Genomic DNA, 72,089 nt, shown 5'->3' on the forward strand with positions numbered 1-72,089 from the left:
TCAACAACTACCTAAATATGCACTCTCTCCCGAGTAATACATATTAAATAGGAACAATTAATTGAGGGCCCTTCAATCAACAACAATACGCATATAGTTGAACAAATAGAGAGAATACTACGGCCGATCTATATTAATGTAACAAGAAAATCATCCTCTAATAAGTTCCATCAAAAACCTAGATTAGGAGTTTAGGTACTCATACTCATAGTAACAATATGCAAAGTATTCTGCATAATTGAACTACAAAGTAAGGATAAAGGGATGTAGAAATCGATGATTCTAACTCCCAACAGTTGTTCCACGAGCTATCCTTGCCTCTGGTTGTAAATGTCCTTCAAAGTAGCATTTTTAGGTCTATTTATATGTTTAGGACAAGACCTAAGCATGTAGGTCAAATCCTAGTCAAGCCAGGGAATGAACTAAGTCTTCAAAACTCTGGACTAGATCTCGCTCCAGGCCTGGCGTCGCTAGGCATAACGCTTGGTGGACCTGGCCCCAGGCCTGGCGTCACCAGGTCTAACGCTTGGTTATGCTGGGCCTTTGCCTTGCCTCGCTAGCCTCTCGCCAGCTTCAAGCCTGGCGTCGCCAGGTTCTCTCATTCCCTGCTCCCGCGCACGCTTTCGGCTTGTAGGTCTCCTTTTTCTTCTACTCTTATCTCCAATTCACCTACACATAAAATGGACCCTATTACGCGCCAATAAAGTGTAATTTATCATTAAAGTGTATAAAATGCAAGACGAATAATGTGCTAAACTATGAATTATAGCCACACATCAATCATTAATCTCAAAATTGAGATATGAATTTTATCAACTAATTATTATTTCGGCAATGTATATTATCATTGTCTAATGTACTAGGCTTGCTAACCATAAAAGAACTCTTATCTTTTAATAAATCAAAATCCTCGATTTTATTGTCCAATTTATCAGGCTTATTGACTCACAAAAGAATCTCGCCTTTTAATAAATTAAAACAATAAATGACATACACAACTAATAATAATTATATCAAGATTAAGAGTATAAGTGCATTGAATGGACTAGAGATATTATTTTATTAAGTCAGTATAAAATACTTATCTCTACTTGATCCGTTCAATACATACATAATGTACTAGTGAGTACGCGGATCTTACCCCTACCCCGAGGGAGTGAGTAGGATATTTCCGAAAGACCTTTGGCTCAAGAAGATGAAAAGAAACAAATACATCAGTACGATCAACAAAAAATATAAAAATAATAACAACGACATAAGAACCCAAAAATAGATAAAAAACAATAACAATAACAAGTAAATAAGGCCATATTATGAAAACAGAAGAATAGTGTGAACAAAACATTAACCACTAGCAATCTAAGATGAAACCCTATCAGGCTAGCCTTACACTCGGTACGAAATAGAAATTGCTCAACTACGTCCTAACCTACACCCCTAATGCTCGACCTCCACTCCTTCCTATCAAAGGCCATATCCTCGGAAATCTGAAGCCACGCCATGTCCTGCCTGATCACCTCTCCCTAATACTTCTTAGGCCGCCCTCTACCTCTTCTCGTACCCACCAAAGCCAACTGTTAACACCTCCTTATCGGGGCATCTGGGCTTCTCCTTCGCACGTGCCCGAACCATTTGAGCCTCGCTTCCCACATCTTGTCATTCATAGGAGCCACATCCACCTTCTCCCGAATAACTTCATTCCTAATCTTATCCATCTTAGTGTAACCACACATCGACCTCAACATCCTCGTTTATGCCACTTTCATTTTCTGGATATGTGAGTTCTTAACTGGACAACACTCTGCCCCATACAACATGGCTGGTCTAACTACCGCTCTGTAAAACTTCTTTGGGCAATAATGACACTTTTCTGCCACACATGACTCCAGAAGCTAACCTTCATTTCATCCACCCCGTCCCTATACGGTGTGCGGCATCCTCGTCGATCTCCCCATCCCCCTAGATAACCGAACCTAGGTACTTGAAACTGCCTCTTTTGGGAATGACCTGTGATTCAAGCCTCACATCCATGCCCGCTTCCCTCGACTCGGTGCTGAACTTGCATTCCAGGTATTCAGTTCTAGTCCTGCTTAGCTTGAAGCCCTTAGACTCAAGGGTCTGTTCCAAACCTCCAGCCTCTCGTTAATGCCACCTCGTGTCTCATCAATCAAAACTATGTCGTCAGTGTCACACCTCCTTTTTGCGTGCCCCGCCCCGAAGGGTAAAAATGCGCGAGGGGAGTTTTTCCAATTTAAGTGACAATATTCGAAATGAGATTATTTATTTGATTTAGAGTCGCCACTTGAGAAAGGTTTGGCTTTTGGTGTCCCAAGTCACCGGTTTATCTTGAATCCCAAATCGAGGAAATTTTCGACTTTTCCAAATGAAGTCTGCGAACCAGAAATTCTAAGTAAGGAATTCTGTTGACCCGAGGGAAGGTATTAGGCACCCTCGAATCCCGTGGTTCTAGCCCGGTCGCTTAAATTGTTAAAATGGCTAAATATCTTATTTAAATACATGTTGTGACTTATGTGCTTTTATTAAATTTAAACCGCTTTTATTATTATCATTTATTTTTATAGAATTGCAACGTCGTGAAAATGCATCTCGAACCATGTCACAATCAATGCACCCGTAGTTGTTAACACATTTCGACTCCGTTGAGATTTGAATTTTGGGTCACATAAATGCACACCCGAATTTAAGAATGTAATTTAATTGAGTCGCGCCTAAAGAGTTTAACGCGTTATTATCTTTGGGGAAGGCAGCGAAATTCACTAAACAGTCCATCCCAAATTTTAAGTATTTATTATGGTTAATTATTGAGGGCCCCGCAATTTGCATTTTTATTTTTACGAGGCTCGTCTCATTATTTTAGAAAGGATATCCTAAAGTGACTACATTTCTATTATGTTTGTCTCTAAAAAATAGAAGAAAGAAAATGTATGCTAATTGAATTTCAGGTTTAGCTAATTATCTGATTGATTATTGCGAGGTGGAAAATTTTGTGCTTTATTGAACATACTTTCAATTTGACAAAAGAAATTGCGTACAAGACAAATATCATGCTGAACTCACCCTAGGCGTCTGTCTTATTTTATGCAAAATGACCTTTTGAACAGATTAACAGCATTGACTACTATAAAACTAATACCAATGAGATTCAGACGTGATCCTATAAACTGCCTAACGCGACCCAATTTGATAGAGTTAGTTTAAACAATTCAAAATTATGATGAGTCTTTCTGTTGAATTAAAAGCATCCTGCCTTACATGTTAGGGAAACAAAAATAGAAACTGAGATTTGACTGCCGATATACTAAACACACACGCACTCATCATCATACAGACATCTTAACAACTATAACCATGTAGTGTTAAATAGACTAAACTTCTATCAAGTACATATTGCACAAAGGTATATTTTAATGAGCTATAAACTGATCTAACAAATATATCATCTCCCGACACATCTGATTTAACAATAATACTGTCTAGTAATCCACCTCGGTTAGGATGTATACTAATTCATACAAAGTAATTGTAGATAAAATGAACTTAAACAAATACAAGCTAACAAACATTCAACTTATTGCTATGTTTTTTAATACAAGTATTGTAAAGCAAACAACATTCATTTCTGTATTTCTACTTCAAACTTCAAGCTTTCAGCAAACATGGTTTCAGAAGTGTGTACCTGGAAATGCTTACAATTGAAGAAGAAGAGAAGTCAGTAGAGTGATAATGGCAACAGAAGCAGCAGCAGTAACAACAGATAACAACAGGACAAATCCCAGTGCAAGATGCAACTATAGCCGATGGAACAAACAGTAACAAAATAACAGCAGCAAACAGTGCAGTAGAAACAATACTCCAAGACAGACCAAGTCCAGGAGAACAACTAATGCAAACCAACCAATAAACTTAGTTGAGACTTGGAAGAAATCAGAATTGATTGAACAGGTTGAACAAATGAAACCCAAACAACCATAGGAAGAAATAGTTTCTGGTTTTTCTGTATGTTTTTTTTCTCTTGTGTATGTGTCTGTATATGCCTATTCTGTGGTATTTCTCTCTGTATCTATGCTTTCTTAAACCCCTCAAAATCCAGTCTAATTTTTCAGTGCTTAAATCTGTCTGAGTTTCCCCCTTTTTATAGCCTAACATCAGCCCCTTTTAGTTTGTTAAACATATCAGAAACCCCTTCCTTTCTTGCTGTTTTTCCACTCAACATTTTAAACTATGAAAACCTCCCATGAGATTCCTGACAGCCCTTTTAATCAACTTATTAAACTAAAAGCAGACATGGGCAGCAGGAATATAACCTGACAGCATATGCTGTCAAGTTATTTTAAACTCTAAAAGGGCCTTTATGCACATGTTGTGCACAAGTGCACATGCCACCAATTCAGACTGCAACTACAAACCAAATCCTTAGATTTCTTATTCAAATTAACAACTATAAGTAGCTATACTCAATCCTCAATTTTGATTCAAACAATGTTCAGCAAGAATAGATCAAATTGTTATCATTCAAACAGCTGAAATTATTCGATGACACGTATCGAATCGACTATACTAATTATAACATATACAATTAACAGCCAAGGATTGGAATCAAACAGTATTGAGCAGGGGTTCAGATTGTACTGTCAAAACAAAGACGACCTTGGGAACTAATTAAATGGCCAATTTCAAATTCAATCGACTATGCAGTTTACATAATACACACATTATCAGTGAATGAAGAAAGACTTGGCCATATACAGAGGCCCGGACAAGGTGGGCAACACAGTTGATAAAAATTCAAAAACACCAATTAAACAAGACGTTTGGCCATACGAACAGACCTTTAACAAACACATGAACTGAATAAAGAAAAAGAAAAACAAACTTACCTTAAAGCCTTGAAAAATCAGAAAACCTTAGCTCGTATTTGAAAAGACCCTTCTTGGGGTTGAACGGACTTTAATCGAAGTGTTCTCAACTGAGAACACTTCGATTAAGGTCCATTAGACCCTAATCACTTTGCTCAAACGGACACAAACCAGGCCCGGGGTTTCTAGGGTTCCTAGATGGCAGATTTGGGATTTGGGTTTCCATGGTTAGATTCGGACCAAACCAAGCATGGTTTGGTCACGAGGGAGGTCCGGGGACTGTCTGGTGTGAAGCTGGGGTAAATCGGTGTAAGTCGAGGTCCGACTCGAATCTTCAAATGAAGATTCGAGAAGGTGGGAGGGGATTCGAGCTAAGTGGTTGGTGGATTTGGGTTCAGGATGGTGAGGTGCATCTATGGTGTTAAGATGGGGGTCACCGGCGTCCATGCCGCCGGGATTAATGGTGAGGGGAAAGGGGGCGGCTAGGGTTCCTGAGGTTTTGGGTCTGTGGAAGGGATGACTAAGGCAGTGGGGTTTGGATAGGGGGCAGGGTGTGATATGAGGCCTTTTATACGGGGTGGATGGTTGTGTCTTGGCCGTTGGATTGCCACTGATCAACGGCTGTGATCTTTCCATTAAAAGAAACGGTGTCGTTTTCTTTCATACTGGGGTGGATCAGACCGGGTTTCATTGGGTCGGGTCTGATAACGGGTAAAGGAGATGGGACGAGGGCTGTTAGATCAGCCTGGTTTGAACGGCTGAGATTAGACTGCCTTATACGGCGTCGTTTGGGTAAAGGATTGGCCTGATCTAGGCCGTTCCTTTGAACCAATCAACGGCTCGAAGAGATGATGCCTATACAGCGTCGTTTGGGGCGTCTTGCAGAAGGCCTGGTTGGACTGGGTTATTTGCATTGGTTTGGGCCTGATTTTATTTAAAATCTTGGCCCAAATCTAATGTTTTCCTTCTTATAATTAAATAAAAATTCTTAATAATAAATAAAAAAAAATCATACCAATATTAATAAATACTCAAAACAACAATTATTACTCACATTGACATTTAATTAAAAATAAAATCATTAAATGACAACAAAAATAGAATAAAAGACACATATATTTTACAATTTTGCTTTTAAAATCAATTACGGTTCAAATACACACGACACACATTTTTTTTTGTATTTTGTTTGATAAAAAATAAAAATAGACAAAATCACAAATAACTAACAAAATGCCACGTAAAAATCCAAAAATTGTACAGCATGACCATTTGTTATTATTTTTATTTCTTTTGGAGTGATTGTCGCGTAAAACAAAAATCACGTGCTCACAGTTTAAAACCCTAATGCTGACTAAGGGAAATGTTCAGTTTAGGATTTAAAACCCTAATGTTGACTGAGGGAAAAGAGTTCAGTTTAGGGTTTAAAACCCTAATGCTGGCTAAAGGAAAAGTTCAGTTTAGGGTTTATAACCCTAATGCTGACTAAAGGAAAAAAGTTCAGTTTAGGGTTTAAAACTCTTATGCTGACTAAAGGAAAGAGTTCAGTTTAGGGTTTAAAACTATAATGCTGACTAAAGGAAAAGTTCAGTTTAGGGTTCAAAACCCTAATGCTGACTAAAGGAAAAAAGTTCAGTTTAGGGTTTAAAACCCTAATGCTGACTAAAGAAAAGATTTCAGTTTAGGGTTAAAAACCCTAATGCTGACTAAAGGAAAGAGTTCAGTTTAGGGTTTAAAAACCTAATGCTGACTAAAGGAAAAAGTTGAGTTTAGGGTTTAAAGCTCTAATGCTGACTAAGGGAAAAGTTTAGTTTAGGGTTTAAAACCCTAATGCTGACTAAAGGGAAAAGTTCAGTTTAGGGTTTAAAACCCTAATGCTGACTGAAGGAAAAGAGTTCAGTTTAGGGTTTAAAACCCTAATGCTGACTAAAGGAAAAGAGTTCAGTTTAGGGTTTAAAACCCTAATGCTGACTAAAGGAAAAAGTTCAGTTTAGGGTTTAAAACCCTAATGTTGACTAAGGGAAAAGTTCAGTTTAGGGTTTAAAACCCTAATGCTGACTGAAGGAAAGTTCAGTTTAGGGTTTAAAACCCTAATGCTGACTAAAGGAAAAGTTCAGTTTAGGGTTTAAAACCCTAATGCTGACTAAGCGAAAAGTTCAGTTTAGGGTTTAAAACCTTAATGCTGACTGAAGGAAAAGAGTTCAGTTTAGGGTTTAAAACCCTATTGCTGACTAAAGGAAAAGTTCAGTTTAGGGTTTAAAACCCTAATGCTGACTAAAGGAAAAGTTCAGTTTAGGTTTAAAACCCTAATGCTGACTAAGCGAAAAGTTCAGTTTAGGGTTTAAAACCTTAATGCTGACTGAAGGAAAAGAGTTCAGTTTAGGGTTTAAAACCCTATTGCTGACTAAAGGAAAAGTTCAGTTTAGGGTTTAAAACCCTAATGCTGACTAAGGGAAAAAGTTCAGTTTAGGGTTTAAAACCCTAATGCTGACTAAAGGAAAAGTTCAGTTTAGGGTTTAAAACCCTAATGCTGACTGAAGGAAAAGAGTTCAGTTTAGGGTTTAAAACCCTAATGCTGACTAAAGGAAAAGTTCAGTTTAAGGTTTAAAACCCTAATGCTGACTAAAGGAAAAGAGTTCAGTTTAGGGTTTAAAACCCTAATGCTGACTAAAGGAAAAGTTTAGTTTAGGGTTTAAAACCGTAATGCTGACTAAAGGAAAAAGTTCAATTTAGGGTTTAAAACCCTAATGCTGACTAAAGGAAAAGTTCAGTTTAAGGTTTAAAACCCTAATGCTGACTAAAGGGAAATAGTTTAGTTTAGGGTTTAAAACCCTAATCCTGATTGAAAGAAAAGAGTTCGAGGATACTAACTGACACCCCTTTTTTTTGAGTTTTCTTGTTTTAGTAAAATGTAAAAGAGAATTTCTTGGAAACTTAACTTTCGAGTGGATTCCTTATTACCGAACTGTTTCTTGTACTCATGTACTTTCTTCTTTGGGTGACACCTGCTTCTTGCACGGTTGTCTTGGATTATACCTGTTTCAAATTTCTCAAACAAAGAACAATTGTTAGCTCAGAAATGGCGGTTGGTTCGGTGACCTTGATTGTTCCAGTTGCTTTGTTGCGTCCTTATTTCTGTTACGAAGTCCTGCCATTGATTGGATTCAAACGGGGATTTCAATGGGGATTTTAATTAGGAGACTCTGTGGGGATTTGTACAAGGGGAACCTCTGTGGGGATTTGTACAAAGGGGACTTGCTGGGTATTTGTTGCAAAACGGGCTTTCCAGGATTTGTTGGGGTAAGCTCGCTGGGAAATCTTTACAAAGGGACTTGCTGGGGACTTGTTGGGGAAATCTTTTTTTTTTATTTAAACAAAGGGAGACCCTGTGGGGATCTGCACAAGAGGGAAAAACCTGTGGGGATTTCGCTGGGGCAGACTCTTTGGGGAATATTTACAAAGTGGATTCTTTGTGTGGATTTGTACAAAAGGAAAGCCCTATGGGGATTTGTACAAGGCGGACTTGCCGTTGATTTGTTGGGGTAGGCCATGCTGGGGAAAAATTTCTCTTCTCTTTTTTTCTTTTTGTGACTTTACTCCAAATGCAGTTAACATTATGATCCATCAGGTTTGGACAAACGTACCAATGAAACGAGGTATTTTCCTTCATGAGATGGAATTTCGTGAAACCAAACCTGCCACCTATCCTTTCCAGTATATCTGGGACTTGGGGTTAAAAATGAAAGGGATTGAAAGGAAAAATAAAGTAAAGACACGGAGAAAGCAAATTTCAGAAAAGAAGTGTCCGTTTCGGGACACGAAAGACTTATCTGAGGGAAACAATGCTGACTTTAAATGGATATGACATGCTTTTTGGGCTCGACGCCTGACCTTCAATGAACTTGCATTTCCCCTGAACCAAAATGGATCTGCGTTTTCAAAACGGTGGGACATGCCAAAATCTCTTGAGGTGGAGTCATCCTTTCGGCCAACAGCGCCCTTTGCGGGTTTTCGCTAGTCGACCTCTCTCATTTCTCTTCCTGTCGTCGCTTGATAGCACTCTTTGCGAGTTTTTTACTAAACAAGCTCTCTCATTTTGGTTTTTCTACTCCCGTTGCCTCGCGGTGCCCGTAGGTTTTAACCGTCGAGACTCTCTCATTTTATTTCTCTCAATTTAGAGTGTGCCGGTCTCCATTCGTGACGCTTCTTGGCTTCCCGCTACCTTTGGTAATTGATTTGAAGGGTTGTGCTTGGTAAAGAGAGGTAGATGATACTACGACTTTTAAATCGTTTGACGTGCCCCGGTTTCAATTTCAGGGTAAATGGGATTTTATTGTTGGTGTGACTGAACCTCAGGGAGAGGCTACCTACGTATCCTTTCGGAATCAAGTCAGACGTAGTTCAGGCCTCGATCAATGTTTTGTTTTGTTTGTTTTTGTTTGTTTTTTTCCCTTTTTTTTCTTTTTTTTCTGTAACCGGCTCAAAGGCTTGTAGAGAGAGTTGATAGTGGGAATAAAACCTTTAGTATTTCAAATGTGTCAGGACTGCTGGGGCGTTACTCAAACATAGTATCTCTTGACTGCGTATGCATTTACTACTGTTTCGGGGTCATTTCCTTCGATGTCACCTAGATACAATGCTCCTCTTGGCAATATCTTCCTGATGATGTAGGGGCCTTTCCAGTTTGGAGCGAATTTCCCTTTTGCTACTTGGTGATGTGGCAAAATGCGCCTCAGTACCAGTTGACCTACTTCGAAATTCCTGGGTCGGACTTTCTTGTTGTAAGCGCGGGCCATTCTTCGTTGGTACAACTGTCTGTGACAAACCGCGGCCATTCGTTTCTCATCAATCAAAGTCAACTGCTCCAATCGAGTCTTAACCCATTCGCTGTCCTCGATTTCTGCTTCAACAATGGTTCTAAGCAAAGGGATTTCTACTTCTGCTGGTATCACAGCCTCGGTCCCGTAAACCAAAAGATAAGGAGTTGCTCCTACTAACGTGCGTACCGTAGTGCGATACCCCAACAATGCAAATGGTAACTGCTCATGCCACTGTCAGGAACTCTAGATCGTTTTCCTCAAAATCTTCTTGATGTTTTTGTTTGCCGCTTCTACAGCACCATTGGCCTTTGGCCGATAAGGAGTAGAATTCCTATGCGTTATTTTGAATTGCTCGCATACATCTCCCATCAAGTGACTATTCAGGTTTGCTGCGTTATCTGTGATGATAGTTGCAGGAATACCGAAACGTCAAATAAGATTTGAATGTACGAAATCCACTACAGCTTTTTTGGTGACCGACTTGAGAGTGACAGCCTCTACCCATTTTGTGAAGTAGTCGATGGCAACCAGTATAAATCTATGTCCATTTGAGGCCTTCGGCTCAATTGATCCAATGACGTCCATGCCCCAGGCAACAAATGGCCAAGGTGCAGACATGGGATGCAATTCCGTGGGAGGTGCATGAATCAAATCACCGTGCACCTGACACTGATGACACTTCCGAACGAAGCTAAAGCAGTCCTTTTCCATGGTTATCCAGTAATAACCTGCTCGAAGGATTTTCTTTGCTAAAACATATCCGTTCATGTGAGGTCCGCACACTACTGCGTGTACTTCGTGCATGATCCTTCTTGCCTCCTCGGCGTCGACACATCTTAGTAGGTTGAGGTCCGGGGTCCTCTTGTACAACAATTCACCGCTCAGAAAGAAACTACTTGCATGCCGCCTAATGGTTCTCTTTTGATCTCCAGTAGCATGCTCGGGGTATTCTTGTGTCTTCAAGAACCTCCTGATATCATGGTACCAAGGCTGCGTATCTGATCCTGCCTCGATTACGTTGCAGTAACCGTGTCTTTCCTTGATTTGGATTTCCAAAGGATCGACGTGGGCGTTGCCTGGGTAGGGTAGCATTGAAGCCAGAGTAGCAAGTGCATCCGCTAGTTCATTGTGACACCTCGGGATATACCTGAACTCTATTGATTTAAAACGCTTGCCGAGGTCCTCCACATGCTATCGGTAAGGGATAAGCTTGACATCCCGAGTTTCCCATTCACCTTGGGCTTGCCGGATAATCAGGTTAGAATCTCCCATAATCAGTAAGTCTTCGACATCCTGATCGATCGCCATATGTATGCCCATGATGCAGGCTTCATACTCAGCTGTATTGTTTGTGCAAAAGAAACGCAGTCTAGCTGTGGCTGGATAATGCTGACCGAAGGGCGAGATCAAAATTGCCCCAATCCCTACACCTTTGGCGTTTACGGCTCCATCAAAGAACATCTTCCAAACATGAGCATTCTCCGAGACCACTTCTACAGTGTCTATTTCTTCATCCGAAAAGTAGGTACTCAATGGCTGGTATTCTTCATCGACTGGATTTTCGGCCAAATGATCTGCTAGTGCCTGGGCTTTCATTGCCGTGTGTGTGACATAGATTATGTCGAATTCAGTAAGCAAGATTTGCCACTTGGCCAGTCTTCCAGTAGGCATCGGTTTTTGAAATATATACTTCAAAGGATCCAGCCTTCCTATGAGGAAAGTAGTGTGAGCTTGGAGATAATGTCTCAGTTTCTGATCCACCCACGTTAAAGCGCAACACGTTCTTTCCAACAGAGTATACTTGGCCTCGTAGCCGGTGAACTTCTTGCTCAAGTAGTAGATTGCTTGTTCTTTCTTTTCGGTTATGTCATGTTGTCCGAGGACGCAACCAAAAGAATTTTCCAAGACCGTTAGGTACAAGAACAGTGGTCTCTCTGGCTCTGGTGGGACCAAAACCGGGGGATTTGAAAGATATTCTTTAATTTTGTCAAAAGCTTCTTGACATTCGGCCGTCCATTTGATCGGCGCGTCTTTCCTCAAAAGCTTGAATATGGGCTCACACGTGCTTGTCAGCTGGGCAATGAATCGGCTGATATAGTTTAACCTGCCCAACAAACTCATCACGTCTTTCTTCGTTCTTGGGGGAGGTAAATCTCTGATAGATTTTATCTTTGTTGGATCTAACTCGATACCTCTCCTACTTACTATGAAGCCCAAAAGCTTGCCCGATGGGACTCCGAAAGCACATTTGGCTGGGTTCAGCTTCAATTCGTACTTCCTCAGTCTCTCGAAGAACTTCCTCAAGTCCTGGATATGATTATCCTGCGTCCTGGACTTGACTATCACGTCGTCCACGTACACCTCTATTTCTCGATGCATCATGTTATGAAAAATGGCAGTCATGGCCCTCATGTAAGTAGCCCCAGCATTCTTCAGACCAAATGGCATTACCCGATAACAGTAGGTGCCCCAAGGCGTGGTGAAGGCAGTTTTCTCAGCGTCTTCTTCATCCATCAATACCTGATGATACCCAGCATAACAATCTACGAAAGACTGGATCTCATGTTTGGCGCAATTATCAACAAGGATGTGGATGTTAGGCAATGGAAAATTATCTTTGGGACTCGCTCTATTTAGGTCTCAATAATCCACGCACACCCGAGTTTTCCCATCTTTTTTCGGCACTGGAACCACATTTGCCAACCATGTTGTATACTGGACCACCCGAATCACTCCCGTTTTTAGCTACTTGGTGATCTCCTCTTTAATCTTGTCACTGACCTCAGTTTTGAACTTTCGTTGCTTTTGTTTAACTGGAGGACAATCAGGGTGAATTGGCAATTTATGAACCACTAGATCAACACCTAGTCCCGGCATGTCATCGTATGACCAAGCAAACACATCTTTAAATTCAAAAAGAAGTTGAATTATCGCGTCTCGCGTTTTCTTGTCCGTGTGAATGCTTATTTTGGTCTCCCGGATTTCTTCAGGAGTTCCTAAATTAATCGGCTCGGTGTCATTTAGATTTGGCTTAGGTTTATTTTCGAAATGTTCCAACTCTCGGTTTATTTCCCTAAAAGCCTCTTCTTCATCATATTCTGGTTCTGGGTTCATTATTTTACAATTAAATAGCTCGTTGTGATCTGGGCGTGACGTCCGCAAGCATGTCATATTTAAAGCCGCATTATTATAACTGAAAGAAAAAGATAAAGGAAAAAAATAACAAAATCAGAACAAAGGAAAAATGGAAAAACAACAATGATTTTTTTTTCATTTTTCTTCTTGAAATTTGGAAGACAACAATGTTTACAGACTCAGGAATTCGAAACAACAATTAAAAGAAGAAAACATCCAAGTTATATCATGGAGATAACTTGGGATGCAGGAAAGGTGGCAGGACAGGTCTACCCGGACATCCGCCTAGTTGGGAATGGCGTGGCCTCCCAGTTTCGGAGTTTGGCGTTTTGCCCCATATATAGTATTTCGGCGGTGCTGGTGCCTTCTCCTGGTTGAACCATGTGAGCCTCGTAGAGCATTTCTCTCATTGCCCCACATATCTCCTCGATTTCCTCAGCCGTGAAGACCTCATTGTCTTCTTCTTCGATATATCTCGGTTTGACGAAGGTTTCATATAAATCCAGCAGGGGCCGAGGCAGTTTCCACCCCCCATTCTTCCTCTTCTTTGCCCATTCTTCATCTTTCGGGGTGGGTTGGAAACCTATCCCAAAAAGTTTTTTGGCGGAAGGCAGGGTGATGGGTTCCGTTATTCCCTGTAATGTCCGTCCGAGCCCTTTCCCTGGCCTGAATCCGTGACGGATCATCTCTTTAGCCACCATAACCGAGGCGTTAGACAAGAAAGGTTGGGGGCAAGGTTTTCCCTCTTCATGCTGCTCTGCTAACACAATCTCGAAAGCTTGATAGACCGTGTGTTCGCTCCCTTCTCTTGGTTCAAGATATGGGATGGATGGGTCCCGATAAATAGCATGCTCGTCTTCTCCATGGACCACAATCTCTCGGTCTTCATACTCAGACTTCACCATCTGGTGAAGAGTGGAAGGCACAGCTCCCGCCGCATGAATCCAAGGCCTGCCGAGGAGGAAATTGTAGGACGTATCCATGTCAAGCACTTGGAAAGTTACCTCAAACTCCACTGGCCCTATGGTCAATATCAAATCTACTTCCCTAAGGGTGTCTCTCTTGATGCCGTCAAAAGCCCTCACGCAGACATTATTGGGGCGGATTCTTCCGGTCCCAATTTCCATTCTCTGTAGTGTGGAGAGTCGACAAATGTCAACACCTGAACCCCCATCCAACATTACCCGCTTGACGTAGTAGCCTTCGCATTTAACTGTTAGATGCAGGGCTTTGTTGTGTGCCGCTCCCTCTAGGGGTAGATCGTTCTTGCTGAAAGAGACTTGGTTGATGGCAAAGAACCTCTCCGTCATCCGTTCCAATTGTTCAACTGAGGTTTCTACTGGTACGTATGCTTCATTCAAAGTCTTGAGTAAGATCTTTTGATGCCCGGTTGACCTCATAAGCAGAGATAGCATGGACACTTGTTCAGGGCGCTTGCGCAGTTGATCTACTACTTCGTAGTCCGGCATTTTCATTTGTTGGAAGAAAAATTCCGCTTTTTCAACGTTTACAGGCTTCTTTGGTAGGAAGCGTCTCTGTGTGGCGTTGTTCAGCTCTTGGGTATTTGAATACTTTCCAATGAAAGTATTTTCCGGAAGTTCTCCCGTGAGTTCTTTACCTTTGTACGTTACCAACGTCCTCTGATAGTTCTGCGGTACTGTGGACAGGTTTGTCATCGGTTTTTGTGGCACGCGTCCGATAACTACTGGCTCATTCAGCCGAGGTGGTTGAATCGTCCCCCAGACCACACAGGCCCCCTTTGGCACGTACATAGGTTTTGCCCGTTTGACCTCGAAGCTCTGCGACTTCTCTACTCGACCTCGTGGGATGTAAAGAACTCCATTCTTCACAGGCACCACCTTCTTCTCCACCTTCTCTCCGGGCTCGCACTTTATAGCATTGGCCTTTTCCCCTTTTTCTGGTTTCTGGGCTGTTTCAGGCTTTTTCCCTGCGTCAACAATGGCGATTATAGCTTTCAAAGCAGGGTCAAATTCTTTGTCTTCGCAAATCATTCCGATCAGCGGCCCATTATTGTGAGCAGGTAATGGATTGTTAGTCACATTTGGGACATCCTCGTCCCTTAGCACTATTTTCCCTTGCTCTATTAAATTCTTGACCACTCTTCTCAATGACCAACAGTCATTTGTATCGTGCCCCTCGGCCCCTGAATGATAGGCGCATCTGACACCGGCTATGTAAGAAGGTGACGCCGGGTTGTGCCTTGTCTGAGGGACTGGCTGCAGGAAATCCAACTGGACTTGCTTCGGGAACAAAGTAGAGTATGGCTCACCGATAGGCGTGAAAGTCCGCCTTCTAGGTGGTTCCTGAGGACGGAAGTTATTTTGCGGAGGCTATGGTTTATAGTGGTTGCGGTATGGAGGCTGATTTCTGGGAGGTGGAGCTTGGCCTCGGTTGGCTTGGTGCGGCGGATGGACATAAGGCTGGGTGTTCATGACCATGTAGGGTTGAGGAGGATATGCCGCGTTTAAGTGGGGGTAGTAGTGTTGCTTTCCGGAAAATGGGGCCTGGGACTACGATATTCCCTTGCTTCTGAGGCTGCCATGGCTGTTTCTTCCTTTTTCTTCCCTCTTGCCATTCCTCCGGACCCGCTTTGGACGGCTTGGGAGGTCGCCCTTATGGCTACTTGACTCAAAATCCTACCTGTTTTCAGACCATTCTCCACCATCTCTCCAATCTTAATCGCTTCAGCAAATGGCTTTCCCATGGCTGACATCATGTTTTGGAAATAGTCAAACTCTTGAGCCTGGAGAAAAGTAGTGACCATTTCCACTTCATCCATGAGAGGCTTCACCCTCGACGCCTACTCGCTCCACTTAATAGCATACTCTCTGAAGCTTTCTGAAGGTTTCTTTTTCAAGTTCGACAGAGAATTTCGGTCTGGTGCGATGTCGATGTTATACTGGAATTGTCTCACAAAATCTCTAGCGAGATCATCCTAGACATGCCATCGGGACATGTCCTGATCCATGTACCATTCCGAGGCTATTCCTGCCAGACTTTCCCCGAAATATAACATTAGCAATTCCTCTTTTCCGCCGGCTCCCCTTAATTGGTTGCAATATTTCTTGAGGTGAGCAATGGGGTCACCGTGCCCGTCGTACTTCTCAAACTTTGGGGTCTTGAAACCCACTGGTAGGTGCACGTGAGGGAACATGCATAGGTCGGCGTAAGATACACTTTTCTGTCCGCTCAAACCTTGCATGTTCTTCAAACTCTGTTCAAGGCTTCTCATTCTTTTAGCCATCTCATTTTGTTCAGCAATTCTGGGATTCTGATCCTGCCCAGGTGCAAGCTCGCACTGAGGCTGTGGAGGATTAGTGCTGGTGGCGAACCTAGTTGATTCCATCGAGAAAGATGGGGCTTGGAATGTAAACGAGGATGAGTCAAAAGTCGGCTTGTATGCAGCAGGTTGTGCCGTGATCGGGCAAGGTGGTGCAGTAAAGATATTTGTGTTTACATCCATCGTTGACACTCGAGGATGAGACTCAGAGGGCGATCCAGCAGAGAAGGCTGAAATGGCTGGGTATCCGAATGGGGTAGCAGGATAACTTATGGGGACATTAGAAATCCCGCTTGTCCTGGAGAATAACTCAGGGAATCCAGGGACGATGCTTGGTGGCTCTTTTCCATTATTCCAGTTATCAAGCATTTCCAGCATGCGAAGCCGCAAGATTCTATTTTCCTCCGCAATTGCGAATTCGGGCGTGAGGACGGCCGAGATAGAACTTTCCTCGAAAACAGGGATTGTTGGCAACGAAATCTCTGAAGACATTTCTACACTTCCTTTTGACCTTGTGAAGTAAGTGTGAACACTGCCTCCTGTCTTAACAATAGGTAATTGAACACTCCCTTTCGATCTTGTGAAATATGAGTGCGAGGCCAGACTTTCACCAAACCAACCACCTTTCCAAAAACCTGGAAGGAACTCAACGACAAACGAACGGTTAATTCGAATCAAATAACGGATAGGCAATCTCACGTTGGGGCATGATGCACCTATACAGTTAAATGGATTCCTACATGTTTGCGACGAAAGCATGTGTCATTCCGGCATTCTTTAAGGCTTTCCTTTTATTATTTTCCCTTTTTTTTCAATTTTTCTCTTTGGTTAAACCGCGACCGGATCCGATGAGGATTGCCTACGTATCACGATGCCACGTGAATCAGATCATTACGTAGTTCAAAAACACAAATGAGCGTAAAAGAAGCACACCTTTTATTGTTGAAACGGTCTATTACAAACTACATTTTGCAAAAGAAAGAGCAAACTTTGAAAATAAACCTAGACTCAAATAGACTAAAACCACCCTGATGGGAAAAACAGGCAGAAGATGCTAAGATACAGACTCGATTTATGAGTACATTATGGTTTTGAAAATTGGTGCCCGCGGGGCATCGTTCGGCCTCGCCGCGGTCCTAGGTATGAGATCCCTCTCAAGTTGCTCCAGCTCATGCATGGTCTGCTTGACATAACCCATTACCGCCGAGAGGACGGTAACGCTGGTCATGTTCTCACATCGTAGACATCGTCTGGTGATGGCATGGGCAATGGCCTTGATCCTATCTTTGGTTTGCTTCTTCTCTATGAGTAGGCGTTTTATCTGATCGCTACATATCTTGAATACCTGAGAATCTTGTATATGCTGATTCTTCAGTCGCCGTACTTCTAACTTCATCTGGGCTAACAAGTCGTACCAGTATCTGCTCTCAATTTGGAAATCCTCGGCCTGATTAACTGCTTTGATCTCAAGTAAAGTCATCTCTCTCTTTATTTTGGCAACAGTTTTCTCGTGGTTGCCTTTCAATTGATTCAAGTATCGGCGATGCTTATCTGCTCGTGTATCCCACTGTGCTCTAAGCTCCGCCATGATGTTTTCGGAGTTCTCTAAGCCATCTCGCCATTCCCTGACTTCACTTTTTAGCCTTTTATCAACTGCTCGTCCGATCGACTCCTTGGCTGTTTATCAGCATCCGTCCTCATCTGTTTGATCTGGACCCTGAGCATCTCGTTTTCCTGAGTCAACCTGTTCTGTTCTCCCATATCGGTAGCAACTTGCACGTTGTGCTCATATTTCAGGCTTTCCATTTGTTGCTTCAACCTGCTGATTTCGGTACAATAGCCTCTTTCTTTTTCCAACCAATCCCACTGCTTTTGCGATGACTCGACGAAATTCAGGATGTGGGGTCTTTTAGCCGGCCTTTCATGTTCGAGTTCTTTTCTGTACCATGCCAGGTAGCCTGGTGCTGTCTCACTTTTGGTCTGATCTCGCACGCAAGTATCTGCTTTCAAATATTGACATTCATTCCAGATCTGGCGGATTTTTGCTTCCGGAAATTGTCCGTCAGGACTTATCTCAATCGTTTGATCACTAAGATCCTCCTCATACGGTATCATCTGGTATCTTCCGAACTGTCTCAAGACTCGGCAGGGTGTGTAAGGTTGAATGCTCTTAAGTCCCATCAGCAGGAAATGAGTTTTAGTTGCTGGCATATATATGACTTCATCAACAGGCAGCCATCCCAGTGTCCACTGTATTTGGCTGGCAGTAAGAGCTTGAAAGAATGAGGTCCATGCCATAACTCCTTTAGGCAGACTGATCTCTTTGGTTCTCATGTAAAATTCTTCTATGCAAGTTTTCTCTGAAGAACCATGGCTCAAGAGCTCGGAACGATGGCAGAGATGTTCAGTCATCCACATTTGTAGCAGCAAGTTACAACCTTCGAAGAAATTCCCCCCGGCTTTGCAAGCTGTGAGAGCTCGAAAAACATCAGATACCACCATAGGCGCGATAGTGCTATTGTTTTGAGTGAGCAAAGTACTGACTACCCCGGATATTTTCAGATCAATATTCCCATCTTTCCTTGGAAATATTAAAAGGCCCAAAAATGTTATCATGAAAGCCACCCGTCTGTGTTTATCCCACTTCTGAAGACTATCTTTGCTGCATAGTTTGTTAATCGGATTGCTGAATCCTCCTACATGACATACCTGTCGTATAGGAAGCATGGATTACAAAAACCGGCGGCCAAATCTGGATTGCGGACTGTCCTGGGTATTTTTAACGAGTCCAGGAATCGATGTACCGTGACAACTCTTGGAGCGACCAAGTATTTTTGCCTTAATGGAAGTTCAGCGTTCCCGATGTACCCAGCCATTTCTTCCAGAGTCGGGGTGAGTTCAAAATCGGAGAAATGGAAAACATTGTGTGCCGGGTCCTAGTAGGTAACCAAAGCTCTTATGATATCTCCCCGAGGCTGGATTTCCAACAAACCCATGAGACCTTTCAGACATTTCTTGACTTCATCTTGTCCTTCAGCACCTAGATCATTCCACCATAGCCGCAACTTGACAGGGATTTTAGTCATTATCGAAAAGTGTTCATTTTGCATCGTGCTCATCCTGCACATTTATTAGGGTGATTTTAACAAAAATAACTTGACTCAAAAATATTTTACAAGAAGGATCAAGTTTTCGAACACGACCTTTCAACACTTCGGGGATGAAGTTTTAAGGCTGTGTGGGTCAATTGGACAAAACACGACCCAAAAGGTGGCTGTTTATGCAAAGTCAGCCTTCCGGCGTCCCTTTTGGGAACATTCGGCTATTTATGATAAAACAGCACCACCTGACTTATTTTGACTCATTTTTTGTTTTGTTGGTTTTGGCTATCTTAGCAAAAAAATGGGTTGAACCCGATGTGGGTTGCCTACGTATCTCACATCCGGTGAGAATCAAACCAGCGTAGTTCGGTACATCGTGAATAGAGCAAATCAATTAAACCCCTTTTTTTTGGAATACAATTTTTTTTTTTAAAAAAAAAAAAAAGAAAGCAAGAATATGTTTTTTTTATATATTATTATTTTTTTTTGTTTTTCTTTCAAAAAGAGATAAATAAAATATTCTTAAGGACTGCTAAATAGCATTTTTTGGATTTTTAATAAATCAAACTAAAAGACAAATTTTATTTTTTCTTAGAAAATACCGGTGAGGTTTTGACATTACTTGGACATTGGTTTTATTTTTTCAAAATAAGTATTTATCTCCCTATACTGCTATTTTTCCTTTTTTTTAAGTTTTCCTTTTTTTTTAGGAACCGGTCAACACGCAGATCCGAAGCAAATAAATGCGCCAAAAAAAATGGGATGCAGCAAGATGGTTTTTTCATTTCAGGTTGCATGTCTTAGACGGACCCAACCCCTGTGTTGAGTCCCCTATGTCAAATGCAACATGATGCAAATAAACGTTCCTACTAGGGATCCGACATGAAGTTTCGTTATACTAGGTTTATAACTTGGGTATATGTTCTAGACTGTGTACCCGAGCGGACAACTCGAGTCGAGGAGGGGGCTACGTACCAGGGACCCGCGAGATCGTCCGGCTTTGTAACTTGTCCGGCCTCTTTCTTATTTCAGGTATTGACACTAACAGAATAGGGAGTCTCGACCAGCGAGCTTCTCCCCGGAGGTAAGAAGAGAAGGGTTTCGACACAGTCTATATACAGTTCAGATAATATCAAAGCGGTAAAAGACAACATTCAACATGTTACATCAAAACATGTAATAAATATCAGATAATAAAGCCAAATATAACAATTATTCTAAGCTCGAATTCTTGAACCCTGAACCAGTGGTTCTGGGTGAGCTTTTCCCCAGCAGAGTCGCCAGAGCTGTCACACCTCCTTTTTGCGCGCCCCGCCCCGAAGGGTAAAAATGCGCGAGGGGAGTTTTTCCAATTTAAGTGACAATATTCGAAATGAGATTATTTATTTGATTCAGAGTCGCCACTTGGGAAAGGTTTGGTTTTTGGTGTCCCAAGTCACCGGTTTATCTTGAATCCCAAATCGAGGAAATTTTCGACTTTTCCAAATGAAGTCTGCGAACCAGAAATTCTAAGTAAGGAATTTTGTTGACCCGAGGGAAGGTATTAGGCACTCTCGAATCCCGTGGTTCTAGCACGGTCGCTTAAATTGTTAAAATGGCTAAATATCTTATTTAAATGCATGTTGTGACTTATGTGCTTTTATTAAATTTAAACCGCTTTTATTATTATCATTTATTTTTATAGAATTGCAACGTCGTGAAAATGCATCTCGAACCACGTCACAATCAATGCACCCGTAGTTGTTAACACATTTCGACTCCGTTGAGATTTGAATTTTGGGTCACATAAATGCGCACCCGAATTTAAGAATGTAATTTAATTGAGTCGCGCCTAAAGAGTTTAACATGTTATTATCTTTGGAGAAGGCAGCGAAATTCACTAAACAGTCCATCCCAAATTCTAAGTATTTATTATGGTTAATTATTGAGGGCCCCGCAATTTGCATTTTTATTTTTACGAGGGTCGTCTCATTATTTTAGAAAGGATATCCTAAAGTGACTACATTTCTATTATGTTTGTCTCTAAAAAATAGAAGAAAGAAAATGTATGCTAATTGAATTTCAGGCTTAGCTAATTATCTGATTGATTATTGCGAGGTGGAAAATTTTGTGCTTTATTGAACATGCTTTCAATTTGAAAAAAGAAATTGCGTACAAGACAAATATCATGCTGAACTCACTCTAGGCGTCTGTCTTATTTTATGCAAAATGACCTTTTGAACAGATTAACAGCATTGACTACTATAAAACTAATACCAATAAGATTCAGACGTGATCCTATAAACTGCCTAACGCGACCAAATTTGATAGAGTTAGTTTAAACAATTCAGAATTATGATGAGTCTTTCTGTTGAATTAACAACATCCTGCCTTACATGTTAGGGAAACAAAAATAGAAACTGAGATTTGACTGCCGATATACTAAACACACACGCACTCATCATCATACAGACATCTTAACAACTATAACCATGTAGTGTTAAATAGACTAAACTTCTATCAAGTACATATTGCACAAAGGTATATTTTAATGAGCTATAAACTGATCTAACAAATATATCATCTCCCGACACATCTGATTTAACAATAATACTGTCTAGTAATCCACCTCGGTTAGGATGTATATTAATTCATACAAAGTAATTGTAGATAAAATGAACTTAAACAAATACAAGCTAACAAACATTCAACTTATTGCTATGTTTTTTAATACAAGTATTGTAAAGCAAACAACATTCATTTCTGTATTTCTACTTCAAACTTCAAGCTTTCAGCAAACATGGTTTCAGAAGTGTGTACCTGGAAATGCTTACAATTGAAGAAGAAGAGAAGTCAGTAGAGTGATAATGGCAACAGAAGCAGCAGCAGTAACAGCAGATAACAACAGGATAAATCCCAGTGCAAGATGCAACTATAGCCGATGGAACAAACAGTAACAAAATAACAGCAGCAAACAATGCAGTAGAAACAATACTCCAAGACAGACCAAGTCCAGGAGAACAACTAATGCAAACCAACCAATAAACTTAGTTGAGACTTGGAAGAAATCAGAATTGATTGAACAGGTTGAACAAATGAAACCCAAACAAAAGTAGGAAGAAACAGTTTCTGGTTTTTCTGTATGTTTTTTTTTCTCTTGTGTATGTGTCTGTATATGCCTATTATGTGGTATTTCTCTCTGCATCTATGCTTTCTTAAACCCCTCAAAATCCAGTCTAATTTTTCAGTGCTTAAATCTGTCTGAGTTTCCCCCTTTTTATAGCCTAACATCAGCCCCTTTTAGTTTGTTAAACATATCAGAAACCCCTTCCTTTCTTGCTGTTTTTCCACTCAACATTTTAAAATATGAAAACCTCCCATGAGATTCCTGACAGCCCTTTTAATCAACTTATTAAACTAAAAGCAGACATGGGCAGCAGGAATATAACCTGACAGCATATGCTGTCAAGTTATTTTAAACTCTAAAAGGGCCTTTATGCACATGTTGTGCACAAATGTACATGCCACCAATTCAGACTGCAACTACAAACCAAATCCTTAGATTTCTGATTCAAATTAACAACTATAAGTAGCTATACTCGATCCTCAATTTTGATTCAAACAATGTTCAGCAAGAACAGATCAAATTGTTATCATTCAAACAGCTGAAACTATTCGACGACATGTATCGAATCGACTATACTAATTATAACATATACAATTAATAGCCAAGGATTGGAATCAAACAGTATTGAGCAGGGGTTCAGATTGTACTGTCAAAACAAAGACGACCTTGGGAACTAATTAAATGACCAATTTCAAATTCAATCGACTATGCAGTTTACACAATACACACATTATCAGTGAATGAAGAAAGACTTGACCATATACAGAGGCCCGGGCAAGGTGGGCAACATAGTTGATAAAAATTCAAAAACACCAATTAAACAAGACGTTTGGCCATACGAACAGACCTTTAACAAACACATGAACTGAATAAAGAAAAAGAAAAACAAACTTACCTTAAAGCCTTGAAAAATCAGAAAATCTTAGCTCGTATTTGAAAAGACCCTTCTTGGGGTTGAACGGACTTTAATCGAAGTGTTCTCAACTGAGAACACTTCGATTAAGGTCCATTAGACCCTAATCACTTGGCTCAAACGGACACAGACCAAGCTCGGGGTTTCTAGGGTTCCTAGATGGCAGATTTGGGATTTGGGTTTTCACGGTTAGATTCGGACAAACCAAGCATGGTTTGGTCACGAGGGAGGTCCGGGGACTGTCTGGTGTGAAGCTGGGGTAAATCGGTGTAAGTCGAGGTCCGACTCGAATCTTCAAATGAAGATTCGAGAAGGTGGGAGGGGATTCGAGCTAAATGGTTGGTGGATTTGGGTTCAGGATGGTGAGGTGCATCTATGGTGTTAAGATGAGGGTCACCGGCGTCCATGCCGCCGGGATTAATGGTGAGGGGAAAGGGGGCGGCTAGGGTTCCTGAGGTTTTGGGTCTGTGGAAGGGATGACTAAGGCAGGGGGGGTTTGGATAGGGGGCAGGGTGTGATATGAGGCCTTTTATACGGGGTGGATGGTTGTGTCTTGGCCGTTGGATTGCCACTGATCAACGGCTGTGATCTTTCCATTAAAAGAAACGGTGTCGTTTGCTTTCATACTGGGGTGGATCAGACCGGGTTTCATTGGGTCGGGTCTGATAACGGGTAAAGGAGATGGGACGAGGGCTGTTAGATCAGCCTGGTTTGAACGGCTGAGATTAGACGGACTTATACGGCATCGTTTGGGTAAAGGATTGGCCTGATCTGGGCCGTTCCTTTGAACCAATCAACGGCTCGAAGAGATGATGCCTATACGGCGTCGTTTGGGGCGTCTTGCAGAAGGCCTGGTAGGACTGGGTTATTTGCATTCGTTTGGGCCTAATTTTATTTAAAATCTTGGCCCAAATCTAATGTTTTCCTTCTTATAATTAAATAAAAATTCTTAATAATAAAAAAAAAATAAAATCATACCAATATTAATAAATACTCAAAACAACAATTATCACTCACATTGACATTTAATTAAAAATAAAATCATTAAATGACAACAAAAAATAGAATAAAAGACACATATATTTTACGATTTTGCTTTTAAAATCAATTACGGTTCAAATACACACGACACACATTTTTTTTTGTATTTTGTTTGATAAAAAATAAAAATAGACGAAATCACAAATAATTAACAAAATGCCACGTAAAAATCCAAAAATTGTACAGCAAGACCATTTGTTATTATTTTTATTTCTTTTGGAGTGATTGTCGCGTAAAACAAAAATCACGTGCTCACAGTCAGCGAATAACATACATCATGGCACCTCCCCTTGAATATGGTACGTTAGTGCGTCCATCACCAGTGCAAATAAGAACGGGCTGAGTGCAGATCCTTGATGCACCCCTTAACAACCAAAAAATGCTCAGAGTCGCCTCCCAATATCCTGACCTGAGTCTTAGCTCCGTCATACATGTCCTTAATCACCCTAATATAAGCGACCGACACACCTTTAGCTCCAGGCATCTCCAAAGAATCTCCCTAGGCACCTTGTCATACGCTTTCTCTAGGTCAATAAACAATCTATGCAGATCCTTCTTCCTATACCTGTACTGTTTCACCAACCTTCTAATAAGGTGGATAGTTTCAGTAGTCGACCGACCCGGTATGAACCCAAACTATTTATCGGATATAGACACCGTCCTCCTCACTCCTTACTTCCACCACCCTCTCCCAAACTTTCATGGTATGACTTCACAACTTGATACCCCTATAGTTGTTACAACTATAAAATACTTATCTCTACTTGATCTGTTTAATACATACAAAATGTACTAGCACAATAAGTCAAAATTAAATCATTTTCATAATCAAGATCAATTATATTTAATCTTGTGCTATAACTATTTCAATGGTTTATCCAATTCCATCGTTAGATTGTGAGTATAAACATTATGACTTATAAGAACCGATGATTTAATCTTTTATGTATAAGCTAAACTCTGTACACTAAATCATCTACTACATAAGCAAAGAACACATAGACGAATGCATGATCTATTTAAAATAAAACTTTATTGAATTGAATAAATAAATAAATAATTGTTTCATAAAAAATACTATAACAAAATGTATACCTTATAGTATATCCTTGCACGAGTACTAGAATTTTGACTAAAGTTAATTGATTTAGCCGAACCGGTACATAGAGGGTGTTTGGCTAAGCTTATAAGCTAGTCAAACTGGCTTATAAGCACTTTTTGGCTTATCTACGCGTTTGGTAAAATTAAAAGTGCTTATAAGTTAAGTGCTTATAAGTCAAAAATAAACCAAAAGCCATAAGTTGGTCTCCCCCAACTTATCAAATTTTAGCTTATAAGCACTTTAAGTTTGACCAAAATATTTACTATTCTATCCCTAAAATACTTCTTTTTAAAACAAAACTAGTAGTCGTACCCGCGCGATGCGCGGTCAATATTAAAAAAATATTAATTAAATTAAATTATGATCAGGCTTGTTTGATCCTATTAGATCGTATTGCTTTAATAAAATTCAATTGTCATCTTGTTTGTCAATACGATATACCCAACAATGAAATCTCTATTAAATCAAACGTACTTATATAGTCAGTGAATAACTTTTTTGTTCTAATTTTCTTTATTATATTAAACAATATTTAGTATTTGCTTTCTTTTTGTAATATATGAGAAGATATATAATTTATTACTATTGATTTTTTTTATTTTAAATTTTATTCTGTTGTTTTTAATAATATTATCTAAATTTTAGTGAATAAAATCTATGTTAAACTAACGGGACTTATACATGCAGCGCATCGAATAACGTTTTTGTTATGTGTTTTTCTTTATTATATCTTTTAATATTTAATACTATTACTTTGTTAATAGAAAGTTTCATTAGCATATTACGTTATTTAATATTTTTCTCTGAAGTTTTTTTTATTACTTTATTTTTATTTATTTATTTTAAATAATTTTAAAACTCCAACTTAAAACTACTCCCCAATTTGAATTGGTAATTTATTATTTTTTTAATTTTGTTTTTTATATTAAAATTATATTAAAACTCCAACTTGAACTACTCTCCAATTTGAATGGGTAGTTTTTTTCTCTTTTTTTTCGTTTTTTATAGCTTTTTTATTTTAAAATAATTTAAAAACTCCAACTTGAAACTACTCCCACCCAATTTGAATGGGTAGTTACTTTTTTATATATTTATATTTTCATTTTCTAATTATAGTTAATTATAAGATATCTATTTTTATTTTAAAATTATTTTAAAACTCCAACTTGAAACTACTCCCCGATTTGAATGGGTAGTTTTTCTTCTCTTTTTTTTTTGTTTTTTATAGCTTTTTTATTTTAAAATAATTTAAAAACTCCAACTTGAAACTACTCCCACCCAATTTGAACGAGTAGTTACTTTTTTATATATTTATATTTTCATTTTCTAATTATAGTTAATTATAAGATATCTATTTTTATTTTAAAATTATTTTAAATCTCCAACTTGAAACTACTCCCCGATTTGAATGGGTAGTTTTTCTTTTTTTTTTTTTGTTTTTTTATAGATTCTTTTTTGCTTTTTTATTTTAAAATAATTTAAAAACTCCAACTTGAAACTACTCCCACCCAATTTGAATGGGTAGTTTTTTTTTATATTTATATTTTCGTTTTTTATATAGTTAATTATAAGATATCTATATTTATTAATTCAAATAAAGTAATCAATTAATATATATATATATATATATATATATATATATATATATATATATATATATATATATATATATATATATATATTCATATATATGGTAGTTTTATATTTTTTTATTATTTTTGTTTTTTATATATATTTAAATTCAAAAAGAATAACCAATAATTAATTATTAACTAAATAATAAATTTAGTAACTAATTATGTCATGTGGCTTTTTTTTAGGCTGCCACTTGGCTTAACGAAAGGGCTTTTTCCTCTCCTTTTAGTAATAGATAGATATTTAAATTCTAAAAGAATAACCAATAATTAATTATTAACTAAATAATAAATTTAGTAACTAATTATGTCATGTGGTTTTTTTAAAGCCGCCACTTGGATTAACGAAAGGGCTTTTTCCTCTCCTTTTAGTAATATATAGATATAGATATTTAAATTCAAAAAGAATAACCAATAATTAATTATTAACTAAATAATAAATTTAGTAACTAATTATGTCATGTGGTTTTTTTTAGGCTGCCACTTGGCTTAACGAAAGGGATTTTTCCTCTCCTTTTAGTAATATATAGATTCTGTTGTTCTTAATAATATTATCTAAATTTTAGTGAATAAAATCTTTGTTAAACTAACGGGACTTATACACGCAGCGCATCGAATAACTTTTTTGTTATGTATTTTTCTTTATTATATTTTCAAATATTTAATGCTACTACATTGTTAATAGAAAGTTTCATTAGCATATTACGTTATTTAATATTTTTCTCTGAAGTTTTTTTTTATTTCTTTATTTTGTTTTTTATTTTCAAATAATTTTAAAACTCCAACTTAAAACTACTCCCCAATTTGAATTGATAATTTATTATTTTTTTAATTTCGTTTTTTATTTTAAATCTCACATTTGAAACTACTCCCGATTTGGATGAGTAGTTTTTCTTCTCTTTTTTTCGTTTTTTATAGCATTTTTGTTGGCTTTTTAAAAAAAATAATTTAAAAGCTCCAACTTGAAAATACTCCCACCCAATTTGAATGGGTAGTTATTTTTTTATATATTTATATTTTCGTTTTTATATTATAGTTAATTATAAGATATCTATATTTATTAATTTAAATAAAGTAACCAATATATATATACATATATATGGTAGTTTTTTTTAGTTATTTTCATTTTTAGATATATTTAAATTAAAAAGAATAACCAATAACTAATTTAATAACTAATTATGCCATGTGTCATTCTATTGTTTTGCCATTTGGCTTCACGAGTGCTTTTGTCTTCTGCTTTTAATTATAGATAGATTCTTTGTATACCTAGTTCTTCAGCTACTTATTATTAATTTCAGCACTGTTACTCAAACACGTAACTGCTTATTTTTTAAATCAGCTTCGGCACTTAAAAGTGCTTTTCGACACTTAATGCTTATCGGCTATTCTAAATCAGCTAAGCCAAACAGGCTCATAATCTTATAGCGTGCCACATTATGAACATTACCCTGATACGGACGAGAAGGGATGCATAGGAATAACATTATTTCAAATAAGATAATCACACCCGATTTAGATTTGACTTTCGACTGTGTTAACATTTGATTTATATTTCCTTTAGGTTAATGTTGTGAGATTATAAATAAATTATTGAAAACGTTTATTGTTTAGGCGGTGTTTTTATTTGTTTCTTACTTTTAATATTCTGAAGCTTCGGTTATTGTTAATGTAACAAAAAAGAAACAAGCGGAACCATTGTGTTTAAGGTTAGGTTACATACTGCATCAAAGTCTATATGTCCTTTGCTTCTGAAAAAAATCTAAAATAAAACATTATTACCCTCTGAAGTGTCAATAAAATTTTCTTTCATTTATAAATTTTAAAATACTTTTACTTTAAACTTAACCGATAATAAATTTTAATGTAGTTTATAATTATCTTTAAAAAGATCAAGATATCAATCATTGAATTCAAGAAAATTATTACAAGCATCGGCCTTTCTGCTCTAAACTTTATCATTTGACGAAGCAAAATGGAGTAATAAATTTTTCTTAAGAATAGCGTGAAGACACACGTGATAGCGTGAAGACGGTTGGCAATTTTTTTTGTTTTTGTTTGTGAAGTATCAAATGAAAAATGAAGTCCAATGCAACCAACGGAAGTGCCAAAGGCCGCTTTTCTCGTTTTCTTCCTCTTCTTCGGAGGAAAAAGAAAATACATCATCAACCCCCCCCCCCCCCTACCAAATAGTGCTGCTTCATTTCTTCCCAAAAATTTCCGCCCTCTAACACATCATTTATTTAACAAAATTTATCACAAAAATAGAAAAAGATTCAAGAAACTTAATACACCTTCCTATTTGGGAGAGAGAAAGAAGATCTGAAATTACCTAAATCTTATGGAACAACTTGTCAACTTTATTATTAGACCCCCAAGGTATGATCTTGATAAACCCCTTTTCCAATTTTGGTCTTTTTTTTTTGCTAATTTTAATTGCTATAGTATGCAGATATGTTTGCTTTTGAGTTTATTTTTGTAAAGTTTGAATCTTTATCCCAAATTCTGATGTGGGTTAGTTCTAATTTGATGTGGGGGTTTTCTATTTAGTGTAGTATCTTACTTTGCTAATTGAAATTGCAAGAAGTATGCAAAATATGTTTGCTTTTGTGCTTATGTTTGTATAGTTTTTATCTTTTTCCCAAATTATGACGTGGGTTAGTTTTAATTTGATGTGGGGTTATCTGGAGAATTTGCGGATGTGGGGGTCTACTTTTTATGCTTCTCTTTATTGTGCACTTGTCTGGTTTAGGTTTCTTGATCTTAGGAGTTATTGTTTTGTACTTCATGTGCAGAAAAGTTAGGTGTAAATCATAATCACTCAAGTACTGAATTTCTTTTAAATTTTGAAATTGACAGGTCATTTGTATGTGTTTATTTAGGGCCTGATATACTTTTGAGACTTGAATTATAGGGTTTTTAATTCAAACAAATGAAAATTCTGCAAGTGATTTTGCAAAATTTGTGAAATGTATCGCCTTTCCTCTTTATTTGATATTGAACAGTGCATCTTTTGATTGGATCCACCATTGAGACTAATGACTGTGTGTTTAAGGCGTGTTTCTATAATTTGGAATTTGGAAGTGTCTCTGAGTATTGCTTTTTCTGATTGAAGAAACTAAAAAAGCTACTTTATCGTGCTACTTTTGGAATGCAAACATGTTGCATAGGTGATGAGGACTTCATATTTAGTACATATCCATGGCATATAGTGGGAATCCTCTGTTCAGTTTATGAAATTTCTGTTGAAATTTTTTGTACCTTATTTTCTTTCTAATTTCTGTATTTAATTCTGAACCTAAGAATATAAAGGAGGAGATATTTCTTAGACTTGGGTTCTGATTCATCCATTGTGGTACACGAAAGAACTAACTCTGGAAAGGGTATTTCCAGAAATTACCTGGAGGAATTTTTACTCTTTTACACTGGGATTTGGAAAGGGGCTTGAAGCAGCGAAATGTCTGTTTCTAAGCAAGATACTTGAGGTTACTACCATCCGTTACTGCCAAGATAATTGAGTTCCTTATAACATGCCTTGACAACTGACCTATACCCATTTTCTTCTTCTAATTATTGTGCTATATAATAGATGCTAATCTTAAAATAACGACTCTACTTCCTGTGGATTTCAGGGCTGAGTATGATCCTAAAAATGATCTACTAGATGAAGAATTCATGCTTAAAGGGAAATGGTACCAAAGGAGGGATCTGGAGGTGAGTGCGTTGGTAATTAATATCTTGCTATTTTCAGTTATTTTTCTCTGAAATTTAGGTCAAGTCAATGTTTTATTTACTTATTAAATAAACTATTTCCAATTAATTTATTTACTAGTTCATATATTTTCTGTTTATGTTTCCCAGAGCTGGTATTAGTTATCAAAGAAATATTTTATTTACTCATTGAATAGACTATGTATTTCTTTACCCGTGTTTACATGTATTCTTCATTTGGCTCTGTGTTGTTAATAACCAAGTAATGAGTTGGAGAACTAATATAAGACAGTTGACGTTGGAAAACTAGAAAGTGACAATGAAGTACATTTACTACTATGAAATAGGTTGAAAGTTGATCATGTAGAGACAGATCTAATATTATATGGGAGCAAAACAAAGAATCCTAGTTATCTGATCAATTTTCAGACTTATGTATTCAAATTTAAAGTGATGTTCATAAAACAATGAATATAAGCAAAACTTAATAGCTGGAACTTTTTACTTTGTTAATTTTGATGGAAAGAAAAAATCTGAATACTATTTTGTAACATCAATGTCCACGGGAACTGTGTTAGATCCCTTTGCTCTTCATAATTAGGTTGTAGAACCTGACAGATAAAGAGGCATGTTATTCTCTAGAATGATGTGTTGAGAAGCAACACGACAATTGCTATAAGTAATGTCCATAGAGGAACATGCTTTATGGAGTAAAGTCATAGCAGAGAAATACTGTGAGGAGCTGGGGAATGGAGAAGCGATCGCATCATGATGCCACATGGAACTGCCTTACGTGAAGAGTTGGGAGACTTCTGTTAAAACATGTAAATTGAAGTGGGCGGGGCAAGAATTAACTTTCGGAAGCAAAGATTATCTGATAACTCCCTTTATGTGAGGCTTTCCCGATAATCATCAACATATCATGCCAACAAGGAGAAAGCACACCACGAGATCCTTATTAAAATATTACAAAAATCATTTCAGGAAAAATTTCAATCCTTCACTTATGGCTATAGGAAATTAATAGAGGTTGATCTTCTCTTTTTGTTTGTGGTCTTTTTATTTGCTTGTTATAAAGGGGAGCCTTGGCGCAACCGCGCATAGTGGGAGCTTAGTGCATTAGGCTGCCCTTTTATTTGTTTGTTTATATGGACTCCGAATAATTGTGTGGTTACCTAATATAAAAGCTATAGCTTTTACTATTTTTGTTATTGGACCAAGCTTGTGAAATGGATTGCGGTGAGACTTGAACTTACAACCTCTGTATGCGCTCTGATACCATGATGGATTGTGTGACTACCTCATCTGAGTGTTTAAGTTGTTATAGACAGTATACTAGACAAGAGGTTGTGAGTTCGAATCACCCCAAGAGCAAGGTGTTATTGAACAGTTCACCTATTGTCTGTATTTCGAACTATTTAGTCATTTTTTCTTTAATGGCCTTACTGATTTGCAGGTTAAAAATAGTAGGGATGATGTTCTTAAATGTACCCATTATATGCCTCTTATTCGTCCAGAAGGAAAGCCACTGCCTTGTGTGATTTACTGTCATGGAAACAGGTTAGTGAAGGTTAAGTAGTACTCTTCCTGTTTTTACGCTAGAAAATTACTGTACTTTTCCTTTGATGCAGCGATTATATGGAGAAGAACTTTTTTATTTATTTATATTTTGACTTCATTTAATAGTTTTCTTTGCTAAGAAGTTGTTTTGGATGATCCTTTGGCAGCGGATGTAGAGCAGATGCCAGTGAAGCTGCTATTATATTATTGCCACTAAACATAACTGTTTTCACCCTTGACTTTTCTGGATCTGGACTTTCTGGAGGCGAGCACGTTACATTGGGTTGGAATGAAGTGAGTAGCTGATTATTCTATTTGAGATTCAAATGAAAGCTTAGACCTGTTGATAAGTTGTTGGATAAATTCTGCTGTGCCTATTCTATCTTAAAATACTTTAGAGAAGGTGATTAGTTGTCAAGTCTAAAGCATTATTTGAGATTTGCTGTGCAGGGTCTTGTAAAAAATAGAGACAAAATTGTTTCCTCATCTGCGACTGATAAGCCTGAAATATAATGCCTTAGTTTTTGGTACCACCGCTGACATTGTTTATCTATTTCTTCTCCTTGTTTATAAGTCAGTGCTGTTTACAGTTTTCTTTATGCAATGTTTACAAATATGGACAGCATAAATAGATAATGCAAGTGATAAGAATTTATATCTCAGAATATGAGGCTTAGTACCTCGTTAGAAAATATGAGGCTTGATTAGCTGGTTAAAAACATGTTCTGATTTATTTTCTACTTTTGTCTTCCTTTTTCTTTTTGTGCTTGTGGCGTGTTAGTGAATTGAAGTTTGTTGACCTTCTCTTTCTAAATTATTCATCTTTTAGCCATATTATAATGAATGTTAATGTATTTGTTCTAATTATATTTGGATGGACTTTTGGCGCCTGTCTTGCCAGAGGCGGATCTAGGATTTCTAGTACATGAGTGCACTACTAAAAAAAAGGAGGAAAAAATGTATCAAGTGGGAATTGATCCCTATTCCTCTTGGTAAATAACTCAACTTTCAACCAAGTGCACCATTCAACTTTCTTGGAGCATAGGTGCCAACAATTAATATTATACCAATTTTTAAAAATATGTATATACAATTTTTAATTTTGCGGAAAGATCAAGGGTTGCGTGCCCATAATTTTGCCTATAAATCCGCTCGTGTCTAGCTGAAGCCATGTTGTTATGGTGGATGCTATTTCAAATAATGCTGCATCTTGTATTTTGTGCTGGAACGTGTTTATTGGCTGCTTACCTGATGGATGGTGGTAAGAAAGCGAGGATTATGTCATTGAAATCTTGTCTTCTTGTAACCTTCACCTACTTTTTACAGACAGTCGTATTCTTTTTTGCCTCTACTCTCTATAACATGCAAAAGAAGCTTAAGTTATTTTTCTTTTAAATATGGCATATCAATGAAATTACAAGTACCTAAATGCTCTTACACACAAGCTGGGTGGGGGTGGGATGGGTATGAAGGAGATTTTTTTTTTTTTTTTTTTTTTGGGGGGGATATGTTAATCTGAGCCATGATCTATGTGTTAGAATCTTCTGCTTTTGCTGGGATGTCTTGTTGAGTTACAACTTGTTACCAACAACTGCCCGCTGCTTTTGCCTTCTATTGTTAATGAATTTTGACATTTTTTGGTCTGTTTCTCAGAAGGATGATCTCAGAGCTGTGGTTGAATATCTGAGGACAGATGGCAATGTTTCTTTGATTGGCTTGTGGGGTCGTTCAATGGGTGCAGTTACTAGGTACTCTAATTTCTTTGCTTTTTTTGTTGATCCTGCTGCATCTATATACACTGTTTTGCATACAGATTCTTGGCATAAGGAGGGTTATCTAGCAAGTGGAATAACCTGCTGGTGATCTGTATTGTTGAAGAACCAGGGAAATAAAAGGATTGGAGCCGCTTTCCTCAGTTTTAATTCTGTGAAACTTGCCTTCATTGTTTTTCTTATATAAGAAACACTGGTGGAGTTTTTTTTATGTTGGAGTAAAAGTACTGGCTGTTGCCTATCAGATGGCCCAAAAAGAAAGTGCAACAAATTTTATAGATGTTGAAGGCATGCTGAATCCACAAAAAGATAGAACATTGTTTAGTTGTAGTTCTTTGACATCCATAGCAGGCTAATTTGGTATATTATCATTTTGATGTAAGCCTATAGCAATCTTAACTTGGATCTAGCTTAAAAGATTTTCACTGTGTACTAGTAAGAATATTTAAATTCAAAATATCTTGTGCTATGATGTTGTGAGGCTTTAGGGAGCCAAGACTGTGTGTACAGCTCTTAGGCATACACAAGCTTCGCCATAGGCACAACACAATGAGGCAAGTTGATGGATGGGACAAGAGAAATGCCAAATTTTCCAAAACATATTAACTCCTGTGTTTTAGGATCACAGCATTTTTTTTTGTGATAAGAGTAGAAGATCATTTATCTTAATACCATTTAGCACGTTCTACACATACTTAAATTTAGTGTTTTAGGATCATAAATTTGTATGGCTAAACCATTCACTTCGTTCATGTCCCCTTAAGCACAAGAAAGGTTTGTTTGGCCAAAAAGTAGTAGTCATCAAGCGTAACAGATGAATAGTCAAGTTTCACATCAAGTTTCACTTAGCAGATCAAAATTGGTCTTGATCTGCTAAGTTTCACATTAGATGAGAAATATTATTTTTTATTAGGTATATCAAGAGAAGATGAGATATTTTATGCGCAAGATTAAGCCTTCAGTCTCAAAGAGTTTCTTATTTGTTACGAGAAAGGTTTTCCTTTTCTGGCTAGTTAATTATTTGTTACGAGAAAGGGTTTCCTTTTGTAGCGAGCTAACATATCGATTAACTTCCGGTAATCAGCATGACTTGAGAGATTGCATGCTTATGCAATCTCTCTACCTTTTTATTTTTATTTTTGCTGTATATGGTCAGGTATATACCTAAAACATTGTGCGTCGTCACTGGTAGCCGTATTAAAGTGACTGACTTATACATCGACTTTGCAGCCTCATGTACGGTGCTAAGGATCCATCCATTGCTGGAATGGTTTTAGACAGCCCCTTCTCTGATTTGGTTGATTTGATGATGGAACTTGTAGACACTTACAAAATCCGGCTGCCCAAGTTCACTGTAAAGTTTTAGAGTTCAAAGTTTTTTATCTGGTGCATTTTGAAATATACTTTCCGTGTTCTTTTCTTGGGTTATTCTCATATTTTCTCTTGCAACTGAAGGAGTGGCCTTCTTTTGTTCTGTCTTCTTCCTAAGTCATTGCTCTGTGTAAGCTTCTTCCTTTCCTGTTATTTTAGGTAAAGTTTGCAATCCAATATATGCGCAGAGCGGTCTTAAAAAAGGCAAAGTTTGACATAACCGAGTTGAACACAATTAAGGTAATTCCTGTGGGAAGGTGTTTTACGTATGACTCTTGATAATATGACCTTTTTTATGTTTGACAACAATCAGCAATTGAGAAATAGAACAGTATGTAAGTGAAGATATTGTAGGAAGTTTTCCTATTAGTATCAAGCTTTTTGGGTGGAACGTTTTTGGAAGTGCTAGTTCCATTTATTTTTTTAAACAATTTTATTGACCATCTTTGATCTTTTCGTTTGCTAAATTTTATGTAGGTGGCAAAGTCATGCTTCGTCCCTGTTTTACTGGGTCATGCCGTTGATGATGATTTTATACAGCCCCATCACTCTGATCGTGTATTTGAGGCGTACATGGTAACTGTCTAATTTACCCCCTCCCCCTTTCCGGAAAAAAGGAGAAAAAGGAAAGAATTGGATAGTCTTTTTTTCTTTTGTTCTTAAGTTTACAGACTTTATGGGTGTAAAGGCATGTCAAATGTTTCTTTTTCTTAGGTGTAAAGGCATGTCAAATGTTTCTTTTTCTTCTTCAAGTGGATCTCTGCTAAGTTGCTCCGACACGGCAGTTTAGGTGCCTCACCTGTGTCGACATGACACTAGTATGGGTGTGGGTATGGGATTCGTATCGGATCTGGTCAAACAATTTTGGGTACTTTGACCACGACGGAAGAAAAAATTCGAGACGAGATACAATTTGATTACCAAAATCAGAGCCAAAACTAGGGTAAATTTGAAGACAATTGCATACCTTATCTAGGAAATCAATCCTTTATTTATCTACAACTTGAGAATAAAAAAGAAATCCACACTTTACATGCTATACGTAAGTGTTCCACAAAATTTCTTATAATTTAGAGATATTTTGATATTTTTATTTTTTTGAATTATTTTTAGCCGGATCCCTGCACCCATATCCGTGCTAAGATCTATATCCCGAATCTTAGAATTTACATTTCTAAGGATCCGACCTCTAGACCTGCACCCGTGTTGACACCCGCACCCGTGTCCAAGCACCTTAGGATCTCTGGGTTTAGAACGCGAGTTCTCTAGTGCTATGCTCCTTTATGTGCTATGTAGCAGTTAACTTTGTGTTTTTATAACACTTTTCATTCTTGTAACTGGTATTTATTGCTGTTTGTCCAGAAATGACATATGCCAATATACCCCATTTTGTTTCTTATTGTTTAGTGAACTTAATGTTGGCAGGGGGACAAGAATATTATAAAATTTGAGGGTGATCACAACTCTCCACGCCCACAGTTTTATTTTGATTCTATAAGTATCTTCTTCAACAATGTTTTGCAACCACCAGAGGATGAAGCAGGGGGTGCATTCTTTGACATGCCACAAGATTATTTTGGCAAGGTATAGTTCTATGAATCCATGTCATTACTGGTTCAAGTGCGTGGAAACTGCTGAGTTAGGCTAATAACTCATTGGATTCGAACTCTAACTATTTCCAGGGCAGTTGGAGTACAGTCCATGAAGTTGACTTTATGGATGATGTCCATGATGGTATTAGTCTTTTCTTCTTTTTTATTTCCAGCAGCTGTTTCATTTCCTCCAAATTTTTATCTTAGAGAAGGGGAGAACGGGTTTTATCTTGATTCTTCATGCTATACAAATATCGACTGTTATTTATGTTTAATTTGCTATCAGTTGCAGCTGCACCAACTAGTAGAACTGAAGATGTAATAAAGCAGGTTCGCTCCAAAAGACCCATGAGTCGGACAGAGGTAACAGAAAAACCTTCAAGTTGTTGCTTTGATAATTGGTAAAATAGATGGCATGAGCTCAATTCTATTGCAGAAAAGTTTGGGGGTTTTAAGAGGAGAAGTGATGGAAAAGAAATTTATACACGGACATGTATGCTTGGATAACTTGTCAGAGTTGAAAAGAGCAGGTGGAAATGTGTAGTTACTGACTGTTGAGGATATAATATTAATAGTGAGATTTTTTTAGTAACTTAACATTTTAGAAAATATGGTCTCACAATTCAACATGGTATAAGGTCTTGGATTCAAGTATCACCTCCACCAAGTATTTAAAAGAATCTTGACGTGCTTGATCGATGCGAAATAATCAGGCCAACACGTGAGGGGACGTATTGAAGATATAAATATATAAAAGTGTGCTCTCTCTAGCAGCTTAAACTTTTAGATGAGATTTTCACACAATTCAACAATTACGACATACATGCTTGTAACCAAATGCATGGAAGTTGAAATCTGCAATTTCCCTTTTCTTTCTTTGAAATTATAGAATTGGCTGATTCAAAATATATTCTGATGTGACCTATATTTTACATAGCATAGTCAAAAGAACTTTTGCATTCATAGGATGGTTTTTCTCTATACACCCATTTCTATGGAACTTCTTTACCCGAGTTGGTTTATAGAACTGTGCTTTCCTTTCTGTGCCATACGGCAATGCACGACCTGACCCAACTATTTGCTTAACTTGTGTCCACTCCATTGTGCATTAATTTATTTATTATTTTCTGTTTGCATAAGGAGACACTTGCTTTTCTTTGCCACTACTTCCTCATGCTCTATTGCAGACAATCTCATGTTCCCCTTCTGCTCTCGCCTCTGGATCTGCAATCGTTACACAGCTACTCCTTCTCCAGATCTTTTGCTTTTCTTTGCCAATATTTCCGTTTCTATGCCATTCTTTTGGTGAAAAAAGAAAGCTTTCCTATTATTCCCCTTTCCGTCACTAGTTATATTCAATTCAGATTGCCTATTCGCACCGCAATCTTGACCTCTGATCAAGCTATGTACATGGGTAGATAGGCAGTTAGGGGAGCTTTTGGTTGGGGGTGGAGAGGGTCGGTTGGCCTGCCATTTCATTCGATCTCCTGCCACTTGGTGCCTCTGTTAGTTCTAGTGCTAACGAGTATTGGTCTCGTCACATAGAAGTTGGTGCAAAGGAAGAACAAGGATTTCATCCAAGGTGCCTCCTTTGGGTTGAAATTCAAGCTTCTCCTTTAACAATTCAGAGGTGATTTTTTCCCCAAGTTAAGATATGGCAGCTAGACATGCCCAAGTCATTACCATAGTGGCAAGGAGATTGTGGCAATTGCAGGGCTAGTGACTGGACAGGAATCATCCCACCCCCTCTGTTGAGAAAATTCCATTCAAGGTTGAATGATATTTCATTTGGTCTTGGAAGAAGAAGTTTAGGGGGAGATCCGTGCTGCTGAGGGTTTTTGTGATGGAAAAGGAGTGATCAAAGGCAAGAAGCTACTTTAAAGGGGACAGTTAGGGGTGAGTGGGTGACAGAAAGGGAAGGGAAGGGGCAAGTGTCTACAGGGGTAATCCCAGGATGGTGGATGGGGAAAGGAGGATGAGATCAAAACAGAGAAATGCTGGGATAAAATAATTTTTTTTGGCTCTTTATACATTTTCAACCATGAACTGCGCTAACCCTAGTTAATGCATCTGGTTGGATTCGAGTGGTTTAGGCTTCTATGTGTGTCTACGTGGCGAGAAGCATAGATATGAGAGTATAGATCTGTCATGAGAAACTTTTATAGTAAATCTCTATTGCATATCTACTGTCTGCTAAGTTAATCAAATCATCTCTGTTGCATGCCTACAAAAAACCGTGCTTACGCATGAAAAAGTCTATCCTATGTTTTCTGTCTCATTCTTGTTTATTTCAATTTGTTCAGGTCCCGTCTGACATATCTGCGCAGGATAGCCAGACTGAAGACCAGGTAATTCCACAAATTTCGGAATTATTTATGGAGGTTTTAACAAGGAAAACTTTCATAAAATGCTCTTATTCCTTGAATGCTCTTCCATAAAATCAATCACCTGAAATATCCACTTTAACTGGAAGGAATTAGTCTGCTTCAAGAATTTATGGATATGCTTTCATGTTTCTTTGGCGATTTGGCCTTCCAATAGAGTTTATGACAAAAGATGCCTGTATTAATTTTTCGATTTTGAAATGTTAGCATGGCTGGGCAAAAGTAATTTCTGCTGCTTCAACTAATTCATAGTTTCATACATATTTTTCTCCAGGAAGAAGGTACTGGAACCGACTCTGCCCCATCATCTTCAAAAATGATCAGCTTTGATCTTTCCAATGGTGACCCGTTGGGTCCCAATGTTCCTGCATCAATAGATGATGATGACTATGTGGAATACTCACTTGATAGTTTGGCAGATTTTCCTAGTAATGTGGAGGAAGAAGAAAGGGTAAGTACGTTGAGGTTTACAGGATTTAGTCGCTTAATTGTAGGCTTCAGTATTCTTTCTATTCTTTCACTGTTTTGACCTTTTGTCTGTTGACAAAATATCAGATGTTAATGAAAGCAGTACTCGAGTCTTTAAAAGACTTGGAGGTAAAACCTCCTCCAGCCGAGCAAGCATCCTCAAAAGTTGTCGAAGAACTTCCTCAACCTTTGCAGGACAGTAAAGAGGAGTCAGCTTCTACAAAACAATGTACTCCCTCAAAAGAAATTAGTGCTAGTCCCATTGTTTCTAATGGACATGATTCAGACGCCAAAGTCCAAGTTCAAGATACTGTTAAAGTATCAGTAACACCAGCTAACAGTACTTTATCGGCGAAAGAAGTGAAAAGCAACGGGACTTCTTCTCATCGTGACATGTCTGTCAGCAGTCAAAGTTCGTCCAGCGTTGACATGGTTGATGGTACTAAAGCCACTGTGACCGTTGTGAAGAACCCAACAAGTAATATCATGGATGGTTTATTGCGTCGTTGGGATCTCAACTTTTTCAAGAACAGATAATGGTTAGACGATTGACTTTTTACAAAGACGTGTAGCCGAAAAAGTTATAGCGGTTAAAGAAATTTGCTGTTCGCTGGATGTACATTTTTGGGGGGAGTAAATATTTGTACTTTCTGTCAGGGGTGGTAAGTTGTGGCAGGTGGTTGTGGGAAATGGAGGGGGTGGGTTCGGTTGTCGCTGATTTACATAGGTCTTCCTTGATTGGTACAAGTGATTCAGCTTGTATATGTATTCCCAATGTGAAGAGATTAGGCTCATAGGCCCATTGTTTGTTGTAAATTATGGATTACCAAAATGTGTTATGTAGATGTACAGGTGATGACAATTTTTTCATGACAATCTTGCAATTGTTAGCACTCTCAAATTTCTCTATTTTATTCAGTTTTATAGTGTTTGTGTATTGTATACAAATAGAACACATCTCATTCTTTCAACATGGAAACATGCTTTTACTTTTTAAAACGCTGAAATTCTGTCAGTGTCAATGCTATTTATTTGAAGTACTCTTTTATAGCTTGCCGGATTTACTCTTTACTTTTCCTAGAGGATATACATAGATTATACACTGATCGTACACGGTTATACACATCGCACATGATATATATTATACATCCGACAACTAATGTTAGTTTAAACGGTTGGGTGAGCGGCTATTTGTCGTTTGCCTTTTGCTTGGTCATATATTTCCTTTCACCCAAGTAGCCTGGTTTGGGTTTTAGTGCTGGTTTTTAATTTATAATTTGGCTTGTGTGATACAAATATCATTTTGGATTAGAGTCTGCAAACTGTAGTGGCAATACTAGTTTGCTTTCTGCTTGATCTCAGAACCTTGTTTAGTCTGTGCCTTGTTTAGCAAATTTTGGCTGGATCTTTGCCAGCTTTATATTTTGCTCTGTCAAATAAAAGCAGTATTAAAATAGACAGCAGTGGAACTTGTTGCGAATTACAATATATTACTGTAACTTATGATATGTTTCTGTAATAGCCCTCTACATAATAATATTAAATTAGAGAAAAAGAATGCTCTACTATATACTTCAATATTTACACCATTATTGCCTTTGAATGGCTAAAGTATGAACCTGAAACAATTTTTTGGTGCAATAACTGTTGAGGTTTCTATCATTCTTTTTCCCCAGCCAACAACTTCATTGCAGTATCAACCAGCGCATGAATAGTCACAGTGTGTCGATTCATTCCAACTGTTCCTGAGAAAACATTAAAGCTCTCTAGCTCTGATGTGGTTTCTATAATGTACTCCAGTTCCCTTTCCAATCCCAGATTTCTGAACGCTTGAACGTTTGTTCTTTTATCTCTCATCATCCAGATCGACAATTCTATGACAAACCTCCTAATTCTTGGAACCTTAATTGATGGATGTTGATGTTTCCTAAGAATCTCAACAAGTTTTGCAGCCAATTCAGCTTCTTGAATTTTCGCTCTCTGGAACATGATGCTTGACTCTTCTGGTGTTATAAACTTGAATATATGTGCACCTACTCCCATCATTACTTCCTGTAACTTGTTTTCCTCTGTCATTATTGCTTTGAGTACCTGAAAAGACAGAATTCAATTTAACCTGCAGTATACTAGGAACTAAAAAGAATAAGTTTTCGTATAGTACTTACAGTTGGTCCTGCAACAGCAAGTTCTCTCAATTCTTCAAAGTAACCTGATCCACTGTAGACACATAAGTTTCTCAAGATTCTTGCTGCATTTACTCGAAGCAATGGAACTTCCAATGCTTCGACGAGCTTTCCAGTGACCTTGAGTTTCAATATCGTATGGCAGTTGTTCTTGCTTTCAAGTGCCAACATAGCTAGTGCTTCTCCTGCTGCTGTTCTTACTTGACCGCGGTTGTTAGGTGTGGAGTCCTTGAAAAAAATGTTGCACAACTCCTTAAGGATTCCTCCAGTTCCTCCAATTCTCTCTGTTGCATCATCTTCCAATGCAAGACTTTTCAAGATCTCTATTCCCAAGTGTTGTAGAGTAGGGTATTTCTCCCCATATCTTAGTAAGTCCCTGATGTTGCTAATAGTGAAAACTATCTCTGAAATTTCTTTCCTTAGCTCTTTACCTGTGGCGCCTGCTGTGCTTGCCAGCATCTTCACGACCTGGAGAGATCGTTTAAGTGTCAATATCTGCGTTGGCGTTGCTGATTCATCTCTTAGTAATCTCTCTCCTGCTTGTGTGAACTCTATAATTTTGGGCAGAAGACCTCTAGTATTGCCTATCTTTCCACAGTTATCGTGGTCACGAGCAAGTTTCTTTAAAATGAGCAGCCCCAAATGATTGAATGTCCAAAATCCATAATTTTCATTGTCAAAGATAATCCTCTTTTCACAGATTTCATCATTTGCTCCAGTAGGACCCCTGCTGATTTGAAGAAGTGAAGATATGGACTCCATAGCACCAGGTATACCCGCGACACGAAGAGAATTTTGCTTTTTACCAGTAAGCTTTGATATAATCTCTGCTGCTGATAGCCTTAACTCTTCTTCTTGTATGTCTTTCCAATTCAGCATCTCAACCAACCTCTCCATTACTACTATGTTTGTTCCAATCTTCTGAAGTGTGTCATCACAAAACCGTGGACTCGCAGCAAATTTTCGCAAGATTTTAGCACCAATGAGTTGCTCATCAGGTGAGTTAGAGGCTAAGAGTTCAATAGCAAATGAAACCATATCCATCTTTAGACCATCAAATATGCTCCCATTAACACTTTTCGAATAAGCATCATAAAAAAACCGTCTGACTGAAGTCATACCTGATGGTCCCAATTCACACTCTTTGTTCACCTTCTCCAACAGACTACAAAAGCTGATCTTCCATTCCCAATAGGCTTTTTCCAATAGAAAAAGCAATGCCTCCGTGAAGGCGAGGGAATAGAATATAAGTAGAGCACTTTTCCTATTCCTCTTATCGGTATCTCCTTTGGCCACTTCACCAAAGTTCCTCAATACAAGCTTCATCAATGATAGCACCAAACATGCTGTTGCAGATAGTATTTGGAGCCAATACAGCATTTTGCTAACATTTCTTGCTACGAACATCCATCTCGCGTATGGAAGCAGAGGAACCTCAGAACTAGTCCACGTTCGAGTTGGCTGCTTCTGCTTATTCCACTTTGAATTCCTTGCAATTTCTCTATTGTTAACATGCCTACTTCCCTTTGCAACATCAGAAATAGGCTTGAAAATTGTTTTTAGAGCATTGACAATGGTTCTAGTGCTGGATTTGATCGCGCGAAAGCTACTGATTCCAACATCAGCAATAGACCATGTTGCTTGGTGTTGCCACTCAAGCTCATGACTCCTACTAAAGATTCTTGTTCCTTCTATTAAAAGTATAGTAGTTATGACCCAAAAATCTGAAGTGTTCAAAGTGATAGCAAAGCCACCAAGAAGAACAACTGTTGCCCATATGAAACCAAGTGTTCCTAATCCAGTTGCTGCTTTTTCAAGCACTGCTAGCCTCAGAGCAAAAAGGGTAATCTTTTTCTCCGGTGCACGAATCGTTGGCCTTTTCGGAGAAACAGAATTAGCTGTGCTGCTGTTCTTTGTTTCCATTGGACTTTGAGGTTCAAAGATTGTTGGACCTCCACTTTCTACCACACTTAGTCTTCCATTAAGTTCATTTATCTCTAGATGAACACTTCCTTCGCTCTCTATCGATGATCTACGATCCATTTTTCTCTTTTTTTGGACCAAGAAAGATAGCTATACAATGGAAGATTGATTAGGGAAAAAACTCAAGAAAGTAGCACTTAGGCTTTTATGACATGAAGGAGTTGATTAAGGTTTGAAGGAGAGAATGTTGTGTTGATAAAAATAGTATATATATATATAGAGAGAGGAAAATGAGCTTAGAGTACACGTTTAAGTTGTGGAAATGAGGAGGAAAGACAAACGTTAAGTTGCGTCTCTTTCCGCTATTTTTTCAAGGAAGTTAGTTTTTAAGTTTCTGCTTTGTTTGTTTGTTTCGCTGCTCTGCTTTTAAGTTTGCCAACAGCAACATGTATTCTTACTAGTTTGGATTAACGGCCTAAGCAAAATAAAATACTAACATTAGACTAATATATTGGTCAAATACTCTATATATACATGCGTAGTAAAATCTTATACTCCTACGTGCTTAGTGAATTCTTGACTTCACTAATTTCGATGAGCCGACCAAAAAAATAACCACTTGATAATTAAAGTATTTATACAATTAAGTCAATTATTATAGGTGAATCTCTTGATAAGTATTAATTTATAATCTGATAAAAATCAATATATAAGGTGAGGGTTACTATAATCAGAGTCATGGTTACAAATAATATAAGACTGGACTAGGCAAAAATAGCAGCTCTAAAGTAAAATATGAAAGCCACTTTCCCCCCTAATTTTGGATAAAGTTGTTTCTCCTTTATCTAACGAATTCTCACACATTTTTTACCTGATTTTTCCTTGTCAGAAGTTTCTTCTTGTAAAAGCAAACTTTATAAGTAGTAAGTTATTTATGACTATTCTAAACTAGCTTGAGCCCATGATGTGGGAAGTGTCATTTCTTGGGGAACAAGCTACAGTCACATAAAATTTAAATTATTTAGGATTTCATTTGATGATCTAATAGATAAATTGAAAGATTTGCTTTTATATATATATATATATATATATATATATATATATATATATATGACTTAATGTATTCTACTTGTTTTAAAGTACTTATTACGTTTAAAAAAAATATTTCTGTGCACTAAACTTTTGCTACGCATCTACTATATAAGTTTTTATTTTGTATTTTTTTGAGAGGCTGTTTTGACTTTTGCGACTTGAACCTAGTGATTATTTTCCAAAAATAAATATTTTAAACACTATATACTCCACGAAAAGTTACGTGATAGGTTTATATATTCCACTTATAAAAGTTGAAGATTTTCCACCTTCATTTATTAGCGGTGCAGAGTTAAATTAAGTAACTTATACTTCCAAGAATTTGGCAATAACAAGTGTATATTTAGGCCATGCCGATCAAAACACGTCTAATGATTCAAAGTCAAGGAGAGATTTATCATTAATGTATGTATTTACCCAGTTTGTCATTAAATAATTAACTTGATACTTTTTTTGGTTATTTCTGTGATTGTTAGTGCAGAACTTAGACATGATAAGTAGTAATTAGCATCTGAATTGTCGTATAATAATGTGGAAAACAGGCAAATGAGCTGGTCTTGTGGCTTGCAAGATTGGACTACAACAAGTCTTCTTGTGTCAAGTTAAAGTCTTGTAGTGACGTCCTCATTCCAATTTTTCCTTTCCAATCACACAACCTCAAATCGTAAACGAATTCTATATTAAATACATGTAAAATCATTAAAAGAAAAAAAATTCAAAATTTGTTCTTTTATATATATATATAGTACTAATTACATTTGCCATCAAGGGAATTGTTTAACGGTTAAGATGGCACAATTCGAACTATAGTATCACAACTTTGAATCTCAGTAACTTTTCACAATTCGAATCATAATGCCACAAGTTTGAATCTCAATGACTTAACTTTCCCTTCTTTCCTATTAACATTATGAGAAGAATTGAATGAAAAAAAGTTTTGGTTGATAATTGTTACGTAGACGTGGGGAGGTGATGCTAAAAAGACTTAGAAGACAAGTGAATTATACCAATTCATGGCTGCAGACAGTTTCCTTTTGTTGATGTCTATAACATATTGCTTGTCCTCTAATAAACAATGCCTTTTAATGTATTTCTATTTTGTTCATTAAAATTGGTTGCTTATTCAGCTTCAACATGTAATCTAATAATGAGAGTTGTAGAGGTTTAATTTTCAGATATAAGCAAGGAATATGAATATGATCTGGACATTAGCATGAAATTCAATCATTTATCAATTATGGGATCGTAGTAATGACTTTATGACATTGTTTATCCATTGGAGTCATCTCCTAATTTGAAAGTCAAAGACCTTTTAAAAAAATTGTTGTGCTCGTCACAATTCAAACTACTTATGATTGACTTACAACGTAACCTAAAAGTCTATTAAGCCAAAAGAAAAAGAAAATAGAAGTATGTGCAGTTTTTGTTAAAATTTTTAATCCTCCAAAATGACCGAAGAATAAATAAAGTCTCGTTTCCACCTAAATCATATGGGTTCTAAGGCTCCAGAGGCTGATGGATATAAATTGTGGTACTCAGGCCGCGTGAGGGATAAGAATGGGGTAGACATCTTGGTTGACATGGATCTTAGGGAGCTAGTGGTAGAAGTTAAGAGGGTGAATGACAGGTTGATGGCTATTACGCTGGTTGTGGGAAGATCTACTTTAAACGTGATTAGTGCTTATGTGCCTTAAGGGGGTTTTGACTAAGAGATTAAGAGGCGTTTCTGGGAAGACCTTCACTGGTTGATCCGTGGCATTCTGCACGCTGAGAAATTATTCATAGGAGGAGATTTCAATGGTCACAGTGGGGCGACCTCTAGGGGTTATGACGATGTGCATGGGCTTTGGTTTTGGAGTTAGGAACGGAGGTGGTACTTCGCTGTTGGACTGTGCTAAAGCCTTTGATTTGGTGATTGTTAAATCGTGCTTTCCGAAGAGGGAAGAGCACTTGGTCATCTTCAAGAATTCATTGGCCAAGACTTAAATTGATTATCTACTCCTCCGGAAGGGTGATAGGGGTCATTGCATGGATTGCAAGGTTATACTGAGCAAGAACCTCACGACTCAACATAGGTTATTGGTGATGGACTTGGAGATCGTGAGAAAGAAGAAGAAGTGGTCTGGGTATGGTCAGCCTAGGATCATGTTGGGTGCCTTGACTAATGACAAAGCCTTGGAGTTTGTGGAGGGAGGGGGGGGGGAGTGTTGGCTATGGGAGCCTGGAAGAGCAGTGAGGATGCGAGCTGTATGTGGACCACGACAACAGAGTGTATTAGAGTAGTTACGAGAGAAAGGGTCTTGAAGGGTTTCTCTAGTGGCCACAAAGGTATCTGGTGGTGGAGTGAAGGGGTACAAGAGAAAGTGGAGGCCAAGAAAGCGACATACTTGAAGCTTATAGAGAGCATGGACGAGAAGGCGAAGAGGATGAACAAGGAGGGGTATAGAAGGGCTAAGAAGGAGGCAAAGTTAGCGGTTATTGCGGCAAAGACTGCAGCGTATGGGCATTTGTATGAAGAGCTTGGGGCCAAAGGCGGGGACAAAAAGATACCCAAGGTGAGGGAGAGGAAGGCCCGTTATCTGGATCAAGTAAAGTGCATCAAAGATGAGGAAGGTAGAGTTTTGATGTAAGAGGCTCAGATTAGGCGAAGGTGGCAGACATACTTCCATAAACTCCTGAATGGAGAGGGTGATAGAAACATTGTGATAGGAGATTTGGAGCACTTCGAGATTCGCCAATATTTCGAGTATTGTAGGCACATAAGAGTAGATGAGGAGGGGGTGGTTATGCGCAAGATGCACATGGGTAGAGCAACCGGGCCAGACAAAATACCTATGGAATTTTGAAAGAATACGGGTAGGGCAGGTTTGGAGTGGCTCACTAGGCCGTTCAACGTTATTTTTAAGACAAAGAAGATGCCCGAAGAATGGAGGCAGAGTACGATGATTCCCCTGTATAAGAACAAGGGTGATATCCAAAGTTTCAATAATTATATGGGGATCAATCTGCTGAGTCATACGATGAAAGTTTTGGAGAGGGTGGTTGAAGCCAGGGTGAGGAGCAGTATGTCCATTTCTGAGAACCAGTTCAATTTTATGTCGGGGAGTTCGACTATGGAAGCCATTCACCTTGTGAGGAGATTGGTGGAGTGGTATAGGGAGATGAAAAAGGATTTCCATATGGTGTTCATTAACCTAGAAAAAGCTTATGACAAAGTCCCGAGAGAGGTTCTTTGGAGATGTTTGGAGGCTATAGGGTCCCACTAGCCTATATTAGAGTGATTAAGGACACGCGTGATGGAGCCAAGACTAGTAGGTAGTCGAGCATTTCTCTTTGTTTTACTCAGTTCGCTAGCATTAGTGTTAGTATGATATCCTTCTATTTGGCTTGTACTAACTAGAGTTTAACTTCTTTCTTGACTTCGATATTTTTTAATCTTGTTGTTATTCCTACTTGTTTCCACCTTTTTCTCTTCTCTTCTTTCATGCGTTCTCCAGCCGAGTCTATCGGAAACAACCTCTCTGCCCTTCCAGGGTAGGGGTAAGGCTGCACACATCTTACTCTCCCCAGACTCCATTTGTGGAAAATTACTAGGCTTGTTGTTGTTGTTATAATTTCATGACCCAAACCCCATAATAGGCTGTGATGACGCTCAATGATATGTCAGGCAAGCCAACGCATGTACCTCCAACCTAATTATCTTTTTTAACTTTTTAAATTAGAAATTTCATTAGCTAAATAGAATTAAATCTAGTACTCATGGAAACATACGTTCTTCTTTACCAAAATACCGAGTATGAATAATACATAAAATGAAATGTTAATAATATTAGGTATAACTGTGAATATCTACTAGAAACCCCAAAAATCTAGTGTCACAAGTACATGAGTAATCTAATAGAACATACAAAACTACTACAACTACCGTCTGATATAAAATAGACAGAAACAATAAATATGATAAGAGGGAGAATTTAGGTGCCGTAGATCGAAGCATGTAGGGCAGCTCACCACTAAGTCTTCGTAAAGTGCATCTACGCGCCTCTATGACCACCTGAAGTACCTGTCTCAATACCTATACAATTAGTGCACAAGTGTAATATGAGTACGTAAATTAATGCGTACCTAGTAAGTATCTGGTCTAACCTCGAAGAAGTAGTGACGGGGGGTCGACTTCGACACGTACTAGTAGTTAGATAATAAAGTACATAAAGTAGGAAAGTATGAAACATAATAAGCAGCAACGATACAGATAAACATTAATAATAAATTCCCAAATATGAATTATTATGACCAGATAGATCGTTACATCTCAAGTCAGGAAACCTCATGAGTACATTGGCTTCTTGTCAAACATTATGCACGATTCTACTGAGGCGAGTGACCCGATCCCATAAGAGTACTTCATGAAATTGCCAAGGGGAACAACCCGATCCCATAAGAATATATACATCATACTGCCGAGGCGAACGACCCGATCCCATAAGTGTGTTATAATATCCAAACGACCCAATCCCATAGGAATAGTTTGTAATCCTATCGAGGGAAACAACCCGCTAATCATAAGAATATAGAAATTCTCTCACTCGCGAAATACCTGCGAGTCGAGAAGACACAGAACTATGGTTCATCAAATATTTCACAATTCCAAAGCAAGAGACTCGGTCAATGTAACGACCCGACCGATCATTTTGTGTATTTGAGCCCCATTTCCTCTTACGAAGCTCCCCATATGTGATTTATTGTTTTATGGCTTGTGGGGATGGTTGGTTTCGTTTTGGGAAAGTTTTGGAATGATTTGGACCCTTTGGTTCTTGGTTTAGAAGTTTAAGTTGGAAATGTTGACCTAGGTTTGACTTTTATGAAAACGACCCCAAAATGGTATTTTGATGGCTCTGATAGGTTTGTATCATGATTTTGGACTTGGGCGTATGCCCGAAATTGAATTCAGAGGTTCCTAGGTTGATTTGACTTGTTTTGCCGAGAGTTGGCAATTTGAGGTTTAAAAATTCCTTAGGTTTAACCATAGGTTGAATTTATGGCTATCAGATTCGTATTTTGGTTTTAGGATTTGGAATAGGTTCATTTTTGTATTTGAAACTTGTCTGCAAAATTTGATGTCATTCCGAGGTGGACTGATGGGATTCAGACGCTTGGTTGTGATTCTAGTGATTCTTGAGTTTCCTTTTGAATTTCATACATTTTGATGTCCGATTCATGGTTCCAGATATTATTTTGGTGTTTTAAACATGCGAATGAGTTCGTATGATGTCTTTAGACTTTTATGGATATTTGGTATGGAGCCCTGAGGGATCAAGTGAGTTTCGAACATATTTCAGATTGGTTTGAACTCATTTTTAGGTTGCTGGTATGCTGGTGCTCCAGTTATCGTATTTGCGAGCACTAGCATCGCAATTGCAAAGTATTCAGGGAGGGATCAAGTATCGCATTTGTGATGCCTTACTCATAATTGCAAAGTTTGGGCTTAGGCTGGGTAGGTCGCATTTGGGAAGGGACAAATTTCACAAATGCGACATTTCCCTGGGCTATCAGGCGCCACATTTGTGAGTCATTGTTCGCATTTGCGAGGGTTTGCAATTGTGAACCCAGGGTCACAATTGCGGCTCCGGAATCTCGACCTAAGGGCTGGAAAAACATGACTTTGTCTCTTGGGTAAGTGTTTTTAATCAATTTTCAATTATATTACATGATTATTTATGATTTTTAACCTTTAATCTACGAGATTTGAAGAGAAATTTTGGGGAATTTTTTCTATGTTTTGAAAAATAAAAATTTGAGATTTGAGAGTTGAATTGGACTCGAATTTGAAAACAAAACACATATATGGACTCGTGGGGATTATGGGTAGTTGAGATCTACCCGTGGACTCGAGTTTTGACCAGGCGGACATGGGGTTGATCTTTGTTGACTTTTAGGAATTGTGTAAAGATCTTAGCTTTATTAATCGAAATTGGTTTCTCTTGAATTTTTTGATTGTATTTAGTCGTTTTTGGTTAGATTTGAGCCGTGCGGAGGAGAATTTTAAGGGAAAAGCCATTTTTGATTGTTGATTTGGCCTAGTTGAGGTAAATATCTTGCTTAACTTTGTGTGGGGTAGCTACCCCATAGGATTTGGTTAAATTGCACTATTTGAATTACGTGAAAGACGTGTACTGGAGGTGCGGAGTGTGTACATAACCTTATATATGAAATTGATCGATTTATACTCTTAGGTTACGTTTATGCATTTAATTAAGTTGTTATTACTTGTTACATCTATCATTGTTGAGTTCATTCTTATATGGCTTAATTGAAGTTGTTATTACATGTTCTATTTTCATTAATGAAGTTACTCTTATATGCATTTAGTCATAGGTTCTATTACATGCTATCTCTTTTATTGTTGGGTTTATATTATGCATTAGAATTGAAGTTGCCATTTCATGGAGATATCTTCCATTGGAGTTTATCGAAGTTGTAGTTATTGAGAGCTAGTAACATGTTTTAATTGAATTGTTATTTTATGGAGTGTCTTCCATTGTTGAGTTATTTTCCGTTCATTTTGTTATTATTGAGATTCTTGTACACATTGTGGTTGAGCCGTGTGCTATGTGTTATGGTGATATTGATATTGTTGTCTTGGAAATATTATGGCATATGAGCACGCGTGGTGCGAGTTGGTTATTGTGTTGTGATGTGATGTGCATGCGACAGTATAAAAGTGGTGATATTGGTGCTCATGCAGCGAGATAAGGTGGGATTTATGCGCGTGCTGCTAGTAAGGGAAATTACTTATAGCCACACAGTGAGATAAGGGGGCTAAAGCCCGTGAAGCTATTTTGAAAAAAATATTTTTAAAATAAATGCAAGGCTCACGCGGTGATATAAGGAAGATTGTGATTATGACTTGTGAATGTGCATATAAGGTGTGGTACCTCGATGTGATTCTTGTTGTACATTTTATGTTGGAACGACATGTTGATTTGAATGATTATTGTTTTTCCTTAAATCATTTCACTTGTATTTTGACCATATTTGATCATTTGTTGTTTTTACCATATGTTCACTCTTTGATGTTGTTATCTCTTTTACACCCGTTATTAACCTTATATTGATAATCTACTTTATTGTTATTTATTGCTTTTACTTCCTATTATTAGATTATATTAATATGTTGTTTAGGTTTCTATGTCTAGTAGGTATCTTGACCTGTTCCTCATCACTACTCCACCAAGGTTAGGCTTGATACTTACTAGGTACCATTGTGGTGTACTCATGCTATGCGTCTGCACATTTTTGTGCAGATCCAGGTACTTCTGCTAGTGCCGGACGCCAGTGAGTTGACTTATTCATTTTAGAGACTTCAAGGTATACCTGCTTGATGCTCACAGGCCATAGAGTCACCTTCTGATATTGTCTTTACTACTGTTTATCTTCATATCAAAACATATTGTATGTAGAGATTCCTAGTGTACTTTATTAGAACTTATGACTTCGTACCACCGATTTTGGGGATGACTTTTGTTCCATTTTGGTTTTATTATGATAGTTATCAGCTTAATTTACTATCTTAGTCGTTACTTCTGCTAAATTCTCAATGTGTGTTAGGCTTACTTAGCCTTAGAGTCTAGGTGCCTTCACGACTATAAAGCTATTAAGAAATTCCACTTCTTTGATTCCTTATCGTGCGGATTTGTTGATTTCGAAATCTGAGCCTTTGTCTTTCTATTCTCTCACAAATGGTGAGGATGCGCATCGCTGGATCAGCTGAGCAGACACCTGCTGCCCCCTTCTAGAGCTGCGAGAGGCCGGGGCGAGGTAGAGGCCGAGGAGGAGCACGTGCTACAGCTAGCGTACCTAACCGAGTAGCGATTGAGGAGCCACAAGTAGCTCTAGTAGGGGGACAGGCACCCAAGGCGCTTGTTGCTACCCCTGGACTCTGTTACACCAAAATCCTAACTCTATCTATCTTCAAGCATAATATCTTTTGATTGCTTTTGAGTTGATCGGCTTCGTGCTGAATCTTCCATCCATTTCTGCCAAGATTAGAGCTCCAACGGATAGTGCTCTGTGGACCACGTAAGGACCTTTCCAGTTCGGTGCAAACTTCCCTTTAGCTTCTTCTTGATAGGGAAAGAGTTTCTTCGAAAACCAACTGCCCCGTGTGAATTGGCGAGGCTTCACTCTTTTGTTAAATGCATTGTCCATCCTATTCTGGTATAGCTGTCCATGGCATACTACATCCATTTTTTTCTCGTCAATGAACATGAGTTGTTCTTGCCTAACCCGTATCCACTCTACGTCGTCCAATTTTGCTTTTTTAATGACTCTTAAGGACGGTATTTCGACTTCTGCGAGTATCACTGCTTTGGTGCCATATACTAACATGTACGGCGTTGCCTCACTAGATGTTCTCATAGTAGTCCGATAACCCAACAAAGCGAAGGTCAACTTCTTTTGCCATTGTTTGTGATTGTCCACTATCTTTCGCAGAATACTCTTGATATTCTTGTTAACTGCCTCGACTACCCTATTCATTTGTGGTCTGTAAGCTGTGAAATTGCGGAGGACAATTCTGAACTTATCACATATTTCCCTTATGAGGTCTCTATTAATATTAGCGGCATTGTTAGTGATGATGGACTCAGGTATCCCAAATCTGCAAATGGATTAGGGTTTGGGGAGTGAGACTAGTTGGTCACTGAGTTAAAACGAGGAGAAGAGATCTGGGCTATTGGATCATTTGATCAAAGACCTTGATAAATCGGGGCATTATTTATTTAAGAAAAATAATTTTAGGAAAGTATGAGGACCATTGGATCTATGTGATCCAACAGCTGAGATAATTTTTGATAGTGGGTCGAGATTAAATGGAAAATAGGGATAATTCATGACCATTGATGATTTGAATCAACGGTTCTGATCGCTTGTGTTTGTTTTTTGAGTGGGATCAACGGGTGACGTGTTAGGTCGTGATTGGTTGAGAGGTAATAGCAAGGATTGCCAAGTTGGAAGGGATGGGGTGTTTGGACCGGGTTGTTTTCTGGATTGGGCTGTACATTTGGGCTAAAGTAATTTAATAAATAGCTATTTTATACTTAGTTATTGCAATTGTAGCCTTTTAGTTTTAAACCCCCTTTCAAAATCAATTTAAATAAACTTAGCAATTTTAAAAATGTAATAAAATTATAATTACTATATGTTTCTAATTATTTGAGTTAATTATCTATAAATGACACTTATTTAAATTATATCACTGTATACGGCCAAAATCGAAAGAGTTCGACTTCGGGGTTATCGTAGCATTTCATGCCCGTCCTCGAGGAGCTCGAAGGAGAATTTGGAGTATGCCCCCGAGGTGCTTCCCTCGAGGTAGCACATCGGAGGTCAATTTCGGAGCAGCACAAATCAATGACCGTCATGAAAAGGCGGGAAAACTCCCAAAGACACGTGGTTAGAGCTGACCAGGTCTGCAAGAATAGTACAAATCCGTACTAAGTCATTATACAACTGTACCAGTAGCATTTCCTCGTCATTATTATACATGTACTATGTTGGGATTCCTCCTCATATATAAAGGGAACCCTTGTCATCTTGTAAGGGGATTCAGATCATTACACGACATATTGAATACAATACAACATTCTTTGCTCTTTGCTTAAACAATTGATTCTTCATATTTATTGCATATTCTTTCATTGTTCATTTATTGTTCTTCATTTATTGATCATTATTAACCGCAAAAGGCCGTCTTTGAGGCCATCATTATCGTTGATCCTCCATCGATCGCTCATCGCTATTAGCCCGTCTAGACCTCGAGGCCCCGCTCCAGCCAGCTAAAGGCCCAACATTATAAACCTTTTGGTTTGCATTTCTTATTTCCTTTACTTACGCTTAGCATCTACTGCCTAAAAACTAGTATAAAAATAAATCTATTTTTAGAACCACAAATCAAATATAATTGTAGTTACATTTTTAAGGTAAACAATTTGGCGCCCACCGTGGGGCTAAAAATAATAGTGATTGTTTTGATGCTTGTTTTCTAATAACACACGTTACTCTTTACGCTTTTTCTTGACAAAGATTCTTTGATTTCAGGCTTAATCATGTCTAGCACACAAAATGCACCTCTTCACAACAGTGAAGAACTTGGGGAAAATAGAGACATAGGGCTGGGTGTACCACTTGTAAACCCCGAAGGAGTACCAAACATTGAGCAAGCTGATATCAGTTCCCACAACGTTCTAAACACGAAAGTAGGCACAGACCCCATAAGGAACGGACGCAGGGAAGACCAGGCTAGAGGCCAAGAAGTACGAGGAGTGGAAAAGGAGGAGTCAGACTCCAAGTCATTTTTAAATGTTGCAAGCACAACAAGTGGCTATTGATCAGCTGCAAAGTCAACAAAAAACCCCAAGCACAGTAGCACCGGAGACGGCTCATCGAGTCGAGCAAGTACTGGAGAGATCAAGCAACAACGGGTCAGCAAGAGACCCTACTATTATGAAGATGCTCGAGGACCTCACCAAAAGAATTGAATAATGAGAAAAGAAGATAGAAGATAATGACAAAAGGGTGGAGACATATAACTCGAGGGTCGATCAGATCCCCGAGGCACCCCCATTATAAAGGGTATAGATTCAAAGAAGTTCGTGCAGAGGCCATTCCCATCAAGTGCATCTCTGAAGCCCATCTCGAAAAAGTTCAGAATGCCCAATGTCCTGAAGTATAATGGGACCACGTACCCTAATAAGCATATTACCGCTTATACTTGTGCCGTAAAAGGGAACGACTTGAAGGACGGCGAAATTGAGTCCGTCTTGTTGAAGAAATTTGGAGAAACACTGTCGAAGGGGGCTATGATGTGGTATCATAACCTGCCCCCAAATTCAATAGACTCATTTGCCATGTTGGCGGATTCTTTTGTGAGGGCACATGCTGGTGCCATTAAGGTTGCCACCAGGAAGTCCGATGTCTTCAAAATCAAACAGAGAGAGAACGAGATGCTAAGGGAATTCATATCTCGCTTTCAGATTGAGCGAATGGAATTACCACCAATCTCTAATGACTAGGCAGTATAGGCCTTCACTCAAGGCTTGAACGAACAAAGCTCGGTATCTTCAAAGCAATTAAAATCGAATATCCCGCCATGACCTGGGCGGATGTGCACAACAGGTACCAATCAAAGATCAGGGTCGAAGACGACTAACTAGGAGCCCCCCCCGGGATCAGTATATCACAACAGGATCTTTGCAAAGGAGCAAAGGTTTACAGAAAGGGAGCCAAGATCAAACAAAAAAAGATACCAGCCATAGGTACATGATCGAAGAAACGCACCAAGGCATAACATGCCTCGAGGCGATCGAAGGGTAGATCAAGGTCAAAATTCCCGAGGGCTCATGGGTAAAGTCGGGTTCGATTGGTACACCGGGCCGGTAGAGGCACCCCGACTATCTGAGTAAAACTTCAACGTTGATGTCTCTGGCATCGTTTTAGCCATAAGGAAAATCAAAGATGCTAGGTGGACAAAACCCGTATTATCGGACCCTTCACAGAGGAACCCAAACTTGATATGTAAGTATCACGGCACTCACGGTCATAGGACCGAGGATTGCAGGAAGCTTAGAGAGGAGGTAGCCCGTTTGTTCAACGAAGGACATCTTCGTGAGTTTCTCAGTGACTGGGCTAAGAACCATTTCCGAGAAAGAGATGCAAACAGGAAAACAAACCAAAAGAACCATAGCATGTCATCCACATGATCGTTGGAGGGGTTGACGTCCCACAAGAACCCATTTTCAAGCGGACAAAGATATCCATCACCAGGGAAAGGCGAACTCGGAGTTACATACCAAAGGATGCCCTCACGTTCAACAAAGAGGACAATGAGACCTTGTCTTAGCCTCATAATGACGCACTAGTAATTTTTTTTTCTTTTGAATAAAATTCATATTAAACGTGTGCTCGTGGATCTAGGTAGCTCAGCTAGCATATTCAGGTCGAGAATGGTAGAGAAGCTTGGACTGCTCGACCAGATCGTACTCGCCTCTCGAGTCCTCAATGGATTTAACATGGCGAACGAGACAACAAAAGGGGAAATCATCCTCCCGGTCAATGTAGCCCGAACAATCCAAGATACCAAGTTTCACGTCATCGAAGGCGACATGAGATACAATGTCTTACTTGGAAGGCCGTGGATACACAGTATGAGGGCGGGCAGTACCCTCAACCCTTCATCAAATGATGAAGTTTCCAACCAAGAATGGTGTAAAAGCAATGTACACGGAACAACATGCAGCAAGAGAGATGTTCGCGGTGCATGACACAACGCCAACATCTATGCCCTCTATGTCGAAGAGACCAAAAGACAAGCAAACAGACAAATAGCGACCACAACCTATGTTCTTGGCTCCACCCGAATAAGTAAATAAAGGACCGTGCCACATCATCGGAGCAAGCAATAAAAAACGAATCGAAGCTCTAGCGGTATCAATGGTAAGTTACAACCTTCTCCCTTTTCATTTATGTTTTATACTAACCTATTGTAGGTGTCCGATTGAGAGGAATCAAAGCACCCTCCAGCTCGAAGACCTAGAAGACCTTGGGTTTTAAAGCATGCGTTGCACTCTTTTTTCCTTAGACTAGATTTTATCCCGAACGGGTTTTACCGACGAGGTTTTTAACGAGGCAACATCCATATGCTACCTAAGGAGAACTCATAAAGTGTTCAAGGCTTCTCTCTGATCAACCTCAAATACTGGGGGCCATCACCCCAGGAGGTCACTTCTTCAAAGAACTCAAACTATGCCCAGGAGGACCTCGATAGGAGAATGTTGTATTGGGCCAAAGGGTCAAATGAACCATGTCCATATAGAATAATCGAGTCCCCAAAAGCAAAAAATATGTACACATATATCAAGTAATTAAGGAATCCCCCACTGCTTATCAAAACACTTTGTGCCTCGAATAAATCCACTATTTTTTCATAAGACAGCTCGAGGGCCAAAGGCGAACACTCGGGGACTGTCATCGATAGTAAGCTTATTGAACCATCGAAAAATCGAATTCGTAAGACCTTGATCAGGAAACTTCGAGCTCGTACGCCCTCAGCGAGGCAACCCCAAATCTGTAAGACCTCAACGAGGCATGCCAAAACTTGTAAGGCCTTAAAAAGGCACAACCCCGATATTAAGGCCAAGGCTATATATCAAACTTGTAAGACCCCTAAAAAGGCATACCCTTGATATAGACGTCGAGGTCATCTCACCTAAGGATAATCGACTACGGTTGCATTAAAAGGCTCTGACCAAATTAATGCGGCTCGGAGACGTCCAACTGCCGCTATAGAACTAAAGGCCTCCAAATACTTCAAAAATACTTCGAAAAGAACCAGTTAATCAGGCTACCCCGGCATAAACAAAGGAGCTTCAATCATATCGGCTCCAAACAATGACAAGGCTTTGAGACAATCAGCGTTCAACAAAAGGCTTCGAGGCAATCAGCGTTCAACAAAAGGCTTCGAAAAATCAGCCTTCATGAGAACCTCCTGAGGTACTTGATTGTCGTCGCATATCGATTCATAATTGAGGTTCTTATTTGAGCCGTCGAAGAGTCGGACGAACACAAAACATGCCAAGGCATAATCAAAAACTTCAGCTAACATGGGGAAAACTATAGCCATATCAGAGGTCGCATCGACCCAATCTAAAAAGCGCCCAAGGGCCAATACGTAAGAGCCTAATGGCCAGCCCAAAGAGCCTAAGGGCCAGTGCGTAAGAGCCAAAGGGCCAGCCAAAAGAGTCTAAGGGCCAATACGTAAGAGCTTAAGGGCTAGTATGTCGAAAACCTAAGGGTCAATGAGCCTGAGTCAAAACTTGACTTGAGGATTGAGCCCTGAACGGTTAACTATCATCAATCACTCATCGAGAATGAAAACCCAAAGGGTTTATATAATAAGTTCGATACATCGAACCGGTTATCGACAAACGCCAAAATTTATTCCAAAAAGGCAAAAGGGAAAACAAGAACTGACGAGAAGCAAAAATCCATATATATATATATATATGACAAGGTTTCATAAAGTCATATCTACAAGGCTCACGCCTGGAGACCTTACTTAAAAAGGGAACAAATGAAAACCTAATCTACCGCTGGGGTTACTTGACCAGACGGAGCTCCCTTGGAAGTTGTGCCTTCAACGTCCTGGCCCTCGACCCCCGGGTCATCAACGGCCTCTTCCCCCTAGGGGATTTCACCTTTGTCTTCATCATCATCAGAGCCACTGGTCGAACCACTGGTTGAACCATCCTCGGGAGAAAGTGGAGTTGCCGATTCTTCTTTTAGGGCATTCACCCTCTCAATCTCGATAGACAAATCGATTCCCCCTACATATATATCCTCGAGAGCCTATCTCCTAGATCTTAATCGGGCATGTTCTAAGGCTTGGGACAGTTTAAGCTCGACCTCTTCGGATACTTTCCTGGCTCGAGCATTTACATTAGCAACATCTTTTCTGTATGAGGACATAAGCTCAGCAACATCAGACATAGTTGTAGATAGCTCAACGACTAGCTCAACATAGAGGTCTTTGTATTTACAGCTTTCTTCCGTCACCCCTTGGAGTTGGCATTCAACTGAGGCCAGCTTCTCTCCAAGAGCTTCTCTATCGGAAGATACCTCATCCATGCGCTGCTCAGCCCAAGGATTTTGGTACCGCTGGCTCTAAGCTCCTCTCACATTAAATCATCTTTTTGCTTAAGTTGAAAAAGCTAGATTAAGATATCAAACACTCAATTGACTAAAGCACAAAAATAAGACCACAAGGGTCGTATTACCTGCTTATCGAGATCGGCCCACTCTCGAGATATCCTCTCCAAATGAGCTCGAAGGTCACCTAGCTCCCCCTCCTTTTGGGCATGAAGGGCCTTAAGTTTGCCCAATTCAGAAACGAGCTTCCTAAATTTGTCCTCACAACGAGCCAACTCCGCTTGTGACTTGGAAAAGGCTTGGTTGGAGAGCTTGAAGGCCTGAAAACACAAAAGAAGGGAGTCAGAAAAGCAAGAATCGAAACTCAAGATACAACGATCAAATCAAGATTACCTATTGTTGAAGCTTCTCGGCTTCTTCATAGATCAACGAGGCATCGATATCGAGGCCTTCCTCAACCCCTGCAAAAAATCCTTCAAACGTACTGTTCTCTCTTGGGGATGCCCCCTCGATGGTAATTTTCATATCTTGGGCATCCTGTATCTGCCTAGGAGAGAATGACGGGCCCGATAGAGGCTCATCTATATTGATCACCTCGACTGATTCAACGGGGGCGCTCATCCCCCTCCTAGGGGCTTCATCATTGGTTCCTTAGAGTTCACCAGCCAAATGCCCCTCGGCATCAAATGCGCTTATGTCATTGGTCGGCTAGGGGACTTCACCCGAAATCCCCTCATCTCGGGATGGGACCACCTCGGTGCCTCCGACTCAGTCACCTTCAGCTTAGTAGATTTCGAGGCAACATTATTTCTTCTTCCCTGAGTACCAACGGGCAATCATCACTCTCTTCGCCCTCATCATAAAGACCTCCGGCCACTACCCGAGTTAAGGCCACTGAATCAGCCTCGGGCTTTCGAACTTTAGCTTTTTTTGGCTTTGGGGACCCGGCCGGTGATTTCTTATTTCTTTTTTTCTCCTTGTCGGGCTTTGGGATATCTGCTTCCCCAGGCGGGGGTTCCCTCATCAAAATAGCCTCTCCAAGACCTGTATAAGCACAAAGGAAGAGAATACTAGCGATAGATACCATCTCTATAGAGCTCAAGTATGAACAGAGATAAAACTCACCATGACTTTTGGCCTCCCAATGGGCCTTAGCTAGATCGCACCACACGCACTTAGCATATGGGAAGACCAAATCGAGTTGTCATATCCATCCCAGAAGTTCCTCGACAGCATCAGGGTACCACTTGACAGCTGTATCATCAAAAAAAGTTAGTTCAAAATCAAGAAAAGGTATCCGATTAGTGGAACATGTTTACTTACGATTTATGTTCCATTTTTCGAGGAACGACATTCTCTTAGAAGGGATTAGGTCCGAGGTCATAACTTGGAAAAAGCGGCTCATCCATCCCCGATCCTTGTCTTCATCGATGCTAGGAAAAAAGGCCTTCATGGATCGACGTTTCAGCTTAAGCAAGCCACCTCGGTAAAGCCGAGGGCTATATAGTCTAATTAGATGGTCGAGGGTAAAAGGCATCCCCTCGACCATGTTTGAGAGATACCTAATCATATAAACAATGCGCCAAAATGATGAATAAACTTGCCCAAGCATCACCTAATATTGGCTGCAGAAGTCAAGGATCACTAGATCTATCGACGGTAAAGAGGCTTCTACCGGGCCTAAGGTAAAAGGATATGTGTATATACTGAGGAAACCGGCCTTGTGCTTGGTTATGTCTTCCCCTCGTGAAGGAATCTCTACTTGCACCATCTTCCCCCAACGACAGTCGACCTTAACCTTCTTGATTTCAGTTATTATACTAATATATCGAGACATGGGCTCGCATCTCCCCAGAACAGAAGAAGGGTTTTCCACTCGGAAATCAGAAGATGTATCATAGGGCCCAGGAGTACACTCCTCGATACTAGGAGGAACTACCGATTTACATTTAGTCATTCGAGAAGATGATGAAGATTTTTACTTTTGAGGAATAGTTTTAGAGGTCTTTGCCATTTTTAAAGTGAAGGATCCGAGAAAATGGAAATTATCGTTAGAAAAGAAAAGGGAGAGTTCAAGGAAATTGAAAGGGGCTAAATGAAATCTTGGAAGCACTAAGGGAGTAATACCGACAAAGTTATGAGGTTTGGTCTATTTATAAAGATCGTTTGAACGTGCGGAGGAAGCCAGAAGGCCGACCATTGGCCGCCTACAATTAATGATTTTGAGAATCGTGCCAAAGCATCCATTCAGTCACTTCAACCGCTTACGTCTTAATGTTGGCATCAGAACCAAAGCATCAGGAATTGGATTGTCAGAAACTATTGGGAACAATCTACGAATTTGGCTCGAGTGGTCATTCACTCGATTATTTAGCCCCCGTGCTACCCGAGTTCGAGAAAGTTCTCGCTCGGAAACTATGTATAAAGCCTCAGGGTTACCTTTTTTTCTTGAGTTCGAGCGAACACTCACTCGATTATTTAGCCCCCAGATCACCCGAGTTTGAGCCATTTCTCACTCGGGGACTATTCTTACAACCTCAGGGCTTTCTTTACTTCGAGTTCGAGCAACCGCTCGCTCGACTATTAAGCCCAAGGGCTACCCGAGTTCGAGCCAGTTCTCACTCGGGGACTTTTCATAAAGCCTCAGGGCTATCTTTATTTCGAGTTCGTGCAAACGCTCGCTTGACTATCAAGCCCAAGGGCTACCCGAGTTCGAGCAAGTTCTCACTCAGGGACTTTTCATAAAGCCTCAGGGCTATCTTTATTTCGAGTTTGTGCAAACGCTCGCTCGACTATTAAGCCCAAGGGCTACTTGAGCTCGAGCCAGTTCTCACTCGGGGACTATTCATAAAGCCTCAAGGCTATTTTTACTTCGAGTTCGAGCAAATGCCCACTCGACTATTAAAAGGCTACCCGAGTTCGAGTCAGTTCTCGCTCGGGGGCTATTAATAAAGCCTCAGGGCTATCTTCACTTTAAGTTCAAATTTAAATGCTCTCTCGATTATTTTAGCGCAAGGGCCACCCGAGTTTGAGTGTATCCTCTCTCAGGGACTATCTATAACTCTTTAGGGCTATCTTCATTTTAAGTTCAAAGCCAAATTTTGCTCAGTTTGAGGCCATCCAAGTTCAAGCAAACTCTCACTCGGGGACTATTTGTAAAGGCCTAAGGGCTATCTTTATTTGTAGATGATCAAGCAAACTCTCACTCGAGGACTAGAAACAAGGCCTAAAAAGTCTAAGCTTTATTCCAAAGGAAAGCAAGACCCTGCTCTCAATTAACTCGAACTCAGAAGTACCGGCGACCTAAGTTTGTATCGGATCAATCCAGACTTAGTCCGAGGGATGAGAAAGAATTTCAAGGAATATTATATTAACCAATTGAGAACCAAAGGGATTACGATGTTCGGGTCTAGTATTCAGACCGATCAAAGGTAAAGTGGAAGTTCAGCACAAGTCAAAGGCAAATCGAAGAAACTTTTGTATTAATAAAAAACGATTACAAAAGCCCACGAGGGGTCCTTACACAGAAACAAAGAAGCAAAAAACAACATCTAAAAAGCCTAATCTACTTTTGAAGGTATATCCTTGGGAGTGACATCTGCGAGAACCATTTCCTCGCGGACCCCATTTCGATCTTTAGAGCGACATCTTCGAGAATCTCCTCAAAAACAACAATAGATGAAAGATGAGCTATAACCTATCAAATAGCAAAATCTTTTAACAAGCAAGGAAAATTGTGGCTTGGTGAAAATTTGGCAAGTATGGGTCTCGTCAGCACTACTATTGTGAAGCCACTTCTTGAGACATTGCACCAGTGTGGGATGCAAAAGTTAGTAAATGATGCCACCTCACTCCATGTAAAGCAAAATGAATGAGGCGCCACACCAGGTTGAAGTTAAGAGAGATGAGCAGCGATTTACGGTCCACATATCTTCTGATACGGGAAGAATTAGAGGCCCGTCCCTCATTATTTCGAGCCAACAACAACAACAACTCAGTATAACCCCACTCAGTGAGGAAAAGCTTTGAAAAAGAGCCATGGCATAACTGAAAAAGTTATTGCCGTATGACCTTATGACCATGAGTTTGGACCATAAAAATAGGAGTTTGGAGGAGGATGTAAAGAAGGGAAAGGGGTAAAGGCTGTTGAAGAAACACCGAGTAAAGTCTTGTCTCAAGCAATCCCCCATTTATAAGAGGGATAGTAGCGTAACCGATAGGGCAATAAATGCCTTTGGAAAATGTACCAATGGCGCAAAAAATGCTTTTTGGGGAAATGGATCGACGACACGATCACCTCTTTTGGGAAAGCGAATCGGCGGTATATTCAATGCTTCTAGGGAGACGGACTGATGGGACGTTCCAGTCACTTCGAGCGCTTAAGTCACGAGCATGACGTCATCATGTGATGTTCGAGAAAGTCGAGGTAAAGATTGTTCCTTATCATTTCATTTTAAGAAATGCGAGGACTATCTGTATACAGCCAAAATTGGAAGAGTTCGACTTCGGGGTTATCGTAGAATTTCATACCCGTCCTCGAGGAGCTAGAAGGAAAATTTGGAGTATGCCCCCAAGATGCTCCCTCGAGGGAGCACATCGGAGGTCGAATTTGGAGCAACACAAATTGATGACCGTTATGGAAAGGCAGGAAAGCTCCCAAAGACACATGGTTAGAGCTGACTAGGTCTGCAAGAATAGTACAAATCCGTACTAAGTCATTATACACCAGTAGCATTTACTCATCATTATTACACATGTACTATGTTGGGATTTCCCCTCATATATAAAGGGAACCCTAGTCATCTTTTAAGGGGATTCAGATCATTACACGACATATTGAATACAATAGAACATTCTTTGCTCTTTGCTTAAACAATTGATTCATCACATTTATTGCTTATTCTTTCATTGTTCATTTATTGTTCTTCATTTATTGCTCATTATTAACCGCAAAAGGCCATCTTTGAGGCCCTCGTTACAATTGATCCTCCATCGATAAGTCATCTCTATTAGCCCATCTAGACCTCAAGCCCCCGCTGCAGCCAGCTCGAGGCCCAGCATTATAACCTTTTTGGTTTGCATTTCTTATTTCCTTTACTTACACTAGCATCTACTACCTAACAACTAGTATAAAAATAAATCACATGTTTTTAGAATCGCAAATCAAATATAATTGTAGATACCATTTTCAAGGTATACAATCACTAATTCCAAAATATTAAAATAATAACCTAATTTACTGGAAGTTAAGGAGTAATTTTGTCAAATTATAAAACCTACATAATGTATAGACAAAAGTTATTTTATAATAGTAAATATATTCGTAATTACACAATATTAGTACTATGTGATTAATTTTGAAACTAATGCTTAATTAATTTTAAAAAACAGACTTTCATTAATAAAAAAAATACTTTTAAATCATTTGTTGTAAATTGTTAAGCGTGAACAAATTGATTTTAAAAGGTAGGGTCAAAATTGACCGTCAACAGCTGCCCCTCTTTGACCATAGACGATGAAAGAATTTTTGGGCAAAGAAATTGAACCAAAGCCAATTTTGTCCCGACTTTAGGTACGCAGTGCAAGAATGACATGAAAATTATGAATTGATGAAGAATCTTGGAAAGTTTGGGAATATTGGGCCGAATTCTGGATTTAAATTGCTTACATACCTCGCGCTTAACGAGGATTAAGCCTCATGTAGTTCTGGAGTAGGGACTTTGGGGAAACAACACTCGCAGGAATTGCCCAGTATTGTATTATGACGATACAGTGAGACAGAAGATTGGTCACTCATGATGGCTTGAATTTTGCCGACTGATTTGAATGATTCGAAATTTTGAGCTGGGATCTTGAGCCTGCTACTGGCTTGGCTGTCCCTATAGCGATGTAGTTCGATCTGCTGCTAAGAAGTAGTTCCACGTTGCGGTTTTTATTCCTGCAAAACAAAATGAAATACACAGATACCAATCTATTGTAATGCAGAATATATTAAGATGCAATATAATTGATTCAAGAATGATAATGCTTGGCTGTCGGCGAGCCATTATTTGGGATTGGGATGATGGGACACTTGATCCTGACTTGATTTGTTAGCCGGGCTGGGTACTATTTTCGGGGCATTTGAAAATTTTCTCCACTTATAGAGAGATATTGATTGGTAAAGTGCGTCTCCGCTTGCTAGGAGAGCTTTGCACTAAGAAATGTCTCCACTTGCTGGGAGAGCTTGATTTGTAGAATGCATCTCTGCTTATTGGGAGAGCTTTGCATTGAAATGTAAAGTAGCCCCTGTTTGGGAGCGATCAAAATCATGCCTAATGCAGCATGAACAAATGTTAAAACATTCAAGGTAATAGCAAAACGAAATATTTGCATGCCAAGAGATACTCTTAGCTGCGAAGCTCAGTTACGACCATCGATTAGCAGAACATTGGTATTGAGGTTCGCAATTGTCTATTCCAACATTCGTGACTGATGGAGCGGTGCTGAGGATTGCTTTTCATTGGCGAAGTTTGCAGTTTGCTATATATGAGTCTCCAATTGGAGAAGCTGACGTTTTATTTGTACAAGGCGCTCCGATTGATTGAGCTGACTATTTTTCTATGTACAAAACTTCGATTGGTGAAGCCGATGTGTGACTTGTACAAGGTGCTCCTATTGGTTGAGCCGACAGTTTGTTATTTACAGGTCTTTGATAAGCGATATGGCGAGTAGACAATTTGCTATTTATAGATTTACATATCAGCTGTCTGATTCTGAGGCACCTATAAAGAACTCAAGAGTTAATTTTAGCTGTGCTTGAAGTAAGAGGAAGGAGAGATAATCTTAGGCAAGTGGCGGTTCCTTTATTTACCCTAGTGTGGTTCGAGCGATTATTTACTCTCTATTGACCCTTCACTCAAAGAAAACTTCTTAGTTGGGGTGGGGGGGGGGGGTGGGGGTTGGTTTGCGTTGACCATGGTATTGATTTTCCCCAGCCTTTGACATGACTGCGCCACGGAGTTCGATAGATGGAACATATTACTTTATATATATATATATAAAATATTTTGAAAATACTTGTTCTTTTAAGGCAAGCGCTGTCGTCCCGAATTTTTTTGTTCTTTTGTTTTAGAAAATCCACTAGGTAATGTGCCTAAGGAAAACGCCGTTGTCCCAGATATGACATGTTACAAAAGGTTCTTCGCACGCGAACGCATCTCTCTGCGAATTTCATCCCGTCGATGTCGATCTTCCATGGTGTCTTTGACAATGTGGCTACTGGCTAACTAAGGCTAATGCATTACAGAGGTTTCCTAAGGCTATGACCGAACTCTTTTAGGTTGCCTACATATCCAAAATAGAATCAGGTCTGGACGTAGTTCGTGGGATAATGATGAAATGTGAGGAAACTACTGAGCCTGACTCAGGCAGCCTACATATCCAAAATGGAATAAGGTCAGAACGTAGTTCAACTACAATAAAAGTAAATTGATGAGATTGAGAAACGAAAATGGCCGAGTCTAACTCAGACAGCCTACGTATCCAAGCGGAATAAGGCAAGAACGCAGTTCAATTACAAAAGACAACTGAATTCGATAAGGATTACCTACGTATTCCTTTCTTAGGAAATCAAGTTGGCGTAGTTCCTGAACAACATACAAAAAATGACATTTGGTTTTTCTATTACAAGATAAAGGGGTAGAAACCAAACCCTACGTGGGTTGCCTACGTATCTCTCCGTGGGAAGCCAAGTTGAACGTAGTTCTGTTACATCAAAATCCTAACTCTATCTATCTTCAAGCATAATATCTCTTGATTGCATCCGAGTTGATCAGCTTCGTGTTGAATCTTCCATCCATTTTTGCCAAGATTAGAGCTCTAATAGATAGTGCTTTGTGGACCACGTAAGGACCTTCCCAGTTCGGTGCAAATTTCCCTTTAGCTTCTTCTTGATAGGGAAAGATTTTCTTTAGAACCAACTGCCACATGTGAATTGGCGAGGCTTCACTCTTTTGTTAAATGCATTGTCCATCCTATTCTGGTATAGCTGTCCATGACATACTACATTCATTGTTTTCTCGTCAATGAGCATGAGTTGTTCTTGCCTGACCCGTATCCACTTTACGTAGTCCAATTTTGCTTTTCTAATGACTCTTAAGGATGATATTTCAACTTCTGCGAGTATCACCGCTTCGGTGCCATATACCAACATGTACGACGTTGCCTCACTAGATGTTCTCATAGTAGTCCAATAACCCAACAAAGCGAAGGTCAACTTCTCTTGCCATTGTCTGTGATTGTCCACTATCTTTCGCAGAATACTCTTGATATTCTTGTTAACTGCCTCGACTACCTCATTCATTTGTGGTCTGTAAGCTGTGAAATTGCAGATGACGATTCTGAACTTCTCGCAGGTTTCCCTTATGAGGTCTCTACTAATATTAGCAGCATTTTTAGTGATAATGGACTTCGGTATCCCAAATCTGCAAACGATGTCGTTTCGGTCAAAATCTGCCACCACCTTCTTTGTAACGGCCTCGTAAGTAGATGCCTCAACCCATTTGGTGAAACAATTGATGGCTACCAAAATGAAACGATGTCCTTTTGATGCTGTAGGCTCTATGGGTCGTATCACTTCCATGCCCCAGGAGGCGAAAGGCTAGGGTGAACCCATTACGTTTAACTCATTTGGTGGAACTTAGATGAAATCTCCATGAATCTAGCACTTGTGACATTTCTGCACATAGCGGATGCTATCGCTTTCCATGGTCATCCAAAAGTATCCAGCTCTCAAAATCTTCTTGGCTAACGTGAACCTATTCATGTGTGGTCCGCATGTCTCTGCATGTATTTCTTCCAACAATATGGTTGCTTCAACAGCGTCTACACATCTCAGCAAACCTAAGTTGACCATTTGTAGCATTTTCTGGGTATTCCTGGGTTGCAAGATTTTCTTGATGTCATGATACCAAGGTCTCCCATCTGGTTTTTCATTCACATGGAAGCAACAATCATGTTGATCCTTGATTTCTATCTCGATGGGTCGATGTAGTTCTTGTCTGGATGCTGAATCATAGATGATAAGCATGCAAGGGCGTCAACAAACTCGTTCTGAATCATGGGGACATGTTGAACTCAATCTTTGTGAATTTCTTGACAACTCCTTTACGCAATGTAGGTATGGCAGTATCTTAACATTCTTAGTTGACCGTTCTCCTTGGACCTGGTGTATCAGCAAATCAAAATCTCCTATGACCAAAAGTTCTTTGATGTTCATGTCGACTGCCATTCTGATTCTAAGGATGCATGCCCCGTATTCAGTCATATTATTGGTACACGGAAATATTATCAATGCTGGATAGTATTGTCCAGATTTCAAAATTAGGACTGCCCCAATCCCGACTCTTTTGAAGTTTGCTGCTCCATTGAAAAACAACCTCCATCCGGGGCATGATTCTGCGATGTCTTCCCGGCGAATAGTACTTCTTCTTCTAGGAAATATGTGGTAAGTGGTTCTTAATCCCCATACACTGGATTCTCAGCGAGGTGGTCGGCTAAAGCTTATCCTTTGATAGCCTTATGACTTATCTACACAATATCAAATTCATCGAGGAGAATTTTCCACTCAGATAGCTTTCCGGTAGGCATTGGTTTCTGAAAAATGTACTTGAGTGGATCGAGTCAATATATCAAATGTGTGGTGTATGCTGACATGTAATGCCTTAGCTTCTAAGCAATCCAGATCAGATCACAACAAGTGCATTCTATCAAAGTATACTTGGCCTCGCATGGTGTGAGTTGCTTAAGTAGTAGATGGTCTTCTCCTTTGTTCCAGTTTCTTGATGCTGCCCCATCACATAGCCGAGGGTATTGATCAAGACTAACAAATAGAGCAACAATAATTTCCCTAATTCAGGGGAACTGGTACTGGCGGGTTTGAAAGATACTCTTTGATTCTGTCGACAACTTTCTGGCACTCCTCCATCCATTTCGTGGTAGCCTCCTTCTTTAGCAGTTTGAAGATAGGTTCATAGATTAATGTGGACTGGGCTATGAAGTGACTTATGTAATTCAATCTTCCCTAGAAACTCATGACATCTTTCTTGCTTTTTGGTGGTGGTAATTCCTGGATGACCTTGATTTTTGGTGGGTATTGTTCTACCCCTATCATGCTTACAATAAAACCCAATAGTTTTCCAGCAGGGACTCCAAATGCGCACTTTGCCGAATTCAGCTTCAAGCCATACCTTCGCAGGCGTTCGAAAAATTTCCTCAAATCGTCCAAGTGCTCTGAACTCTTTTGAGATTTTATGATGACATCATCCACATACACTTCAATCTCCTTATGAATCAAGTCGTGAAAGAGGGTCGTCATGGACCTCATGTAGGTGGCGATGTCATTCTTGAGACCGAACGACATGACCCTATAATAGTAGACTCCCCAAGGAGTGGTGAAAATTATCTTCTCTATGTCTTTCTCATGCATTAGAATTTTATGATATCCAACAGAACAATCCACAAACGATTGCAGTTCATGCTTGGCACAATTGTCGATGTGGATGTGGATATTCAACAAGGGAAATCGTCCTTTGGGTTAGCTTTGTTGAGATCCCAATAATCCACACATCTTCTGATCTTTCCATCCTTTTTGGGCATTGGGATGATGTTTTCCAACCAGCTTGGATAGTTGGTGACTACTACTACATTTGCTTCTATCCACTTGGTCACCTCTTCTTTTATCCTCCGACTTAAATCAGGCTTGAATTTCCTGGACTTCTGCTTGATTGACGGTCTGTTAGGGTCAGTGGGTAGTCAATTCGAGATAATATCGGTGCTTAATATAGCCATGTCATCGTAGGACCACACGAACACTTCACCATACTGTCGGAGGAGCTCAATCATTTTTCTTTCTGCTCGACTTCTAGGTGAATGCTGATTCTTGTTTCTTTCATGTCTTCTTCGCTTTCAAGATTAACTACTTCCGTTTCTTCAATGTTGGGCTTCTTCTAACTCTCCAGTTGTTCAATCTCCTATGGGAGATTGTATGGCATCATACTTCTGTCATATTCCTCATACTGATCATTGCGTTCAACGGTTTTGTTACATGTCATAATCATGGAAGGCGGTTTTAATGGTTTGCTTACTAAAAAGAAAAGCTAGGTATAAATAAAGCAGTAAAAAAGAGTTGCAATATTTATGAAAAATATTCTTTTTATTTCATCAAAAGGGGAATGTCTTAAGCATTCAAAAAAGGCAAATGACAAAAAGTTACAGACACAGTATAGGCTTTAATTGACCGTGTTATTTAAAAAGAAAACTTTTACAGTTCCATACTACCAAGACTCTCGATGAACCAAAGATGGACTGGACGTCCAATTCTGCAACTCTTCCCTAGGTTCGGCATCCCTGATAGTCGGTGTCTTGATTTTAGTTCCTTCACAGTATTCTTCAATCATATTCACGAACAGCTTCCCCATCCCGTCGATGATATCATCATCGAGTGTTGAACTTTGTCCCGGGCTTGAAACAATCTCTGACACAAAAACCTTTTTCCCAGAGCTAACGGTACGAGTTTTCCCTTCTAAAGGCTATATCCTATGCCAGCCCTTCCTTTCATCCCATTGTGTTCAATTGGCTCTATGACCCCATCTGACTTGTCTCCCAACCCTGTTCCTGGCCTATATCTATATTTCATCATCTCCCTCACGACCATCTTGGATCTATACAGCGATTGCATTTTCGGATTTTGTTCAGTCTTCTCCTCTTTTATAGTCTTCATGATTTTTACAGCATGGAAAGCGACTCCGTCTAGCCCTTCAATGAATGGCAACATACTCCAAATAGGCGGAGTGACCTCACTCACCGTGGACCATGATCTCTTGGCATCCCCAATCTAATTTTATGCATTGGTACAAGGTAGACGACATGACCCCTTCCATATGTATCTAGGGCCTGTCCAACAGCAAATTATAAGTAAAGAAAATGTCCATCACTTAAAATAATACTGGAAAGTCGACCGTGCCTGATCTGAAAGGCTAGATAAATTTCCCCAATAACATCCTTTTGCGAACCGTCAAAGGCCCTTAGCCTTATGTGGCTTTCCTTGACCTCCCTCAAATAAATTCCAAGTCCCGTAGGGTGGAGAGCAGGCAGATGTTGACTCCTGATCCTCCGTCGACCAGCACTCGAGATACCACTTTGTCCCTACATTTGATAGTAATGTAAAGATCCTTTTTGTGACTTGCGCCCTTGACAAGAAGTTCGTCTCTTCTAAAAGTGATCATGTTTTCTTTTACCATTTTCTTTCATATCTATGAT

The 72,089-nt window shown here is 39.1% G+C and overlaps 4 protein-coding genes across 6 annotated transcripts; 2 read left to right on the forward strand and 2 right to left on the reverse strand.

Moving 5' to 3' along the window:
* The first annotated feature begins 29,043 nt into the window (after nucleotides 1-29,043).
* Nucleotides 29,044-40,887, forward strand: LOC107827539 (uncharacterized). Of its 3 annotated transcripts, none has more exons than XM_075257228.1 (15): nucleotides 29,130-29,409; nucleotides 30,424-30,515; nucleotides 30,663-30,744; nucleotides 32,198-32,301; nucleotides 32,469-32,595; nucleotides 33,955-34,049; nucleotides 35,304-35,427; nucleotides 35,604-35,684; nucleotides 35,922-36,020; nucleotides 36,870-37,028; nucleotides 37,127-37,178; nucleotides 37,323-37,399; nucleotides 39,340-39,384; nucleotides 39,695-39,871; nucleotides 39,976-40,887. In XM_075257228.1, exons 3-15 carry the CDS (start codon nucleotides 30,706-30,708, stop codon nucleotides 40,423-40,425), a joined length of 1,629 nt encoding a protein of 542 aa, XP_075113329.1. In that variant the 5' UTR covers nucleotides 29,130-29,409; nucleotides 30,424-30,515; nucleotides 30,663-30,705; the 3' UTR covers nucleotides 40,426-40,887. The 3 variants fall into 3 exon arrangements, with proteins under 3 accessions (XP_016510178.1, XP_075113329.1, XP_075113330.1); XM_075257229.1 differs by lacking the exon at nucleotides 29,130-29,409 and adding an exon at nucleotides 29,941-30,200; XM_016654692.2 differs by lacking the exon at nucleotides 30,424-30,515 and having other exon boundaries at nucleotides 29,044-29,409.
* Nucleotides 40,888-41,432: 545 nt separating this feature from the next.
* LOC107827538 (uncharacterized) lies at nucleotides 41,433-44,223 on the reverse strand. The gene is made up of 2 exons (XM_016654691.2): nucleotides 42,054-44,223; nucleotides 41,433-41,979 (listed from the first exon to the last, which is right to left on the reverse strand). Exons 1-2 carry the CDS (start codon nucleotides 44,112-44,114, stop codon nucleotides 41,548-41,550), a joined length of 2,493 nt encoding a protein of 830 aa, XP_016510177.1. The 5' UTR covers nucleotides 44,115-44,223; the 3' UTR covers nucleotides 41,433-41,547.
* Nucleotides 44,224-46,576: 2,353 nt separating this feature from the next.
* Nucleotides 46,577-47,072, forward strand: LOC107827537 (uncharacterized). Its single transcript, XM_075218396.1, has 2 exons — nucleotides 46,577-46,771; nucleotides 46,872-47,072. Exons 1-2 carry the CDS (start codon nucleotides 46,577-46,579, stop codon nucleotides 47,070-47,072), a joined length of 396 nt encoding a protein of 131 aa, XP_075074497.1.
* A 5,985-nt stretch (nucleotides 47,073-53,057) lies between these two features.
* On the reverse strand, nucleotides 53,058-53,624 carry LOC142162089 (uncharacterized). Its single transcript, XM_075218397.1, has one exon. The coding sequence runs from the start codon at nucleotides 53,622-53,624 to the stop codon at nucleotides 53,058-53,060; it is 567 nt and encodes a 188-aa protein (XP_075074498.1).
* Between the last annotated feature and the right edge of the window lie 18,465 nt (nucleotides 53,625-72,089).

Source organism: Nicotiana tabacum, chromosome 7, assembly GCF_000715075.1.
Source record: "Nicotiana tabacum cultivar K326 chromosome 7, ASM71507v2, whole genome shotgun sequence".
Taxonomy (NCBI): Eukaryota; Viridiplantae; Streptophyta; class Magnoliopsida; order Solanales; family Solanaceae; genus Nicotiana; species Nicotiana tabacum.

Coding starts and splice junctions, on each gene's coding strand:
- LOC107827537 (XM_075218396.1), top strand. CDS start 46,577: ATGGGTTCTAAGGCTCCAGAGGCTGATGGATATAAATTGTGGTACTCA. Junction 46,772..46,871: donor TAAACGTGATTAGTGCTTAT/GTGCCTTAAGGG, acceptor AATTATTCATAG/GAGGAGATTTCAATGGTCAC.
- LOC107827538 (XM_016654691.2), bottom strand. CDS start 44,114: ATGGATCGTAGATCATCGATAGAGAGCGAAGGAAGTGTTCATCTAGAG. Junction 41,980..42,053: donor TTGCTGTTGCAGGACCAACT/GTAAGTACTATA, acceptor CTGTCTTTTCAG/GTACTCAAAGCAATAATGAC.
- LOC142162089 (XM_075218397.1), bottom strand. CDS start 53,624: ATGAATAGGGTAGTCGAGGCAGTTAACAAGAATATCAAGAGTATTCTG.
- LOC107827539 (XM_016654692.2), top strand. CDS start 29,372: ATGGAACAACTTGTCAACTTTATTATTAGACCCCCAAG. Junction 32,596..33,954: donor TTACATTGGGTTGGAATGAA/GTGAGTAGCTGA, acceptor TCTGTTTCTCAG/AAGGATGATCTCAGAGCTGT. Junction 34,050..35,303: donor TCAATGGGTGCAGTTACTAG/GTACTCTAATTT, acceptor TCGACTTTGCAG/CCTCATGTACGGTGCTAAGG.